The 72,089-nt window shown below is 43.0% G+C and overlaps 1 long non-coding RNA gene and 1 pseudogene across 1 annotated transcript; one reads left to right on the top strand and one right to left on the bottom strand.

Moving 5' to 3' along the window:
* Positions 1-12,799: 12,799 nt before the first annotated feature.
* On the top strand, positions 12,800-31,455 carry LOC144373410 (uncharacterized). The gene is made up of 3 exons (XR_013433090.1): positions 12,800-12,947; positions 15,568-15,591; positions 31,352-31,455. It is a non-coding gene; the product is annotated as an uncharacterized LOC144373410 (long non-coding RNA).
* Positions 31,456-63,101: 31,646 nt separating this feature from the next.
* On the bottom strand, positions 63,102-70,161 carry LOC144373408 (cerebellin-4-like; annotated as a pseudogene).
* Positions 70,162-72,089: the final 1,928 nt, after the last annotated feature.

The following is a 72,089-nucleotide window of genomic DNA, read 5'->3' as shown; positions in this document are numbered from 1 at the left end:
CATAAAAGCTTTTCTTGACCAATCCTGGGGTTGGATTCTGACATGTAGGGGTGACAGGCTTCATTCAGTGGATGCCTTCTTTTTGTTGTAAGGTCTGTGGATAGAGGACCCAGATTTATCATGCATTATGGTCTTTGTGGAGAAAAAGACCCTTTGAACATGACCAATGTATATTTGTATGTATCTTGATGTGTACTTTCCAAAGGACCTCTTTTTTTTTTTTAATTTCAGTGCTGGGGATCAAATACAGGACTTTATGCATTCTAGAAAATGCTCTACCACTGCACTGTACCTGTATCCCTAGATGTGTACTTTTAAGAGAAGTTTCACAATATATATTTATTCTTTGAATAAGAATGTATCTATATTTAACTCAAATAACTTCCATAACCTACCTCCAAATTCACCCATCAATCTTCCAAATACTCCCTCTGAACACTGTATTCATAGCAAAGTGCTTCACATGTAAACTCAAGCTGAATCTGGGCAGAAATGGTGGTTTCCAATATGAAAAAGTAATTTCCAATCTGAGAAGGTAATTTTCTCTCTAAGATTTAAGAGTAAAAATAATTGAGGCTCAGGAACAAGGTCTCCCCTGCAGGAAAAATGACTTCTTCCTAGTAATTTTGTTGTCGGTGTTGTTGTTGTTGTTGTTGTTGAAAGGTAAAACTAAGTGTTGTCTGAGAATGTGTGTTGGAGCTGGCAAGGGTGGTTGGAGGGTGGAGAGATACCCAGTGCCAAACCTATGCAGATCAATTTATAATTTTAATCATTATCCAGGAAATCCTATGGAAAGATGAAGGGTGGACCCTGAAAATAGTTTTCATTTTTTCTGCCTCATCTTAGTGCCTGCAAAGTATGACTGTTATGCTGTGGCTTTTATGTCCATGTGACAGGAAAGGATGTAACTTCTAATGCTTTGTTAACTCAGTATCATATTGTTTTAGACTAAATACAAAAAGTTGAGTGTTAGCTCTCTTGTGAGAATGGCTTAAGAGTCAATGCATTACTGCTAGCAATATTTAAACAATTTGATACTTTTATCAGATGAATACTCAGGCAAATTTTTAAAAACTATTGGTCCAGAAAAAAGGGAAAAACAATGGAATGCACCTGACCAAACTTTCCCCGGTATATATACAAATGCACTACAGTCACCTTTGTGTACATATATAATATACTAATTTTTTAAAAGTTTAAATAAATAGAAGAGAGATCAGTAGAAAAAAAAGGAGCAGAGGGAAGGAGGAGTAGAGGGAAAGGGTATTTCTGGGGACTGAATTGTAGCAAATTTTATTCTATGCTTTTATAATTATGTCAAGATGAACCCTAACATTATGTAGAACAAAAATGGACTAATAAAAATGAAACAAAAAACTAATTCATCCAGAAAAACATCATGAGGTCTAGTTTCCTGTTTGTTTTCTCTGTCCCCTGTGTTCATCAGAGGGAGGGCATTTTTTTAATAGTTTTCATTTTCAGATATTTACTTCAATATTGCCTCATTATCTCTACATTATATTCATTTTCTACAAGTTATTAATTGATCTACTTTGTGTTGCTGACAGCCAACAGCTCTCAAAGATCTCCAGAAAAATCTGTTGATGAAGCAAAGTTATGTTTTAAAATTTACTGCAGTGGGGAGACTACCTTCAGGCTTTTAGTAATGTCTTAGGGGGGGAAAGATCCTTATAGATTTGAAGGTGATTATAAAGCAAGTTTTGCAAGGCACAAACTGACGAAAGCCAGGCTGAGTTAAAAGGCACGATATTTGGATCAGTGTTCAAGAGGTGAAATCTTGAAGCAAATGTTGATACTACTCTGTTTAGATAGTCCCCAGTCTTATCTTCCAGGCGTGGGTCTACTTTGGAGTAAATAGATAAGCTATATTTGGTCTTGATCCCAGTATTGTTCATCACAGAAATAGAAAGCAGATTTGGTATGAGTTCTTAGAACTGTGTTAAAGAAATCTCTTACTATGATTATGAAGATTGAATTAGATTCTTTATATTGCTTTACCCCTTAATCCTTCAAAACCAGTTTGTCTGGTCACTAACTTCTATTCCTTCAAAGAAGAAACATAAACTTTCTAGTTTTTGGTTCGTCAGCCCAATATAAGGTCTTTTTACCATCCCTTTCCTCTACCTTCAAATCTGTAGTATTGGATTTGTTCAGTGGTTCTTAGTTACAAGGGGACTCACATTTATTTCGGGGATTGAACCTGGGGCCTTAGCACATAAGAGGCAAGCACTCTACCACTGAGCCACATTCCCAGCCCCTCATTTCTTTAGTTTGCCAAATTAAACTACCTCTAACTCAGACCTCACCAGTCTCCTTGGAACCAAGTCTCATTAGAGTTATTTGGGGCACCTGTCTCTCCAGGGCTGGAAAATGGTCTCCATAGTGTCCGTTTGTGGTGATTATTCTGTTTCTCCCTAACCTGAGTTCATTGAGGTGGATATAGTTTTGGAGTCTCCTCTTCTTTCTTTTCCATGCCAGACTGGCTCTGGGGACTCCATACCATCTTTTAACAATAGGAAGCTTGGCACTCAGTCCCAAGGGACCCAAATGCTCACTCCATCGAAACTCTTGTCAACCAGCGGGGCTCAGGTGGGAGTGGGGTATGGGAACTTCATTGGACTCATCCACTCCCCGGGGCTTGGGGGAATCCAACTTTCCGTGGGATCAGATACTTTCCTTCCCTTCAGTTTTTAAACACCTCCACAAGGGGCACAACCGATTCTAACATTCTAATACATGCAAAAGTTAAGACTTCCCAAATTGAAATCCTGTTCTTCTCAGAGCTGTCTCTGCCTCAGAGTTGCCTAAGCCTCGATTTCCAAGCAAATGGGAATGACCATGAGTGTCCCATTACATAGACGTGTGGTGAGGTTGAAGTGACTGTCCCATTCTTCACACCATGCCTGGCACTTAGTAAACCTTTAGAAAATGTCAGCTATTAATCTAATGATCATAGTACTGCTTTATAATTTGAGGCTTTTAAAAAGACAGTCTTAACTCTCCCCTGGGTTATTCATAAGGAAGAAGAAGAATAGTATGAAAGTTAGAGATAGACCATTGAGGTTGATTTAGAATTTAAGTTTAAAGAACATTGAAATAAAAATCCCCAATCTATTCTCCTCCTCCTCCTCCTCCTCCTCCTCCTTCTTCTTCTTCTTCTTCTTCTTCTTATTATTATTATTATTATTATTATTATTATTTTAAATAAACATGACAATAGAGTGCATTTTAAAAATAATTTATTTTTTAGTTGTAATTGAACACAATACCTTTATTTTTGTTTTTTTTATTTTTATGTGTTGCTGAGGATCAAACCCAGGGTCTTGCACATGCTAGGTGAGCGCTCTACTGCTGAGCCACAACCCCAGCTCAGCTGGACATCTCTGCAGGTGCCTGCTGTGGTCTGTCCCCTGCTGTCCTTGACATTCTCTCTGGAGGTGGGTGCTGCTCTCCTCACCCACACGCAGCCTGACCCTGGCTGGGGAGGGAGTCCGGAGTGCCCAGTGTGGCCTGAGCCTGTGGGACGTGGTTCAGAGGTGAAAATAGATCAATTTTAATACATTGTGATCAAGGAAAATCCAAAACCGAGGCTCACGCTAGGAGTCATTCTTTATGCTGCGGTTTCCAGAGTCACTTTCTCCTTACCTCAGCAGACAGGCCCAGCCACAGAAGCACAGCTTTGGCTACGTAGATGTGCCATGCAGAGAAGCCAGGCCCTGCTCCCCTGCTGACAGGGCATTCCCGAGCACGGTGCTGCACCCACCACAGGGCAGGCGCTGTCTGTGGCCAGGCAGAGGAGAGACTCACATCCTTCTGCTTTCCATCCTGCTCCCCACCCCCCGGCTCTGCACACTGGAGTGCTGTAGCCCCCCAGTGTCAACGTCCTGGAGCCTTGGCACAGTGGCCCCTACCTGAGTGCAGATGGCCCAGTGTTCCCTGCAGTGGACAGTGGTGGGCTCCAGGACCCCTCTGTGAGCTCAGTGGAGAGCAGGCAGGGGACCGCACGTGCATGGTGCACCAGGGAGCTGCCCTCTCCTGGCCTCTGCCTTGCCTCCTTCAGAGAGGATGTCAAGGACAGCAGGGGACAGACCACAGCCAGCACCTGCAGGGATTTCACTGATCTTGAAAGACGCTGCGAGCTCTGGCCATCTGCAGGATGGCACCAAGTTGTTACAACAGCGTTTCTCCAAGTCACTTTCCAAACACTCCATGTGGCTCTTGGATACGACATGGGAGGGCAAGTGGTGGCTGTGTTCTCCATGTCCTCAGGGCCAGCCCAGGATGGCAATGTGTGGTGAGCCGTTCCTGCGGACTGTGGTCGCCATTACATGATGGCGCTGGCTCCGCTGTGGTCTGTGAAGGACAACTCCATATCAGAGAGAGTTGGCGTATTGTCAACTCCTTATCAGAGAAAGTTGGCATGTCGTTTTCTAGCACCCTGTGAGAAGGGTCCACGTGGCAGCTTCGCATTGGGGTTCGCGGTGCTTTATTAAGGCTGGGAGGGGCATCCAATTATTATTCCGGGGATTAGAAGAATTATTAGAAGAATATCAAGGGCCTGAATAAACTGCTGAAAGAAGATTCCTGAGTCGCGTCTTCCTTGCGGGCAAGGGGGTCGTGACAGCAATGTGCCATCTGCAGAAGAGGAAGCTGCAGGCTCCTGAAGGTGTGGCAAAGTGGGGGGCCCAGACCTTGCCACAGAGTCACCCTGAGAGGGCCCCTGTCATCTACCCTCTGCAGAGGTGGTCGGAAAACACTTCTCTGGTGTTGGCAGCATGAACTGGAGTGGCCTTTTTGGAGGAGCGCCAAACGCAGAGATCTACTGAGGTTTCAGATGTGCACAAGCCCTCCGCGCCAGCAAGGCATCTGGTTGAGCTTACGGACGAATCTGCAATGAGCACAAAAGGCAGCTCAGGGAGGCCCAATGGCTCCCCAGGGACATGTCCCCAGGAGGTTGGCTCCGTCCATTCCTGGGCTCCTTATGATGGAGCTCTATGCAGCCCAGAGATGGGTCCAGGCCTCAGCAGAGCACTAAACAGATGCCACATGCCACCTCTGTGCTGGAGGTCACTCCTGCACACGTGCAGATGGAGCCTGTCCCTGGAACCACCTCTTAATGTATCCCCTGGGCTTGGTTGTGGACCTGCCTTATGAAGCTGCCTGTTCAGGGGAATAACACACTCTGGCAGCCCTCGGTGCTCCTTTGTGATGAGTGGGATCCGAGGACCTCGTCACAACAGGAACTGTGCAGTGGCTTCAGCTTGAGGATCACTCCCCCCGACTGTTCTCAGGGACCAAGAAATCACAGCATCCACTCTATGGTTTGAAATATGAAAACTGGATTTATTTATTATTTATTTATTTCCTTACATGAATTTAGAAGGCTTTCTATGTAGAATATGGGGCCCTGTCCTCTCTCCCCAAGGATCTGATAGTCCCATGTAAGCATGAAGGGAACAGGGACTTTCTTGTGTCCCTAATTTGTCTGCAGACCCAGGTAGATCTGTTCACACCCAGTAAGCCCTTGGTGTTTTAAATCAATGACACAACATTACCCTGAAAGTTAGTTCCCTCCCTTTGCACCCAGGTTGAGGGTCAGTGCCATCCCTGTTCCTGACACCTTGCCCTGGCCAGTCTAGTACTCAGAAACCAGGAGACACAAGCAAATTCCTGGGTGAGAATGAGGGTTCTCTCTGTGGACGGCGAAGCTGCAGTCAAATTAAGCACGGCCTGGGCCTGCCATGTATTTAATAAGGTCTGTGCAGAGCAGAACAGCATTTCTCTTCATTCCTACTCCCTGAGAACCACCTGCTGGCTTAGGGTCTCAGTGCCCATCCCAAGCCGCTCTGAACAGGAAATGATTAGTTGCATAATATAATATTAAGGCAATAAATCTCCCCAGTAGGAGCAGCCATAAACCCTGGTTTTTATTATCAAGTTACTGCATAGACACTGACTGAATCCTTATCTTGGCACAATTATCCCACAATTACTGCTGTATTGTTCAGTAAACAGCATGCCAGGAGCAGCAATTCTGGGGCTCATAAATATATAAACAAACATCAAATCAAGGCCCCGCAGCTATGGGAAGGAGACAGGTTGGGATGGAGGTGGTCACAGCTGCAGCGCTGGGTTCTGTGACACTTGGCTGTCTGATGTGCAGATGGGTCCCTGAAGGCTGCTCCCTCATCCCAGCAGGGTGCAGGAAGCTGTGGGCAGCAGAAGGACAGGGTGTTGGGCACAGGCCGGCCTGGGTCAAGCTGCAGGCCAGAGTGTGGGGGCTCGCTTTGGGCACAGCGGCTGCCGGGCAGGCACAGCACCTGTGCTCATTGTTCCCCTATAGGGATTGCTGGTGGCCCTTTCAGGAGCCAGGGAACGTGAGTGTCACACAGGGAACCCAAACACTCCCTGCTCTCTGTTCTTTTTTAAAACAAAAATATCCATTATGTCTTTATTTCTAACTACCCAAAATGGGAAACCTCCTCAGGGCCCATCAGGAGGAGGGCAGAGGAGGGCACAGTCACACCAGGGAGGACTATCAGTGGCATGAAGGACAGAGCAAAAGGCACAGATGGAGCTCGACATGGTAGGGGGACAGCAGCCAGGGGCCAGAGGGAACTCTGGGTTCCGTGACCTTCTGGAGCCGAGGAACAAAATTCGGTTTTGAGAAATCAGTCTACTGTGTACCGGGATGGGGGGCAGGAGGGATGTCAAGTGCTGGCACATTCTGTATCCCAGTGGGGTTCCTGGGTGCTCCTGCCAACTCACCAACAGACGTCTCCTGGACTCGATTTTCAGACCAAGTCAGAGGCAAAGGGACAGAGGCCGAGTGGCTGAGAGCCTGGAAATATGCAGGCTGGTGTCCCCAGCCACACCAAAGCATGAGCTATGGGTGAAGCCAGTTCTCCTCCAAGGTCATTGTTCCAACAACTCTGTGCTGGTCCTGGGATGTGGAGGGGCAGGTGGCAAGAGCATTCCAGGGACCCGGACGTGCTCCTGAGGGGTGGGGCTTGGACTTAGGTTTGGGATCAACCCACTAAACTGGGGCACAACCACAGCTCATCTCAGGGCATTTGCACTTTGGAAGCATTTCCTTGTCTTTAATCTGTCCCCCACCCCCAGGTGACACTGCGGGGCAGACAGGACAAAGGACTTGGTTCTTGTTGAAGGAGCAGCCACCTGAAGCCCAGAGGCTAAGCAGCGCAGACCAGGCCTGAGCAGTGACCAAACCCCAGGTTGGCAGGTCCCGGCTCCTGTTCATCTTCTCTTCAAAATTAAAGATAAATAGAAAAGCAAGTATCCTAAAGAGCATCATTGTCTGAGGCAGAACATTGGCATCATGGTCAGCAGAACAAATGAGCCCCAAATATCCACATCATAAGCCTCAGAACCCGGGAGGTTGTCCGGCTCCACTATGGGGGGCTTCAGGATGCAAAGGGAATTAAGGTTAGAAACCGGCTGACCTTGAACCGGCTGACCTTGAACCGGCTGACCTTGAAGCAACTAACCTTGAACTGAGGGACTATGGAAGACAAGGTGGGCCCAGTGGTCACAAGGCTCCCTGGAGATAGAAAGGGCAGGCGAGTCAGAACAGGAGAAGTAGCAGGAGGAGAGGCCACCAAGGCCTCCAGGGGAGGCAGCAGCCATAAGCGAGAACCATGGGGGGCCACTGGAAAAGGCAGGTGATGGGCAGCCCTGGAGCTGCAGAAGGAGCCCCTGTCAATGCTCCAGACACTCCAGCCCACGGACCCACTCTGGTCCTCTGATCCCCAAGTCACGAGGCACAGTCTAAGTCTGGGGTTTGCAATCTCGACAGCAGAACATTTATACAGAAATCCTCAGGGAACAGGAGCCCCCTCTCCGCCCTGGGCTGGGCTACCAGCTCCTTCGGCAGGTGACACTCTAGTCCTCACACTGGCATCCAGACCTGAATCCAGGGGTCCCTCTGTCCCACCCAGCAAGCCCTGCTGTCTTGTAACCAGAGGCTGCTGAGCGGCCTCCAGCCTCCTGATGACCATATCTCAGGTGAGCGCCACCTGAAGGGCTCCCTGACCTGTGTTCTCTGGGAGGCTCAGGTGGGGCCCCAGGGCACTCTCTACAGCTAATGGAGTATTACAAACCCAGACTCAGGAAGGCTACAGTGGCTTCTAGCAGGCTGCGCTGCTGCGCATCTGCTGTGCTGCTGTTTAAATTGAACATGAGCTTTTTATAAATCCTATTTGCAGTATCTCATCGAGCAATCATTCCCTGGAACATCAAAAAGCAAACATTAATTAGGGCTCCAGTTGGTGCCGGGTCCTGCAGAGCTCTTAGCCATGCCACAGGCCATCCCGACCCAGACTCTCATTTGAGAGCCAGCCCAGGTCTCCCAAGCAAAGTCCACGATGCCCGGCGCCTTTGGCATATATTTGCATATTTTTATGTAATGGGTAACTACGTAGAAATTAGATGCCTATGGAGAGTTATTTGTGTCTTCAGTTTGTATTAACTACCACAGCTCAGGTGTGTGTGGATGTATTTGTGTTGCATGTACCAGTAATAGTTGTAAGAAGGAGAATATTTAGGTGTCAATTAGTATGTGTGCTTAAGGGACATGGCAGTTGATGTCTGCTTTCTGGGGCCATATATGTATGAATTAGAAAGTTATTTGTAACTGGGAGGTGAGGAATTTATTTGTAACTTCCTCAAGTAGAAAGTTATTTGTAACTGGTATGTGGATTTAGTAAATGACAGACCATGTGACCATTGTGATCATTAAAGCTTTGAATGAATTGGTAGTCTCTTTAGGAAAACAAACCTGGAGGCTTTATATATGATTAAAAAAATTCAGACCACTGTTAAATTAGTGTCTTAGAAATTCTAAAAGCAAGCCAGTTGAATATTGTCTGGATATAAATTGCTTAAAATAGGGCTTGGTTTATGGCTCAGCGGTAGAGCACTTGCCTAGCACAGGTGAGGCCCTGGGTTCGATCCCCAACACCACATAAAAATAAATACATTGTGTCCAACTACAACTAAAAAAATTAAATAAAAATAAGTAAGTAAGTAAGTAAGTAAGTAAATAAATAAATAAATTGCTTAAAATCAATTCATGCTAGTAGCCTGTGTGACAAATGTCAAGCAAAAAAATTGTGTTAAATTTGAGACAGTTTTCCTACTGAACATGAATTGTTCTGACTTTTTATTTTAAGTAGCAGCATTGACCTATTTTAATTGGCACTGGTAAGTCACTACCTCTGGAGTGGAGACATAGAAGAACTTCTGGAAGTAGTAAGGTCCTAGAAGTACAGGTCTGGAGGTACTACAGGTCCCAGTATAGAATGTTGAGAAGGCATAAAGAGGAAGGTTTTTTGTGTTGCCAGATAAAAAATTAATTTACTTGGCAAAAAGCTACTCCACCAAGCTCCAGACTGCCTATAAGTCTATGGGAGTTGGAGGCTGCTGTCCTGCGACCCTGCACTCTGCCCTTCCCTACCACTTTCCTTTGTTTCCTCTCCTTTATTAACTAAAGATAGCAATCATTGTGGCCTTGGAATTGGTATCTTATGTTGCCACTTTTAAAATAGCATCAGTATGAAATTCTTCATTTTTAATTTTGAGTAGGTAATGGAGTCCAGGGAACAATCATATAGGCAGAATGTCTAATTTACTCAGCTGCAGTGTTATTTTTGACTCTGAGCAAACCTCTGTGGGGAGCAGAATTATCCATTTGAGATAAATTAGCCGAGCTGTCTTGTCAAGTGTTTCCTCAGCATATGCATTTGTCCTATCATTAGCAACAAGCTCTAAAGGGTGAATTTGAATGTGATTGTCTCCTGTTTAAAACTTCTCTTGATTATTTAAAAAATAGTTTTGGGTGAGGCATGGATACTATGACTATTTTATTCTCTGAGTTCTCATATTGTAGCAATGCATCCTAAAATATTTGGGAATAAAAGGATATGGTAACTGGTATTTGCTTCAAAATAATATGGAAGGGGGTGATATGGATAGCACTGGAGTTATAACAGAGCTTATCATGAGATGATAATTGTTGAGGGTGAGGGACTCTTATGTGGGTTTCCTACTCTTCTGTCAACTTTTATATATATTTGTAGTTCTCCATTAAAAAAACAACAACAACCTACCATTGTTTTTCACTGCCTCAAGGTAGAGTCCTGCCCTCTTAACATTTTTGGAAGGCCCCTTTGCCAGTTGGTACTTGCTAGTCCATATTCATCTCCTAAGGTGTTCTGGCCAGGAAATTAACATTCACAACCTAACTTGTCTCTGACCTTTTGCACTTGCTGGTCTTCCTACACCATTCTTTCCTTCCCTTTCCATTCCTCCATTCTGCCCTCATTTACCTTCCTAACTATTATAGATCCTCTGGCCACAGACAGCATCACTTCCTCCAGACTTTCTCTGACTGCTCTCCGTGCTTGAGTGGTTAGGCACCCTCCTGGGAGTTCCTCTCTCCCAGTTTCCTTCACTTTAGCCCCCTTCACAGTAGCTCTGTGTGCACTTCCTTCTAGTTCCCTGCATAGTACTGTACTTTTTTTTTTAAGAAAAGGATTATGCCCCATTCACACTTCTATCCTTGATACCCAGCACAATGCCTGGTATATAGTAGGCAATCCATATATAATAAAGAATAAAAGTGTCAATTGGTGACACTTGGCCTCAAGTCTCCCAGTGTCTCTGCAGAACCTGTGGAGCCTGGTGCTGATGTGGTTTCTACCTACCTTCTTTTTTTTAATATTTTTTTTCAGTTGTAGTTGGACACAATACCTTTATTTTATTTATTCATTTCTTTTCTTTTAAAGAGAGAAAGAGAGAGAGAGAATTTTTTTAGTATTTATTTTTTTTTAGTTTTCGGCAGACACAACATCTTTGTTTGTATGTGGTGCTGAGGATTGAACCTGGGCTGCACGCATGCCAGGAAAGCGTGCTACCGCTTGAGCCACATCCCCAGCCCTTATTTATTCATTTCTATGTGGTGCTGAGGATCAAACCCTGGGCCTTGCATGTGCTAGGCGAGCGCTCCACCATTGAGCCACAACCCCAGCCCTCTCCCTACCTTCTTGTTTCCTCACACTCATACACTTGACACCCACAACTCACCTCTATTCCATTTCATCAGAATTTTCATTGACTTGCTGTAAGTCACAGTAATGTGAGCAGAAGTTTGGACATTATATTTCTGTATCTCTAGTGCACATAGTGGGGAACCTCCCATGAAATTTGGAGCTCTTGCATCATCTCAAAAAATTACAAATTTTGAAATGGTGTCTAATACTACTAAGCAAATTTAAATGTTTGTGATTGATACAATAATTTGCTCCTTTTTGAATAAGTTTTCATGACAGGACACAACTTTAGGAGACATTTTATATTGTCAAGTTGATGATGGATATGTGAATGAGGAGCTATGGCACAGAAATGTTTATTGTAGCATCTGGACATAGAAAAATAAAAATGAATAAAATCTCCAGATAGGATGGATAAAAAATTGTGATCTAATTGTGATTCAATGGAAAGCTGTATAGAAGTGAAACTGAAGGAACTGGAGCTAGATGAACAAGTTGGTTGAATCACATCAAAAAGTAGCAAGTCAGGGCTGGGAGTGTAGCTCAGTGGATACAGTACTCACCTACCACACATGAAGCCCTGGGTTCAATCCTCAGCACCCCACACACACAGAAAATACACCTATCCTGAAACACATTAAACCTTTAAAAAGATTGCTTTAAAAAAATAGCAAGTCAAGAGGTTGAGGTTGTGGCTCAGAGGTAAAGCACTCACCTCACATGTGCAAGGCCCTGGGTTTGATCCTCAGCACCACATAAAAATAAATTAAAAAAAAAAAGCATTGTGTCCAACTACAAATAAAAATAAATAAATAAATAGCAAGTGAAAGAAAATACAAAAGGTACTATTTATATAAAATTCAAAGACATATAAAGATGAACAACATATTATTTAGGAGTTCATAAATAGAATATGCCTATACATGTCTTTACATACTGTCTTAGCCTGTTCAGACTGCTATAACTGAATACCATAGCCTGAATGGCCTATAAACAACAGAATTTTACTTCTCATAATTCTGGAGGCTGGGAAGTCTAAGATCAAGGTACCATCAAATCCACTGTCTGATGAGAGCCCACTTGCAGGTTCATAGCCTGGATCTTCTCACTGTGTTCTCACATGGCAGAAGGGACAAGTCAACTCTCTGGGGCCTCTTATAAGAACATTAAACCTATTCATGAGAGTTCTTCCAAAAGGCACCATCTCCAAATATTATCACATTGGGGATTAGATTACCACACACAAATTTAGAGGGGGACACAAACACATGTGCAGGGAAATGATAAATCCAGAAATGAGGATAGAGATCTCCTCTGGGCAAGAGGGAGGAGATGTGATCAGGGAAGTGTATATGTAATGACTTGGGCTTACCTGGGTTTTCATTTCATTATACAATATGCTTCATAAATAGGCAAACTATATTTGATATATATTTCATAAGAATGACATTAAAGATAAATTCATTAGCTGATTTTGAGACTATATTCCTATCACTTTAAAAAAGGAAGAGGGCTTTTGTTGTTTTTTTAAAAATTCTTACTTCTTTTCTTCCACAGTTCATGGGTTAAGTGAAATCAAATCATTCCCCAACTCTACCTAAAAGGTTAATGGTAGAAATACAAATTGCCATGGCTCCCTGTTAGTTATCAGTAACAAGTAGATTAAGTAGACAGATCATCTGTCCTCTCACTCCCATCCCTCTCTTGTTCATTTCAGATGTTGCTTTTGTAGACATGAGTGACTTCTCCAGACAGCCTTCCCTCTTCTACCATCTTGGAGTCCGTGAAAGCTTTGACATGGCCAATAATGTGATCCTGTACCATGATACCGATGCCGACACAGCACTGTCACTGAAGGTAAAGAACATCGTTCACCTTCCTCTGAGTGCATCATTTTGGAAAAGCAGAATTTTATGTCAAGCTGAAATGTAACATAGCACAGGAATTATATGTGAGAAAAGTAATAAAAATTGCTTTTGCAATACCTTTTTTCCTACCACTGGTTCTACCTCACACTTATAAATTTCTGGCTGCTCTGTGAGCATCGTTGCTACATTATGATTTTGCAGGCAACCTGAGCACTTCCAGACTCATTAGAGAAAAAGCAAAAAATATTCACTTCCATTGACACAAACATACTACTCTGAATCCCTTTGTGGACAATTTGATCCAAACTTACATGTTATAAAAATTAGTTCTTGACTTGGATAATGACAGGGATATATTTAACAGTTACCAAAATAAGCAGAAAATTTTACCATAGATATAATCGACATTTAATTTGTTATTATACTCTAATCTGAAAACATAGCAAAACTGAAAACAAGTGTATTCCTATACATTTCAGTAATATTGAGAATTTCTGAAATGTATTTTGGCAAGATTGAAACAAACATTTTTTGATAATATAGAACATTTAAAAAATATCTTTATTTATTATTTACGTGGTGCTGAGGATCGAACCCAGTGCCTCACACATGCAAGGCGGGTGCTTTACCACTGAGCTACAGTCCCAGCCCATATAGAACATTTTTAAATGCTTATATTTTCAAAATATAAATGTCTGATGTGCGTTATTCTAAAATTCTGCTAATATTGTTGAATATCTTAGAAAATCCTGCTTTATGTTAAATCATTTAAAAATTAATAGTTTTACAGCACTTTTTCTCAACCTTGATTGCACTTTAGAATTACCCAGAGAGCTTGTAAATATCCCAGGAGCCAGGCCACACCCCAAACAATCACGTCACAATCTCTGGGGTGTGCTGCACAGGCATGGGACTTTTTTAAACCTCCCAAATGTGCAATCAGGTATGAGAACTAGTGGGTTTAGAGATTGGTCTTTACAGACATCCTTTTTAAGTGTCCAACTCCCTCAGTACTGTAACAAGACAATTTTATGCCATACTTGGGCTGTGTGTGTGAGTGTGTGTGTGTGTGTATGTATGTGTATGTGTTTCTTGTTATTTAATATTAACCAATTTTTTCTGGATTCTATATTGGTTTGAGATTATTTCCTGATAGAAACACCACCTGCTTCTGTTGTATAATCTGTATTATGTGTTAAACCTCACATGCATTTTATGTAGATAGGTGCTCTGTAGTTATAGCACATAGTGTATTTGAAGAAGTCATTTGTATGACAGTGAAAAAAAAGAAACTTATCAGTGTGCTTTATGTTGTAGAATAGTTTCTACAGTTTAGAAACATATTTAAAGTCTATAAGCCAACCTAAATAACTTTAGAGATTTAGATATTAACTGCTGCTTTTACTGATTTTTCACTGTGCTTAGAAGTATTTAGAATACTTAGAATTTAGAAAATATGAAAGTATATAGATTATTAATCTATACTTTGATGGGAAACATGAAATTTTAACATTTTTTCCTAATTCAATACATTTTTCCTCAGCTGTGCTTTAGAAAAGCCCTCTGGAAAGTTCTATGATCTAGATAATTTTAAAATTATTTTACAGGGCTAGAGATTGAAAAATTTTGATTTTTAACAAATCAGACAAATATTTCCTACAATGGAAATGGGTAGTTAGTCATTCCAGAGGAAGCAATCTGAACTTCTTATCAAAAATAGAAATCTTGGGCTAGGGATGTGGCTCAGTGGCACAGTGCTTGCCTAGCATGTGTGAGGCCCTGGGTTTGACCCCCATCGATGAAAAGAAAGATTCTCTGATTATATAAAACTTGTTTTACAGGGCAGATATTTAATTATGTTTTCTCTTGCAGAAATGTTGGTTTCTAGCATATAAATAAATGATATATACTCAAGGTCTGCATAACCATCCTGTTGTTAAGTGGCTAAAATGGACATGAATTTGAACCTGCCTAGACAGTTCTAATAGGGTGTCAGGAATACTTCCAGTAGTACTCTTTGTGTAGGAAGAGTGACCATGATGTTTCTGCAGCCTTTGCATTGATCTATTCAAACCCCAGGATGGCACAGTGTTTCCCAAATGCTTTCTTACTGTCACTGTCATTCTTCTCTGGGAAGGTGGGATGCAGAGCACTCGGTGCCCCAAATATGAGTCTCAAAATATCTTTTGGGGGGTTAGAGCTTTAGCTCAGTGGCAGAGCATTTGCCTAGCACATGTGAGGCACTGGGTTGGATCCTTAGCACTACACAAAAATAAACAAATAAAATAAAGACATGTTGTTCACCTACAACTACAAAAAGTAAAATAAATCTTTTGGACAAAAGTATTGTCACTGATATGGGAAAACCATCATAAGCAGAAATGCCCTCCAGTACTTCCAAAGCTAAACAATTATGGTTAGTTTTCCACAGAATGTGAATTTTTTGATTATCAGAGGTTCATTTCTATTTGAAGCTTTCAGATGGTGGGGGTTCAAATGATTAATTCTTGTTTTAAGGTGGGCACTATATGATGTGGGGAATATTGACTAATGCTAATGAAAATTAACTGTTTAGAAAAACTATGTTCATCTTTTGTTTTTCTTTTCAGGATATGGTAACTCAAAAAAACACAGTAAGTATTACATTTTCAAATTTTTAGCCTCAAAAGTGTAAATTTTTTAAAAAATATAATTTTTTAGTTGTAGATATACACAATACCTTTATTTTATTTGTTCATTTTTATGTGGTGCTGAGGATCAAACCCATTGCCTCACACATGCCAGGTGAGTGCTCTGCCACTGAGCTACAACCTCAGCCCATAAGTATAAATTTATAAAATATTTGCCTGAAAATATCACAGGTAGCAAGGTGATTTCTAATCACATGTTTGTTGTTTCTAAGGAGGACAGTTGGAAACCCTCTATCCCTCAATCCACCAGTTAGCTTAGGCCCCACTTGGCCCTTTGAAAGTGTGGGACAGGAGGCAAGGTCAGACAAGTGTATATTCTTTATTACTTCATAGGGCTTTGAGCTTGGAACCACCTAGGTATATCCTGAGCTGGACCTGCACTCCCATGGACCACCAAGAGTCTTTTTACTGGAGTCAATACCTCCCATACTTCCTTACCAAAGTCGCCCTGATGATGAAGGAACATGAACTTATACCCCAGTTAACAAGGGGATCAAGCCTGAATTTCCCTGCTACAAGCTGAGAAGAAGTGGGATGAAATTCTACTTCATTCTGCTCCTTCCTATTCCTTTATTATGTACTGAAGTTTCCTGATTCAGCTTATAATTTCTTGTGATTACCTAGTCTTATTGCCATGTTGGTTTAGATAGTATAATGAAACTAGAAACTACCATCCTAAAAAAAATATTTGAATAAGATTATGTCCTCAGAAATTGTGCCAGGGTTATCCTATACCATTGTATGTACCCCAAGCTTCCTATTCCCCTAGATCTGTGGTGGTGTAATTTGAGAATCCATGACCTAGACTCTAGACAGGGCCTTGGTCCTTTTCCTTTGGATCTCAACATCCCTCTTACTAGCACTTCTACAAGGGAAGGGTCTCTCAGTACTTTTCCTATTCTAGTTGAAGTTCCTAGAGTGACCCAAGAAAAGGACACAGGAGGCGAAGCTCTCCCCAGGTTGCCCTCTGCAGGGGAGTAGGAGCTTTGCATGACTTTACCCCTCACAAAAGGCCACTAGCAGGGGAGCGGGGGCTCCCCAGTACTCCACCTAACAAAAATACCCACCTAAGGGGGAAACTTGGACCCTCCTTCCCCACCAGAGGATGAAATTCTAGAAACAAAGCAAGTGAGTTAGTTCAATTAGCATTGGAATGTGGATTTATAAGCTGGTTTGTAAAATAAGGCAAGAGGTTCTGGTTTCAAGTTCCTCTTGGAAAAGAACAGGACAATGTGTCATTTTGTTTTGTCCCATTGACGTACTGATGTTTTTCCATTTATGGGAGTCTGTCCTATTCTTTCCAGATCTTGATTTTTCATTTTACCTCCTTCATGGAGAAATGGGGGAACAATCAAAGGAGATTGGGCTTGAGGCCCAGGAGGTGTAGTTGGAGTCGCATCCAACTTAAGTCACATTGGGCAGTTGTTCTACCCTTGTCTGGGTCATATCAGTAAAATGAGAAATGTTGACCTCTGTCCTTTTGTTTGTGGATGCCTTCCAGTATTCAACATCTGTGGTTCCATATTTATTGCACAAGCAAAAAGTTGTAACTTGGATTTAATGCAAGAAATGCCTATGAAACACTATTCCTTAAAACAAAATGAGCTACATGAAGGCAAGAAGCTATCTTTTTTCATTTCTTACTGTTGGGTGTATATATACTTCTATCTATCTGGATTTTCTTTTGTACTGAGTATTGAACCCAGAAGTGCTTAAACACTGAGCCACATCCCCAGCCCTTTTTTTTTATTTTGTTTAGAGAGGGTCTTGCTGAGTTGCTTAGGGCCTTGCTAAATTGCTGATGCTGGCTTTGAACTCATAATCCTCCTGCATCGGCCTCCTGAGTCACTGGGATTATAGGTGTCCGCCACCATGGCTGGCCTGCACTTTGAAATATTTTTGTCTTCTAAAAGACTTAGTGTTATAATAAATGTTAAGTAGTGTTATAATTCTAGTGTTACAATACTATGTAGTGAATTCAGTTATAATTCCACTATGTATTCTCCTTCTGGCAAATACTCCCTTCTGAAATACCAGGAATTCCTTTAATATTGACAGTAATTCTAAGCACACTTTGGCACCATTCTTCCTAGGTGTTTTGATTGTTTGTTAGGAATTAATTTATTCTACAGGATTTGACAACTAACGTCTCTAAATTACATTAGAATTCAGTGCCCAATATTGGTTATCATGCTTGGAAGGTGTGAAAAATTACAGCATTCAAAAGAATTTTATTTTATTTTTATTTTTTAAAAATATTTTTAATTGGGGGGATGGGGTTGTAGCTCAGTGGTGTAGAGTATTTGCCTAGCACACGTGAGGTGCACTGGATTTGATCATCACCACCACATAAAATAAATAGATGTCTACAGCTAAAAAATTTTTAAAAAATATTTTTAATTGGCACATAGTAATTGTATGCTTTTATGGGTACAGTGTGACATTTCAATACATGTATACAATATGTATGAACAGATCAGGGTAATTGGCATGTTCATAACCTCAAGCATAATTTCTTTGTGTTGGGAGCATTCAAAATCCTCTGTACTACCTATTTTGAAATATTCAATTTTGAAATTTTCAATTAATAATTGTCAACTATAGTTACCTACTATGCTATAGAACATTGGAAGTTATTCTTTCTATCCTGCTGCATCTCTATACTTTCTACTCTTCCTCTAAAGCTCAATTCCTCCTTTTTCACACCCTTCCTGAGTGCTGGTAACCACTCTTCAGAAGACTTTTGAAAGGGACCTGAGATAACTTGAAGGCTAGAAAATAGTACCAAAGAGTAAATGCTGAAGGGATGTAAACCTTGGAAGATACCACTAATGGTTATCCTTAAATGTTATCCTCTTTCTGAAAGTAAGGAGACAGTTATTTTTTCCGCTCCAGATGGAGTGGAAATAGGGCAAATAGAAAAATGGTTTGGATCAGCAGAATGAACAGCTTGCAGTTAATGGCGATTAAACATTAAAACAAAATGTCAAAGTAAATTGGGTGACTTTTAAGGAGAGTTTGCTTAGTTGTCTCTTGCATGTGGATTGGGATAACACTGGAATCGGGGAGCCTGGGTTTTATGACTCCAGACGTTTCTGGAGACAATCTGATAAAATCATTGGTGATCATTTTGGAAAGATTTTGGTAAAACACACATAGATATAATGTAGCCAGAGTGAACTTTAAAGTTCTTTCAGTCAGGGGTACAGCTTACATGCTACTGCCTGAACATGTAGCCAGATATTTGTGTGATTGTGAATATATGAAAACCAAGGTGCTTTGAGATCTGTCTTTAGGGAGTTATGTGCCTGATGCCACATTGAATACACCTTTATTTGGCAGAAGGTTGGGCACATTCATTTCCATTTCTAGAAGTAGTTGCTTAGCAGAGATGGAAAGGCTGGGAAGCTGATCTCAGGGCTTCAGGCTGGGCTGCCCATAGCCATTCTGTGTGCCTTTGCTCTTTGGAAACATGACATCATCTTTTGTGCTCACCTCTTTTTCAAATGATGCTCATGTTCTTATGTACCAGATTTTGTTTTTTTAAAAAAATTGCTTGGGGCTGAGGCTGTAGCTCAGTGGTAAAGTGCTTGCCTCCCATGTGTGAGGCACTGGGTTCAATCCTCAGAACCACATAAAAATAAATAAAGATACTTTGTGCTCATCTTCAACTAAATAAATATTTTTTTAAAAAACTGCTTTACAGCCAGGCATGGTGGCGCACGCCTGTAATCCCAGCAGCTCATGTGGCTGAGGCAGTTCAAAGCCAGTCTCAGCAAAAGCAGGCCACTAAGCAACTTAGTGAGACCCTGTCTCTTAATAAAACACAAGGACTGGGATGTGACTCAGTGGTAGAGCACTTGCCTAACATGCATGAGGCACTGGGTTCGTTCCCCAGCACCACATTAAAAAAAAAAAATACAACAACAACTTTACAAAATAAGGCTGGGGATGTGGCTCAGTGGCTGAGTGCCCTTGAGTTCAATCCCTGGTACCAAAAAACTGCTTTACTTAGGTATAACTTGCATACCTACAAATTCACCTGTTTTAAACACACATAATTCAATGACTTTAAAAAAATATTTTTAAAGAAAGAGTGAGAGAGAGAATGAGAGAGAGAGTGAGAATTTTTTAATATATATATTTTAGTTTTCGGCGGACACAACATCTTTGTTTGTATGTGGTGCTGAGGATCGAACCCCGGGCCGCATGCATGCCAGGCGAGTGCGCTACCACTTGAGCCACATCCCCAGCTGAACTTTTTAAATTTTTACATAAATTTTTTTTTTAGTTGTAGATGGACAACATGTCTTTATTTTATGTGTTTATTTTTATAGAGTGCTAAGAATTAAACCCAGGGCCTTACAAGTGCTAGGCAAGTGCTCTGCCACTGAACTAAAGCCCCAGCCTTAATTCAATGACATTTATTTATTGATTGATTAATTTATTAAAGTTTTTCATGCCTCTTTTTTTTTTGAGAGAGAGAATTTTAATATTTATTTTTTAGTTTTCGGCGGACACAACATCTTTGTTTGTATGTGGTGCTGAGGATCGAACCCGGGCCGTACACATGCCAGGCGAGCGCGCTACCGCTTGAGCCACATCCCCAGCCCCAATGACTTTTAATAATCTGGTTTTGGAGCGTTTCTATTACCTCCTCAAATACCTTTTTACAGACCATTCCTGTTCCTACCTCCAAACCCAAACAACTTCTAATCTGTTTTATGTCTTATAGATTTGCCTTTTTGGGCTTTTCAGGTGAATGGAACCATACCATATGAGGTCTTTTGCACCTGGTTTCTTTCAATTAGCATGTTTTTGAGGTTTTTCTATGATGTAGTGTATATCAGTAGTTTTATCCTTTTTATTGCTAAATGACATTCTACTGTATGGATAGTCCACATTTTACTGGTCCTCTCCCCATTGATGGGCTTTTGGGTTGTTTCCACTTTGGGGATACTATGAATAATGCTGCTCTGAACATATGTGTACATAAAGACGTACACATATTCATTCCTCTTGGGTAAATACTTAAGAATGGAATTGTTGGTTCATATGGTCTATACATGTTTACTTCTTAAGAAACTGCCAAAATGATTCCAAAGGAACTGTTCCATTCTAAATTTCCACCAGCACTGAGAGGTCCAGTTTCTTTACATCCTCATCAATACTTGGTTGTGTCCATCAGCCATTCTAGTGAGTATGAAGTGATATCTTAGTGTAGTTTTAATTTGCATTTCCCTAGTGACTAGTGATGTTGAGCATCTTTTAATATTCTTATTAGTCATTCATGATCATCTTTGGTGAAATGTCTACTCATATATTTTCCCCATTTTAATTGGTTGTGTACTCACTGTAGAGTTGAAAAAGAGTTCTGGAAGCAAGATTTTTTATCAGAGGCTTCAGTTACTCAATTCAGTTATCAGTTATTACTTTTATGGATCAGGCCCTTTTTGTATCTAAGAACTTTTAGCCCAACTCAAGGTCAAGAAATATTACTCCTATATTTTTTAAAAAACTGTTAAACCTCCATTTAGGTCTCAGATCCATTTTGAATTCATTTTTATATCTGGTATGAGATAGGTATCCAAGTTCATTCTTTTGCGTGTGGATATTCAGTTGTCCCAGCACCATTTTTTTTTGAGAGTGCTATCTTTTTCCCTATTGAATTGTCTTGGCACCCTTGCTGAAATCAACTAAACCTATATGTAAGGTTTATTTCTGGATTTTTAGTCCTTTTCCATTGATATGTATGTCTAACCTTATACACAAGGCACACGGTTTTGATTACTGTTGTTTGAAGTAATTTTTTAAATTGGGAGGTCTGAGTCCTCCAACTTTTTCTTTTTCATCCTTTCTTGGGACATTTTGGCTCCCTGCAATTCCATATGAATTTAAGAATTGGCTTTTCCATTTCTGCAACAGCAATAATAAAAACCCTCACCATTGACAGGGATCGCATTGTATCTGGAGATTGCTTATTGATAACAATATTAAGTCTTACAGTTTATGAATATGGACTGTCTTTCCATTTATTTAGATCTTCCGTAATTTCTGTCAACAATTTTTATAATTTTCAGCAAACAAGTCTTCACCTCCTTGACTTAAACTTATTCCTGGATATTTTTTCCTTTTGGATGCTCTTGTAAATGGAACTGTTTTTTAAATTTTCTTTTCAGGATTAAAAAGTGTTATAAAAATCTTGTGAATACTCATCACATTTTAATTCATAATTCAATATTTGATTAAGTTGAAATGTAATTCAGTTTTCAGTCAGAGCTTTACAAAAATGACTTTTTGCTTTTCCTGTATTTTTATCCATTTCTATTTTTATGATGTTGCTTCAGACATAACAAAGGTAGTCAATCTTAGCATTTCAACAATTCAGAAAACTTGTTTATATAATGACAGATCAAGGTTGCACCTTCATGAAAGCAAAAGAATGAAAATGCAGCCAACCACGAGGCTACTTTATTGGTTAAACCTTGGAACTTCCTGATGGTTTGCCTCTAGTGTACATAGTCCATAGGTATTCTGTAACTTCCTTTGTTTTTACTTTCCTTTGCAAGAATAACCAGTTTTGAATTTGTAGCATATTTCACAGATTGATTTCCCCTGAAGCAGAGTCTGAGATTGAATTTAAGGTCCAAGAGGTTCATTAAGGAGTGCCTTTGGGATTGACACTGGGCAAGGGGAGGGAATGAAACAGCACTGGGCAGAGGGAGAAATGGAGCTGTGATGCAAGACCAATGACAGCCTTGGCAAAACCCTAAAGGAAGTCAAGCTTGACTGGCCTTTCTGAGCTGTCCTGTGTGAGGATGAGATGGCCAGGGTTTTATACCCCTGCATCCATCCATCATCAAAAAGAGTGTAACCTTGGATAAGGTGCTTTCTGCAACTAAGGCAGTTCCAGAAGGGGCTGACAGTAGGGACTGCAGGTTAAAGAACTTCCAGTAGCTAGGGCAATATATCCTTCCCTGAAAGGGGGTCTTGGTAGCACACCTGAGTATCTATCACACATAATAATTTCATATGGAGAATATATAAATCATATATACCCCAGGACTAAAAAAAATAGATTTTCAAGGCTGATAGGCACAGGAATAATATTTTCCTGTTGAATTGGTTGGTAATTACCTGAAAACTGCCTAATCTTGCCAGAGAGGAAACATGGGGACACGCGCATTCCCTGTCCCCAGGAGACTTACTGAGAGAAAATGAGGTGTTACACCCAATACTTACAGTTGGAATTGTTAGAAGTATACTAGATCACATTTTCATTTGTCATGTCCTGAAGCCAGAGTTCACAGTTTTTTTTTTAAAGCAATGTTTCCAAGCTTGGATCACATTATTAAAAAGTACTTTATTAAAAACCATGTTATTAAAAAACTAATCTGGTTCCTGACCTCTGGACTAGGTGATTTTCTTTTTCTGGAAAATCGGTGAGATTTAAGAGAAACTTGTTCCCATTAAAATGGTTATCTTTATAATCCCAATAAATTGGAAATTCTTTGAGAAACACACATTGGCAATACTGAGGGCATTGTGTTCAAAACTGAAGTCTTCCTCCTGGCTTGTGAACATGGTTAGAGGGTAACAGAATTTCTCCTGTTCTTTCTTTCTTGCTTTCCACAAGTCTAAAGTTTTCTATGAACTGGGCTCCAAAATTATTAAACATATAGAGTGTTTAGGGACAGTTTGGTAAAAAGTCAATTAAATTTCTTCTTTCCATGTCTTTTGGGTTTTCTGAGTTGAAAATTAAGTTTTCTACCACTTTTATTATTAAAGACTCCATTTCAAACGGGAAGGCTTCATCCCACAGAGATGGAAAGGAAGAATTTTATTTTATCCACAGAATATGAATCATGTAAAAATCTCTGCTCTTTGAGTATTTATTTAGCTTGTGTGGCTATTTTCTATCATTTCTACCTCATCTTAAATTCCCTATTACAGTCTTTTTGTTTTTTCCTGCGTGGCTATGTTTTCGCTTCTGTTTGTTCTCTTAAATTGAAGTGCTCTAGAGGTGTGAAATATAAAACTTTGCACTGTACGTCTTGAATATCACAGGGGTAACATCAGATGTCACAGGACCAATGTCAGAACCACATTATTGATATTAAATTCTGCCTACCAACTGAACAAGTCCTTGGAATTCAGGACACCCATTTGTTTTCTTTAAATTAAGATATAATTCACATATCTTAAAATTCACTATTCCCTCATATGTTTGTGTTGCAAATTTTGTGTAGCTTAATTTATTTAAGGGCATTTCAGAATTAAGTTGAAGTGACAAAAGTCCTAGGAAGGGAGAGGAAAGGCCTGAGATTTGTCGAGCTCTGTAAGTCATCTGTGTGCCAGTTGCTTAACATTCTTGGGTCTCAGATTCCTCCTCTATAAAATGAGACAATGGGGCTGGAGTTGTGGCTCAGTGGTAGAGTGTTTGCCTAGCATGTATGAGGCACTGGGTTTGATTCTCAGTACCTCATATAAATAAATTAATTAAATAAACATCCAACAACTAAAAACTAAAAAAAATGAGACAATAGGGTGCTTTCTGAGATTTGTGCCAGCTTTGAAAAAATTGTCATGTTATGAGAATCATTCAGTTGTTTGAACAAAGTGGATCAACTATTGCAATAGGTCAGTTAGCACTCCATGGTTTCCAGCAGGGATATTTTCATTTACTTTTAAGTGGTACAGTAGCCTGATTTTGCTATTGAAATCATTATACAGCTTCTGTATATTTATTCCTCCTATGACCAGATAAATATGGAAAGGTAACAATGTGGAATGTTCTTTGCATTGATCATGAAAAACAAAAACCAACCTACATTTTTCTGGACATGCATATGTGCTGATTTTTTTTGGAGGGGGTACTGGGGGTACTGGGGATCGAACTCAGGGTCACTCAACCAGTAAGCCACAACCCAGCCCTATTTTGTGTTTTATTTAGAGACAGGGTTTCATTGAGTTGCTTAGCACCTCGTTGTTGCTGAGGCTGGCTTTGAACTCTCAATCCTCCTGCCTCAGCCTCCCAAGCTGCTGAGATTACAAGCATGCCCCACTATGCCTGGCCATATGTGCTGATTTTTAAACTTCTCTCCTAACTGGCTAGACAAAGATATGTTTATGAAACTTAATTTTTTTGTGTGTGAAAAGTATTGCCCCATATTTGTTCCTTAGCTTGCTAAATTTTCTTAGACAGAATCTTCTGGGCTTTTTCAGTTTTGGTCTTCATTAAAGATTTGTGACTTATTTGCATTACAAGATCCAAAGAACCACATCCTGCCAGCAGACAAGATGTGCATTCTTCTGCAAGTGCTCAGAACTTAGTTCATCTTGGCTGATATTAAACCACTGTCTATCTGCCATTAATGCTTTCCCCTCTCTTCTGATGAGGCAATGTGTTGACTGATTAAATGTTTGTATCAGTATAAAAAAATGTTCTCTGAAAGGTCAACCTGAAAGTCTCATTATGAAGTTCATCAGGAATAAACTCTAACATATCATATTTTCTCCAAAGAATTAATTTATAAACCCTGTGCTGCTATTAACCACCAGCAACTAGCCATAAATAAAAATAAGTGCTGCTCTAACTAGGTCCCTTGGTTTGTGTTTCCATCTTGGCTTCCTTGGTTAGTGGCCATGATAGAACCTGATGGACAAGAGGAGGTTCCAACATACTCTGGTCTCCTGAGCTGTCCTGGATAATCCAGGCAGCTATTTGTGGATGAGAAATATGCTGAATTACTAGAAAGCTTTATTTGTGTATCCAATGAAGGAACATTGACATTTTTTGGCTACAGCTGGGATGTTCCATATGATGCCTCTGCAAAGAGTCCTGAGAGGCAGTGCTTAGCCTTTTGGGGACGTGGGATCCCTTTTTCATTCTGGAGGAGCCTATGCATTACTTTTGAGAATATGTTTGAATATGCTTAAATACAAAGGATTACAGGAAGACTATGTTGAAATGTAGTTATCAAAACTACATTTAGATAGATAAGTACATCTAGGTTGGACTGGTACTAGGATTTAATCCTTGGCCCCCTGAATCCTTTGAGTTGGGATGAGACTGACTTCTTATTTCAATGCTAATAGGGTCTTTCTTGTTCACCTAATCTAACATGTGAAAAAACAAAACACTGCTCAGTTCTGTTTAGAGGGTGATGAAATTGGCATGTCTTCATACTCTGCTGGTGGGAGTGTAAATAAATTTCTTCATCTTTTATGACACCTAAGCCACACACATCAAGAACTTTATACTTGTTTTAGTAATTTCACTCCTGGGAAGCTATCTTTAGGAAAACACCATGGTACAAAGATGCTATATGCAAAGATGTTCATCTTAGTTGTACTTAGAAGGAAAATTTCAAATCAAACTGAAAGTAAAGCAATAGGAGAATGGTTAAGTGTATATAGTTAATATCATAACGTTTAAGACTATGTAATTAAGCTTTTTTTTTAGTGATGATATAGGATGGTTTGGTTATGGTGGTGATATTTATAGATGGTATTAGTTCTGGAAAATTGCAATTGCTAGATTAGGAACTCAAAACTTTACAGTATCTTCCACTTTCTACCCCCACAGTGTCAGAGATCAGTGGTTTTTACTCTGCTCTCTGACCTCACTTACTATATGAAAATCATCCTTTTAGAAATATTTGGAGAGTGTTTAGAATAAGAGTTTACATATTAATGTGGCTAGAACACTGATTCTAATGCTTCTTTTTTTTTAAGAGAGTGAGAGAGGAGAGAGAGAGAGAGAGAGAGAGAGAGAGAGAGAGAGAGAGAGAGAATTTTTTTTCAATATTTATTTTTCAGTTCTCGGCAGACACAACATCTTTGTTGGTATGTGGTGCTGAGGATCGAACCCGGGCCGCACGCATGCCAGGCGAGCACGCTACCGCTTGAGCCACATCCCCAGCCCCTAATGCTTCTTTATGTAGGAAACTAAGCTACCTTTGTTAAATTTGTTTTAATGAGATGGATTCTTGAGATGTTTTCATTTAAAAATGTAACAATTAAAAATAGCTGATCCTCGTTCACTATTGAACATGTATTATGTTAATCATTGGTTTTCTTTTAAGTTTCTGGTCTCTCCACCAACAAAAGTTTGAATGTGGTCCATCATTTGGAGATGTTTGGGCCCATTCTTCCTCTTTTTAAGAATAAAAGTACTTGCACTCAAAAGCCTGTGCTTTCATTTGGAAGTTTATGAATTGCTTTTTAAAATGTAGTCATTAGTTCCAATTTCTTTCTGTCAGATTTCTTAAACTTTAATACAGTTTCTGAAAGATTTTTTCAAAGGAAGTATTTTTACCTTCCCAAGTCTCTAGATTCCTGCTGTCTCCTCAGTCCTGTTTATTAAACTCTCAGCTGGTTTCAGAGTTCATGCATTTCCTCTCTTTCTTCTCATTTTTCTCTAACTATGGCTAAAAATTTGCTCCAAAGATCACCTCCTATCCTAACTGCAGGGTCTCTGCTGCTGCTGCTCTGCCTCCTTGAACAACAACTTGTCACAGCACATATCTTATAGCTGTCAAAATCCTATTTTTCACACCTCATTATTTAGGGTTTGAGCAGGACTGGGGCAAAGTTTATTCTTGTGCTGTTTGGGAAGACTAGGTTTGCTAAAGAAATAATGTAAACAAAATTTCAGTAGAAACATTTCTTTTGGAAACAGTTGAAGATATAATAATTCTTTACAAATAGATTTGATCGTTCACCTTCAATTTACCTATCTACCATACAGAAGCTTATGATTATTTATTTGTAATGTTTATGAATACTTTGTTATAATTCTTTTGTGTGTGTGTGGTGCTGGGGATTGAACCCAGAGCCTTGTGCTTGTGAGGCAAACACTCTTGTCAACTGAGCTATATCCCCAGCCCACAATTATGTCTTTTAAAAAAATATATCTTTAAAAAAAATATATATATTTTTATTTGTAGTTGGACACAACACCTCCATTCCATTCATTTATTTTTATGTGGTGCTGAGGATCGAACCCAAGGCCCTGCGCATGCTAGGCGAGCTCTACCACTGAGCCACAACCCCAGGCCCCCCACCACCACAAAAAATCTTTATTTTATTTATTTATTTTATGTGGTGCTGAGAATCGAACCTAGGGCCTCACATGTGCTATGCGAGCGCTCTACCATTGAGCTACAACTCCAGCCCCACAATTATGTATTTTAATGAAACTAAGAAAAGGAAAGAGAATTAGGAGAGGGAGAGAGAAGGAGAGTAAGAGTATATGTGTGGTATCTATTTTTTATTTACCATTTTTTGTTTTTTTCATTTGTTCTTGTGGATTTGAATTACCATTTGGTGTCATTTCCTTATTCCAAAGCAATTTTATTCCCACTTGTGTGCTATGCTTTTTATTGTTATTGTCAAATAGCTTACATCTCTCTATATGTTATAAACTCCAAAATATGGATTATATACATCCTTTTCTACATTTAATTTTTAAGTTGGTTAAGAGAAGAAAGGAAAAGAAATTTATGATCATACTGCATTTTATAATTGCCTACGTAACTACTTTTATTAGAATTTTTTGACTACTCTCAATTTCTTCCATTCTAAAGAACTTCCTTTAGTATTTTTGTAAGATAGGTCTACTAGCATAAATTTATCTCAGATTTTGTTTATCTGTAAATGTCTTTTTTTGATCTTCACTTTTTCAGCCTTAATCTTTTGGAGGGGGTACCAGGGATTAAGCTCAATCACTGAGCCACATCCCCAGCCCTATTTTGTATTTTATTTAGAAACAGGGTCTCACTGAGTTGCTTAGGGCCTCCGTTTTTGCTGAGACTGTCTTTGAACTTGCCATCCTCCTGCCTCAGCCTCCCGAGCTGTGTGTCACTGCACCCAGCTGAGACTTTACATTTTTAAATGTCTTTATTAAAAAGAATTTTTACTAGTTATGGGTTTTTTTGGGGGGGATAGAATTTGAGAAGCTTTTCACACCTCCAGCCCAGCTTAATTAGGATTGTTTCTTCAAAGGTATTTTACCTTCTGTACCTCACTGATCCACACAGCCCTTTCTTTCCTCCCTCTCAATCTGAAATAGGAGGGCTTTTACCATGGACTTAACCAATTTCAGATAGAAGAAAAATATTTTCACTTCTGAATTTATAAATGGCATTTAATTTAGCAACATGGTTTTCCTGGCATGGATGAGGGAGAAACTTCTCTAACCTACCAAAACCTACTAGTTTGCTGGCTAGTTTGAGTCTCTTTGAGAATTCAAAAGTGTTGCAGGGAGGGGAAGAGTCTTTGTTCTTTTGGTACAGGCAGTTTCTGCTGATGAAGAAGTAGATCTGAGCCACCTTCCTCAGCAATCACCCCCACACACCTTAATTCTTGAGCCTTCTATTTATAACACTGGCATTTGTATTTTGAGGGGGTTAGTGCCAATAGCTGGTACCCACAGAGATGGTCACCCAGCTGCTGCTTTGCAGCAGGTTCAATATTCGCAGAAAACCCTCTTTTCAGGGATAATGCAATACAAGAAAGTGTAGTCTAAAATGTTGACCCATCACCTGTTTTTGTATGGGTTGGGAGCTAAGAATAGATTTTTACTTTTTCATTTTTATTTTTTTTTACCCTTTTAAATGGTTGGGAAATATGAAAAAAGATGATTATTTCAGGACATGTAGATTATTTCAGGACATGTAAAGACGTGAAGTTTGAATTTGTGTCCATATATAAAGTTTTGTGGACACATGGCCTCGCTTGTGTATTTGTGTATGGTCTGAGTCTGCTTTTGTGCTACAACAGCAGAGTGAAAGAGTTGCAAAAGACACTGAGATATGAAAGGCCAAAATATTATCATCTGGCCCTTACAGGAAGTTAGCTGACCTGGTCTAAAAATGTGTTTTAGTGGAATAATACCAGTAATTTCTTTTAACAAAATATTTTAGGATTCAAAATGTGTCATAACAGGGCTGTAGAAGCCCACTAACATCCAAAAGAGAGAGGTTTCAATACAATTATTTATGTCTTAAATTAGGATAGAAATGTCTTCCTCTAAGCAGATCTTATTCAAAAGTAAAATTTCTTAAATATATATTTCATGTCATTGAAACTAATTCCTCCATATTGTAAGTTTTCTAACGTGGGCTGTTTGATCTGAGATCATGATATTCAGACAGTTTTCTGTGTAGCTAATGAATTGGTTTTTAATTTAGAAGAAAATTTAGTTCTTATTCTATGTCCCATTCTTGGAAAAGGAAAAAATATATCTGTCTACATTATGTCAAAACTACCTAGATACCTCCGTTAATTCATCTGACTTCTTACATTTTTTAAACTGAACTATTTCTGGCATCATATAAATTCTTCATGTAGAAATACAGGGATTTAAAAGTCTGAAATTTTAACTTAGTTGCATTTTATGATAGTGTAGGCAAAAGATTGATGATGATATAAGAGTGTTGTTAGAGAATTATATTTCAACCTTCAAATGTGCTAAAAAATTGAGCATAGATATAATGCTATTTAAAGATGTTTATGCTTTATAAAGAATTATAATTTTTAGTCAAACTATAATTATTCCATAGAAAAAGTCTACTGTTTTACCTACTATTAAAGGTAATTTGAATTTTTTATAAAAAAAATTTTAGTGGATCTTTTCAAAAGATCTCTAAGACTAATCATAGTTATTAATATATGCTTCCCCAGGGCTGGGGTTGTGGTCTCAGTGGTAGAGCACTTGGCTGGCATATGTGAGGCATTGGGTTTGATTCTCAGCACCACATATAAAGCAACAATTTTAAAAAAATATATGCTTCACCTAAATTTTTATTAAACAAAGTTTATATTTCACCTGTATCAAATTATCAAATAATACATTTTCATATATGTTGAAAGAAAAATGATATGCCATATTGTAATCCTTGGTTCTCACTGGGTTCAAGTCCTTCTGGTTTGAGGGCCATAAAATGAATCGATTGATTTTTTTTTATTATTTTTTTTTACACTTTAAAAAAATTGATTTTATTTTTTAAATAGATGACAGTGGAATGCATTACAATTCTTATTACACATATAGAGCACAACTTTTCATACCTCTGTATATAAAGTATGTTCACACCAATTCATGTCTTCATACATGTACTTTGTATAATGATGTCCATCACATTCCACCATCCTTGCTAATCTCCTACCCCCCTCTTCTCCTCCCAAACCTCTGCCCTATCTAGAGTTCATCTATTCCTCCCATGCTCCCCTTTCCTAACCCCACTATGAGTCAGTCACCTTATATCAGAGAAAACATTCAGCATTAGTTTTTTGGGATTGGCTAACTTCGCTTAGCATTATCTTCTCCTACTCCATCCATTTATCTGCAAATGTCATGCTTTTATTCTCTTTTATTTTTTTATTTTTTTTTAGTGTATTTTTTTTTTTTTTAGACTTCCGACTCTAACATTTCTGCCAGTGAAATTCATAGACATTTACAGGTCAGCTCAGCATTTGAAACCAAATTTCTGTCCTATTATTTAAATGATAAGAGCTTTTGAAATTGAGAGGTTTCCTTTTTTATGCCTAATAGACTTGTAGTGATATTGCATAATTTGTTGTTCATATTGAAATATCTTTTTCTTCATATCCCACCAGGTCCTACCTACTCAAAGTCACAGCTGTGCTTCTGCAACAAGTACTTTCTGGAACATTTTTGTTTCTTTTTTTTTTCCAGGCATCTAGTGGAAATTATTATTTCATCCCCTACATTGTGACACCATGTGCTGATTATTTTTGCTGTGAGAGTGACGCCCAGAGGCGAGCCTCGGAGTACATGCGAGTACATGCAGCCCAACTGGGATACCATTCTGGGCCCGCTGTGCATGCCCCTGGTGGACAGGTTCATTAGCCTCCTCAAGGACATCCATGTGACCTCATGGTAATTCTCACTATCCACCAACAGCCCTGGGAGCCTTGTAAAAATTTCCCTTTCCTTTCAGAGAGGTGGTACACCTTGAAATTACCAGTATGCCCAGAGAATAAGGAGCATTGGTCAATCATTTAAAAATCATCCTGGAATCCAGCCTCACTAATCTGAGTCACTGAGGTAAAGCCAAAAGAGAATAGAACTGGAATTAGGAGGTCAGAATTGGGCCTGTGTCTGCTCCTGACTCCCTGTGTGACCTTGACATATACCTTCTCTTCTCTGTGGCTGTTTTCTCCTCTAGGAAACAGGGAAGTTAAATCAGTGATTTTTTTTTAACTATCTATTTCAACTTGGAGATTCTGTTTCATGATCACTTCTGAGCACGATTTTAAATTCCCTTAGTTATGGGGGTTCTTAAAATGCCCCAGCAAGGTCATTCTGACCTTGAGTTCTCATATTCTTGAGAACCTACATATTTTCCTGACTTCAGGAGATGTACCGTGACATGTTCTCTTTGAGATTTATATCAGAGGTAGTATGCACTACTCACTCAGGTAGAAAGGTTTGAATGTAAGTCCTGGTAAGATGATTCCTAGCTGTGTAGCCTGGGAAAGGTCACTTCCCTTCTTTGAGTCTCAGTGCTCAAGAAACTGTACCTTCAGTGTTCTTACTCTAAAAATTAAAGGCAGAAAAATTATTCTTAAACAAGCAATCCAGTTGTTTTGCTTGAAGCCAATTTAAAGGATTTATTCCTGTAAGTTGTGTCACAAGGAGGAGGATTTGTACTTCCAAAACAAATGAAAATCCAAAGGACTGGCAGAACTGGCTTATAATGAAATGTCAAGGACCTCATGTCATGTTTTGGCCCAAATCATGGCACCTTGAACCATGGAGGGTTACTACTGAAATATTGGCATGAAGTTCATACTTTGTTCTCCTTTTCTATGCCATTGCCTCTTTTCTGGATACAGACTTTCTTTTAGAGACCTTAGTGGGGAAGACGACTGGAAACCTAGACATATGTGACCATATGCCAACACAAAAAGCAAATGGCAAACTTTTTGTGACACAGTCCTAGCAAACCTCATTCAGTTTTACTTTGCTAACTTTTGTCTAATTGCAAAACAAACATTTTAGTGATGTTTAGGGAGAAAGTTCTTCCAATATCATATTTTCAGGTCTGACAAGGAGGTCGGCTAACTTGAATCTTCCAGATAAGTCATATCTTTGCAAGAAATGGGTTCAAGTTTGTTTCTCATTCGGTGTATGTATGTATTGGGAGGAAAATAACTTTTTTGATTTGTTTTAATTTCCAAGGGCTTGAAATGTGTATTAGTGGATTCCACCCCACAGTTGGCTGGGGTCTTGACAATAATGAGACAGTAAATGGTACTTGTGATTGCAAACATCTGTAATCAGGATGGCAGGTAAGTTTTAAGCTCATGAGCCAATTCTGATAGATTTATAAAGTATCTTGAGTCCTGTGCTATAAAGGGCTTTGAAGCCATTTCCAAGTTCATATTGATTAGCAACATCTTCCCTGGTTGCCAGAGGCAGAAATGGCTGCATGATTATTACATATCTGGAGTCCCCAAACCATAATCAAGTCAGTGTTTTATTTACCTAAAAAGTTACTGTTCTTATTAGATTTCTTCATTTATTAAAACTATTTTTCAGAATTACCCTTGAAAACAAGACTGAAGTATAACTTTTTACCATCAGGCCAAACTAATAACACTTTAATAGCTTTCATGCCTTTATAGTCTACCAAATGGGCAATGGCTGTCACCCAGTTTAATGACTCATTCAATTAATGACAGAATTTTAAACACTGGCAGAGTTTGCTGATTTGCTCATCATTGGGGTAATGGCAGTTGACAAATAAGGAAATAAAAATGAAAGCATTGCACTAATATTTTTACATCAAAACCCTTTCTGTGGGATATCACTTCATTCTTTAAATGTTAATTGAGGTCTTATTATAAGCATTGGACCAGGCTGTGTAATGTATGCACATTTTTATGGCATAGTTTTATAATTATTCAAAATAAGTATGATTTGTTCTTATTCTCTCTTGTGTTGTTTCTCTAGGAAAGATGATTTATCCTACTGTCTTTTTAAAGAAACAGCTTAATTTTTCTCTCTACAATTAAATCATTTCAGCTTCTTAATGGGTTGGCGGCATTACTGCTTGGCAGTGCTCATTCTCTGTTTAAAAATTAATTGGAAAATAGGCAAAATATTTAAATCAATCTGTGGTCATTGTAAGTTGGCCTCTGTACACCAAATTAGGTTGTTTTTCAAGGTTTTATTCCAAGTATCAGATACTAGCATTGACTTGTAAAAGGCTATGGGCACATTAAGTGTGGATTTAAACAGTTTTAAATGTTCTTACATATCCACATTATTATCTAGACACCCTCATAAAGGAGATTTTTATATTTTACATTAGGTTTTTTTTTTTTGAGAGAGAGAGAGAGAGAGAGAGAGAGAGAGAGAGAGAGAGAATTTTAGTATTTATTTATTCTTTCTTAGTTTTGGCAGACACAACATCTTTGTTGGTATGTGGTGCTGAGGATCGAACTCGGGCCTCACGCACGCCAGGCGAGCGCGCTACCGCTTGAGCCACATCCCCAGCCCCTACATTAGGTTTTTATATTTTACATTATGGCAGTCAAATAAGACAAGGGAAGTGTGTGTGTGGTGGGGGGGGGGGTGAAAGGCAACGTTTTCTGTAAGCTTCCTAGCATGGCTTCTGTGTACCCCCTTTGGATTGCTTGGGGACATGACACCAGTTTCCAGCTCTCCTTCAACTGGTGAAACCTTCATGACTACTAGGGACACTTAATAAATGAGAATATTTTTAAAATGAATTTCTGTGTATTTCATAGCTCTGGGAGTTTTGTTTGGCTTTGTGATTATCTGTTGCTGGTAGGGAAAAATAAATATTCAAGTAAGGTACCATCTTGCCTTCTATGTGGTTCAAAATACCAGAGGAAATAGATTGAGCTGTATAGAAAGTTCTGTATATTGTTTGAATATTTCAGCTTTGAAAATATTTTTAAGGTTGTAATGAGCTGGTTTTTATTTGTTAACATTATTGGCTCATTTTAGCAAAATATGAATAACAAGTTGAAGTGTCTTTAGTTTGCTACATGAGGAGGCTCGGGTCTGGGCCAAGGTCTCCATGTGTTAGCCTCAGTCACATAAATAAGAACCATATTTGTTTGAGTGCCAAGGAGGAGGGTCCTGGATGCACATAGTCATATCTATATGACTGGAGGTTTTCCTGTTCCCCTGTCTAGTGTTTATTACAAAGAAACCTTGTTGAATGACATCCGGAAAGCCAGAGAGAAATACCTGGGTGATGAACTGGCAAAGGAGCTGGCTCGGATCAAACTCCGCATGGATAATATTGAAGTTCTGACATCAGACATCATCATTAATTTACTCCTGTCCTACCGTGATATCCAGGTATGAAATGTGCCTAACTGAGGCTAGCATATAGCAAAATTTCTCTTGGCATGAGGAACTCCTCAGGTGAGTGTATTCTCACTAGGTGTATGGTGTATTCTCACTAGGTGTGTTATTTTACTAGGTGTATGGTGAAGTAGCTATTTTATATAAATGGATCTGTGACCAGGTCAGAGGTCATCCAGCTTATCCATCAGGGTGAGAGTTTTAGAGAAGAGTTTTTCATATTAGGGCTGTTGTGAATGCTCCAACAAGAGACCACATATATGGCACTGCTTAGTATAAGTAATTAATAATTTAACACTTTATGCTATGCATAGTTCCAAGCCTTTTGCTAATCCTAAATTAATTCACTATTCTTAACAAACCTATGGTGTAGGTTTATTTTGTTGATCCCCATTTTTTGGAGGGGGGATACTGGGGATTAAACTCAGGGGCACTCAACCACTGAGCCACATCCCTAGCCCATGGTACCACATCCCACAAGTCCTGTCTCTAGAACTCTTCAGTAGCTTCTAAGGTCTGTTTTAGACTAAATATCTATATTCTCTGAAATATAGATTCTCTGAAAACACAGTAGCCATTTCCTGGTTGCTAGGCTTAATTTTTTCTGCCTTTGGATGAGTGGTGGTAAATAAGAAAAGTAACAAAGGCCTAAAGGACATAGCAGAGCAGAGAAGATAAGAAGGACAATGGAGTCAGTCAGCCTCAGTCTAAATCCTGACTTCACTAACTGCTGTGTGACTTTGGGCAAGTTATTTAATTTCTCTGTGCCTCATTTTCCTCATTTTTAAAATATTTAGTCTAAAACAGGCCTCAGAAGCTATTGGAGAGTCCTCAAGATGGGGCTTGTGGGATGTGGTACCATGGAGGAAAATCAGCATTTCCTCTTCTGAATTTAATGCCTTTGAGACATTCCTAAGGGAGTCTGCCTCCCTTTCCTGTGGCACACGGGGTAATGTACAATACTTATAGACTCCTATAAAGCTACATTGGAAGTTGTTGGCCATGTTTCTTTAAATCTAAATAATGGAGATATCCGTTTATGCCTTGGACCAAGAAGAGTCAACTGCTAAGGAACTCATACCCCTAGTGATGAACAAATGAAACTAACTGATTTTAGTAGCAGGTGCCATTAGGGATTGTGATAATGATTAAAGCATGCACCATGACAAAGGATTAACCTTTCTTGAAGGTTTTCTTCCCTTGAGTTCCTGACTTCTGGTTTCCTTCTGCCCTTGCCTTCATGTATTATCACTTTCTTTCTTTTTTTTTTGTATCCTTTCATTTCTTAACCTTTCATTGATGGGCCTCTTGGGCTCAAATGTGAGCCAAGAGATCTGTGGAATCCACTACTGTCTTCTCTTTCCTAGGCCAGTAGTATCAAATGCAGAGCCATAAGACAGGTTTGGGATTTTAGTAGGAAACCCTCCTCTTCAACCATAGCTGGCAGCAAGTTGGCTAATACCAATGATTGTAAGCCTGGCTAAAATGTTAACTGGTAGCGCTACTAAGAGGGGACCCAACTGAGACACACATGGTAGCAATTTTTCCCTAGATGATTATGTAGCATTTAGACCAGTGGTTCTCAACCAGGAAGCATCTGATAGCATCTAAACACATTTTACCAAGAAGGGCTAAGATATTTTTTCCCTTTACATGGGAAGTTAACTGTAGATTTTCTTATGTGTATGTCTAGCTCATTTTAAAATAGCTTTTCTGGGTGGTTTTAATCCTTTTCCACTGAAAACATAGTAGCCATTTCCTGGTTGCTAGGCTCACTTTTTTTTCTGCCTTTGGATTTAACAGTTTTTCTTCAATCCCTTTGTCCTCTTTGGTAACAGGAATTTCTTTTCTGCCCTCTCTCTCATTTATCTTATTTTCTGTTTTTTTTTGTTGTTGTTGTTGTTCTAGTGAAGGTTACAAGTAACTTCACTAAACACTCTATGCAAGGAAAGGTTTGTCTTAAAATCTGGAGACTGGCTTATGTTTATAACTATTCAGAAAAATCTACAAAGACCTGTATTTCTTCTCTTTTTCACCTTGAGATCTCTCGCCAACAGGACTATGATGCCATGGTCAAGCTGGTAGAAACTCTGGAGATGCTGCCTACATGTGATTTGGCTGATCAGCATAACATTAAATTCCACTATGCATTTGCAATGAATCGGTAAGAATGATAATGTATGTGTAGGGTCTCGTGTCGCCCCCCCCCACATACCAGTGATTGAACCCAGGGCACTTAACTACTGAGCCACATCCCAGCCCTTTTTTGTATTTTATTTACAGACAGGGTCTCACTGAATTGCTTAGGGCCTATGCTAAGTTGCTAAGGCTGACTTTGAACTTGCAATTCTCCTGCCTCAGCCTCTTGAGCCACTGGGATTATAGGAGTATGCTACCATGCCTGGCTGTGTAGGGTTTTGAAACATGCTACCTATTGAATTCTGCTTCCTTCTTTTGTTTAACATTCAAGTATAAGCCAGGTCATGTGCTAAATGCCAAGGTCACAGAGATAGACAAGGCACAATCTTCCTTCAGGGACTTAGTCTTTGGAACATGTATTCTAGCTGTGAGATCAGACATGTAAAAAAATCCTAATAGCTCAAGGTGGTACATTGTTTAATGAAAGTTTGCCCAAAGTGATAAGGAAGTATAGTAGAGGGAGGGAACCATTCCACTTGGGGGTTTTAGAGAAGCTTATTCATGGGGATGGTGAAAACATTATTCCATTTGGCCAGACCAGAATATGAGCATAGAGTTCTTCATACACAAAGTGCTTTCAAGGAACATCCATTGAAACTAGAACACAAGATGCAGTGTGGCAAATGCAGGTGATGAAGCTGAGACCATGGATGGAGGATGGGACCACGTCTTGAGAGGACTTTGCATGCGTGAATAAGGAGTTGATATTATCTTGTAGACTGTGGATGACTAGATTAAGTGACCGGATTGATGTTGTATGTAAGGAGAAAGAACTTGGGAATTCAAACTTCTGGGCTAAGCAGAGTGTGAAACTTGGAAATTCATGCTTGGAGATCATAAGCCTCAGAAACTTCACTGGTAAGGTATTAGCTAAGATTATATAACAAAAAAGCCACAAATGCAGTAATTTAAATTAGATTAAAATTTCCCTTTCACATGGCAGGCTAGAGTGAACCAGCCTAGCACCCAGCCTTGCTTCAGGAGTTGTTGAAGCACTTAGCATCCAACTACTGTAGCTCTTTTCATCCCCTGGAATGTTGGTTTTTTCTGCGTAGTTGAAGCTAAGTTACCGCCACTCAGTGTTCCACCCTGACTCCATTCCATAGGTAGGAGAGGAAACCCAGGGCAAGTCATTTCCTTTAAAGCAAGTAGAATTTACACATGCCACTTCTATCACATTCCATTGGTGAGCACTCAGTCATATGACTCCATTTAATTACAGGGGAAGCTGGTAAGTGTAGTTTGTAGCAAGGTAGTCATATACCCAGCCAAACTTGGCTACTATGGATTTGCAGGATAACTAGAAGTTTGCCACATTCAACCTCACAAGGCTCTAGATGCACTTAAATGTCTTAGTTCTGCTTTCTCCCTTTCTCTGTTGATAGTCTATAGGAAGAGAAGCAGCATTAGGTGAATATCATGAGAACCATTCCCTGATACACTCCTTACTGGGCCTGAGCTGGGAATTAATTATGTCAAATCATACAGCAGAGTACTCTGGGAGGTTTTCAAACTTATCTTGAGAGCCAGAGAGTTCTGGCACCTCCTTATCAACCTTCCATAACTGATATCTTCAATAGGGAGTGAACGAGATGAGGGTTGAGGATGAACTAAGTTAGAGGACTGCTGTATTGGATTTCCCAGTTTCAGAGGCTCTGCTTTGCCTCAGCAGTTAGATTGGGCTATAGGTTGTTGACCTGCCATTGGCTGTTTCTGCAGGACATTAGCAAAATAAGAGCTTATGGCTTTTTGAACCCTGTAATAACATGTGAGGTCACACTTCTCTCTCTTAAATCAAGGCAAAATTTACAATCAGTGAAATGCATAGATCTGAAGTGTATAATTTGATGAGTCTGACAAATGAATACACACATGTAAACAACACCCCAATCAAAATAGAAAATATTTCCATCACTCCAGAAAGAAGTTCCTAGTGTTCTTCGCCAGCAGCCCTCACACTTTTATAGGTCAACCACTGTTGTACCTTCTATCTTCATAGGTGAGTTTTGCTTGTCCTTGAACTGTTATCACTTATGAGGTCCTTGGAAGAAAGCTTAGCACACCGTAAGTGCTATAAAAATTGTCTTATTAAATAAAAACTGAGAGCCGTGTAAGTTATTCATTGCCATGTATTTTCCCCAGACAGAGTAGAGGTTAACTGTTGTCAGAGAATGAAACAATTGATTACCATCCTCTCAAGGGAATAAAAGAGTAAAACAGATATGTTAGTCAGCTTTCTGTCACTGTGACAAAACACCTGAGAAAAACAACTTAAAAGAGGGAGAATTTATTTTGGCTGTTTCAGTCCACTTGTCTTCATCACAGGTGGGCTTGTGGTGAGTCAGAATATCACGGTGAGGAGCACATGGTGGAGCAAAACTGCTCACTTCATGGTATCCAGGAAGCAGAGAGCTAAGAGACAAAATATCTCCTTCAAGGACATCCTCCCAGTAACCTGATTCCTCCAACTAGGCTCTGCTTTCTATAGGTCATATCACCTCCTAATAGCACCACAGGTTGACAACCAAGTTTTTAGCACATGGCCTTTGGGGAAAATTTCACATGCAAACCATAACAACAGGGCTTGAAATGGAAAAATGGGTATCTAAGAGAAGTGGGTGTAACAGGATGAGGTGATCCTGAGATGAATGTGCATCCAATTTAGAAGCTGAATGGCCAGGACTGCATGCCAAAAAGCTATCTTTCTCTTGACCTTCTAGCCTTCTTTGCCTTCTGTTAGACAGAAGCTCTGTATTGTAAGCCAGGCAGGATACTTGATGCTGAGAACCCCCTGCACCAGACTAAGAATTTTCTATAGAATTGCAACATTTGCTTTATTGATATAGGCAATCCAGTTCTGATTTTTTCACTTTTTTCTTTAGATTCAACTTGGATATCTGTCAGGATAGTTTCAGTAGGGTTTAGCATTGTGTACAGTTTGGGGGAATTTTATGGCGTTTCCCATAGGGGGAAAATAGTCATGGGTTAAAAAAAATTAGTCTTCCTGCATTACTGTTGACCTTTAACTCTTAGGAAGTGGAGCAAATCATTGTCATGAATTAGTTACTAGAGGTTGGGAGGAATGAATGACGTTTGACACTCAGATGACAAGGTAAGGTCTCCCTGTCAGTGGGAAAGCTGGTTTGAGCCAGCCAGCTTTTCCTGGTATCTTCCACTTCACTGCATTCAGAAGCTCATTCAAAGCTACTTCAGGTTTCCACTGAACAGTTAAACTACTGCCTCTCAATGGCATGGAATCCTTTGTGAGCAATTGTTGTTTGCTGTTGCTTTTACAGGTAGGACTTTATTACTTACACTAATGCATGCAGAATATTCTGACCAGAGATCCCGTCAGTAGGCACAATGGTCCAAAAGAGAATATCAGAATCAGGCTTAGATTTAAAACAAAATAAAGTTTGCCTGTTGCAAAATAGAAGGCATGTACTCATATTTTCCGTCCTGCATCTTTTGATCAAGACCACCAATTCCAGCAAAAGTTACCTCTGAATTGCTTAGCACCTGGAGGGGAAACTGAATGTATATTGCATTTATTGGAATAAGTAAGTTAAACTGAGTGGTAGAGGAAAATGCTCTTTGGGCCCTAGAAATAAATGTGGGGGAGAATAGATGAAAGTGACTGAATCCACCCCACATCAGAGGGTCTCTGTGCTTGCTCCAGAACCTATGGCTGGCATCTGTTTCTCCTCCTCTGAGCTTGCCAAAACATTGCTTGGGTGAAGGGACAGTTTCCCTAAGAGGCAGTGTAGGTTCATCACCTCTTCAATAGCCATCAGTCTCCTTTTGTCTCATTGTTTATTTTCACTGTTCAATATCACCATCTTCACTTCTAGATTTGTATAAAATTCTTTATTCTATGTTTATCCAAAGTAGAAAAATGAGATCTACCCCCTGTTACATAGTGCATTGTTTCCAGGCACTTAAAAACATTACAAAAGGAGATAAATTTGTTGTTGCTTTCTCAGTAGCAAAGATAACCAAAAAATCTGTTGACTTAGAATTATGTAGTCCTAACTCTGTTTAAAAGTAGGCTTCTGGGTCACGTGGTAATCCTGTGCTAGATTTCCTGGGGAGCCCACCACACAGTGGCTGTCCCATTTTATATCCCCACCAGGAAAGGCAAGCACCCATGTCACCATCCTCATCACACTGGTCACGTTTTGTCCCTTTGCCTGCTTCTCTTGGGACAATTATTTCAGATCTGTCCCCTCCACTGGATCATGGACTCAGGGAGGTCAGGATATTCCCAGGCTTCAGTGCCCCCAGCACCAACATGAAGCCTGTGCCCAGAGGGCATGCACACACGTTTTCAAAGAAGGAAAGAATCAGTCAAGCAGGCACATCAGCACAGAAGAGCAAAAGTAAATCGACCTTCTCCTTCTAAATTCTTCAGTCTTGACCATTTCTCTGCCCAAAATCCTCCAGTAGCTTCCACTTTCATCAGAGGAGGAGCCAAAGTCCCTACCATGGCCTGAAAAGTTGCACAGTGCACCCCCTCTGCACCCGTGCGGCAGCTTGAAGACCATCCCCTGCTTTTCTCCCCTGCTTTCTCAACTCTGGCTACACTGCTCAATCCTTCCAAGGACCAGACCCTTCACACCCCTTCCCGGTCCCAGGAGCCCTTCCACCAACTGTCCACATGGCTTTCTCTGCCCTTAGAGAGGCTGTCCTTGACCGTACTCATCAAAATCTCTCCCACACACACAGGCACTGGAGCAGCACAACCTGCCCCTCCCCCTTCCCTGCTGCTTTGTCCCCTCAGACCAATGTTTCCTGTTTTCATTGTTCACATCACCCCACCTGAGCAGCAGCTCCTGAGGCCAGGGATTTTCATCTGCTTGATCACGTCTGTATCCCTAGGCATGTACATAGTAGGACCTCAGTCCACACCTGTGTGAAGGAAGCAGCAGGTGCATGGACTCCCTCCCCTCAGGACTCCAGGTCCTGACTCTGCCTCTGAGGGTAGGTGTCCCTGTTTCCACCGCCCTGGGCATTAGACCGATGGGCAGTCTGTCACCTAACAGGAAGCCCAGTTTCCAAGGTGCCCAAGTTACCCCTGGAGCTCAAGGGGCACTCTGGCTAGTCCTGCTCTGGCCCATGCAGCCTTAGTCACAGTCAGGGAGTAAGTTCCAAAATGCCCCTGGGCAGTATTACAGGCAGGCCAGGGAGGGCCTGCAGGAAGCCAGGAAGCAGTCCTGGCTGGGGTACGCTGTGCACACAGTGTGCCCACGCACATGCGCACATATGCTCCAGGCATATAGGCAACATCATCATCATAGATGTGTGGATAAAGTCTTTCTGCCTCTGAGCTCTCAGGGTTTTGATGGTTACTGTAGCCATGAGACTGTAGCTCACTGTCCTTCGAACTCTGGAATCAGAAGCACACAGTCTGCCACTTTGCAGCTGGGTAGCCATGAATGCATCCCTAGCCTCAATCAGTCTCACTTTCTGCATCTACACAATGGGGACAGTGCGGTACCCACTGCAACTCGATGAAACATAATTGAAATGAGGAGACGTGTGTGAGACACATCCGCACCACTCACAAGGTGTTCCCACCCTGCACATGTGCTTATGTGGCATCAGGCCTGTACCAGGCCCTGTGCCATCATCTTCCCTTACTGTTATGTTTGATAAAGACCCAACCCCACCAGGACTTGCCCTTGGAGCGGGGGCGGAGGAGGGGGGACAACTGTGAATTTTAAATGCATTTATGTGCCCATGAAATTAAAATGTCAAATGGTTGTTCTGAAGGAAAGCAATAGTTTTCTTGCAAAGCACACAGTCTAATCCGGTGCTAGCAGAAAGGAAATCTTGATGGTGGAAGTGACATTTGAGCAGAAGGTAAGGCAGAGCACTAGTTAGTGGAAAGAAGAGGGCTGGGAAAGCTCTTCCTTCAGCTGCCAGGGGCCTCAGGTCCTTCTGTGTCCAAGATATTCCTGGTTTTAGCACTGAAATCCCCACAGCCTCAGGGGACCCCCCCCCACAACTCCAGGCAAACTGGATGGCTGGCCACTCTAAGTCAGGAGAATTCTATGTGCAAAGATCCTGAGTTGGGGGAAATACGTCCCATCACAGGAACTAAGAGAGGCACATGTGGCTACAGCTTAAAGATGTGTATAAAGAGGCAGGAGAGGTGTCTTTAGAAGGCTTCAGGTACCATTTTAAGGAACTGGTTCTTGCTCTGAGGAGCCATGGGGAGCCACGACAGAGCTGCAGGGGGAGAGACGATGTGAGCAAGGTGGGTTATTATGATGTTTCCTGCCGCTGCTGCATGGCGAATGGGCCAGAAGGCACCGAAGCAAAAGAGAAGTCCCAGGCTCCGTGCAGGCGGATGTCTGCACGTCATTTCAAAGTGGGGAGAGCCACTGTTTAGGCCTGGGGTATTTGGGCTGGCGAGCACAGCCGTGGGACCTCTGCCAAAGAGAATCGGGTTCTCACTTTCCATCACTGGGACTTCCAGAGAGCAAGGGGCCAAAGAGTGCATGACGCTTTGACAGGGTCAGCAATACCCAGCTCCCCACTGTGAAGGCCTGGATCCAGTCAAAACTTTAATTTTTTAAATAAATAGAACAGAAAGGTCAAAATTTCTGCTGGCAGAAGCAGGGATTGGAAATGGGAAAAGGCTCCGAAATGTCTTTTACCTCCTCTCTGTTCCATTAATGACTTTTCAAACCCACTCCCAAAGGAACTTCTCTTAGATATGCTAATGTTACTCCATTGCTCTAAAATCCTGTGTCAAACACTGCTACGGAAAACACCCTAATAGAAGACACACTTGGAAATCGCCTGTGATTAGTGGCTTTATTTAAAAGAAAGATCCCTACAGATTCAAGTGGCAAAATCCAACAAGGACTGTTCCCTAGATCCCCATCACTGGAGGGCAACAGGGACACTCCCCCAGTCTCCTGCCTCTGCTGGGACCTTCTTATTTCTGCCCAGCCCCCCAGTCTCCACCCCTAGAGATGGGGCTCCAAGGTCCAGTTTTCTCCAGTCCACCGTACCCTGTTAATGACCTTCCATCACTAACTCAAGCCAACAGGGCACTTCCACTCATCATCCTGCTGTTTTGTTACAGTGAGGAATATTTCTCTGTAGCCACGCCTCTAGGGGGAGTGGGACCATGAAGGAGGCTTAGAGAGCCCTGTTTGTCCTTGATCTCACCTTTTCCTGCCGGGTGTGTTGTGTCCTCACCAATGCTTGTCTTCTCTGCTCTGGTGGGACTGGGGTCTGTGGGACACACTTTAGAAAGGGCACATTGCTCAGCGCTATACCACGGGGGGCACACATGTGACACCCACATCTACACATGCCCCTAGGATCAAGGGGTCTCTGCCCTCACGCCTTCTGTTGCAGACTAAATTGTGTCCCCACAGAATTCCAATGTCGAAGTCCTTCATCGGACTCATGTGGGACTAGGGCCTTCAAAAAGGTGATGAAGTCAGAATGTGGTCGAAGGGTGGAGCCCGGATCCAATAGGACCAGTGTCCCCAGAAGAAGAGAAAGAGACACCGGCAGGTGTGTGCGGGCTCAGGGAGAAGGCCCTGTGAGATAGGGCAGGAAGGTAGTCATCTGCAGGCCAGGGAGAGCCTCAGGAGAAACCAACCGTGCTGGCATCTGGATCTTGGACCCCTGTCTCCAGACCTATGAGAAGCAAGCATCTGGCATTCTGTTGTGGTGGCCTCGGGGAAACAAAATGCCACCCTTCCTCCAGGGCACACTGACACTATGTCGTGAGGAAATGCACGATCTTCTCGGGGCTCTGGGGTAACCTTTGCCTCTTCATGCTTCCAGGATACAACCCATGGCCCCCCTCATTGCCAGAAGTTGTTCTGGGGTTCTCTGGTCCACTGCGGCCCTGCAGGCCCAGGGGGAGCCCAGTCAGAGACGCTGCCGAGCGCTGCTCCGAGGCAGTGCTGGGGAGGGCAGCTCCCTGAAGATGGAGAGAGTCCCCATGACCTCTGAGGAAGGGCCTCTCGTGGTGTGGACTTACCCTGCAGGACTGTCCTTCTCTTCCTGGGGCTGCTGTCTTGCTCCAGGGAAGGGCTGACCTTCTGTCTCCTCTTCTCCTTGCTCTTGCTCCCCCCTGCCCCATCACCAGGACCCTTCAGGGACCAGGTCAGTACTCACCAGAACCAGTGAGAGTGGTGAAGGCCGAGCCTGTCTTCCTCACTGTTTCCCTGCCCACAACACATGCTGACACACAGCGCAGCGCTGTTGCGTGTGTGTTGAATTAATAACGTTTGCTCACTCAACCAAAATCACTGATGCAGAAAGAGAATGAGAATTACCTGTAAAATAGTGTAGGGTGGTGGTCAGATCTAACTGGAACTCAGCCCCACTGCCTACTAGCTGGGTCAGGTTGGCCGAGTTCCTTGGGTTCTGTGACCTTCCACCCCTTCATCCACGAATGAGCTTCATAACAGAGCGCACCTGGGGCCCTGTGATAATGACAGTGATACACACAGTGTTCTGCACAGGCCAGAGACACACACAGCAAGCCCTGAAGGCTGCTCACAGGGGGTCAGAGGGGCGTGGCTTCTTTAGGGTGTGGGGAGCAAGAGCTGGGCCATTCCCCCCACCCCCACCCCCATACCTGGTGCTGGGTTGTCCCAGAGGTGTGACCATAGACTGTGGTTATAGTGAGAGTGTATCAGCTTATCAAATAACTGAGGGAGGGGAAATGTCCGGCTCTGAATGGAAGATCAGATGGAGGAGCATAGATAGAGTGGGAAGAAGACGGATGAAATGACTTCCCCAGGGCTTCTTTCAGCCCCTGGAGTGATCTCCATGTTACCGTCACCCTTTTCAGGTCCTCATACCCCGTTTTCCTTGGGGAGCCACCCCTCCCTCCCCCTCAACCAAGGAAGTTGGGGTGGGGCACACTATCTGGAGCTGGAGGAGGGATCTGGAGCTGTCAGCATAATCCCACCGGCCATGATGACATGCAGGCTGTCCACTCTAAGTCCACCCAACCACAGTGAGTCCACAGACCTCACAGGCCCGCCTTAAGATTGTTCTCTCTTGTTGGAGATGAACCAGAGAAAGCACAAACCCAGAGGATAGAACCTGGGATTGTTTGGGGCCATGACAAGAGGAAGCCTGACTGAGCAGAACAAGGCTATGACCATGCTATTAGAGCTAGGAGGTGGAACGAGAATCCTGTTGCCACCACTGGAGCACTGACTGGATCCAGCCACACCTGAGCCCCGGAGCCCTGTGAACTTGGCAGTGTCTTTGTAACTAAAACAGTGTGACACAGATTTCTATCACTTGCAACTGAAATGACCCTGAATAATGAGGACAATTTTAAATTATCTTCATTTCAAGGTAGATTCATTTCCAAGTGAGGAAAGTCAGAATAGTGGATTACAGATCCTTTATCACTCAACAGCTACCTTTTTCAAATACCTACTATGAGACAGGAACCAGGCTAGGACCCTCGCTCCTTCAAACAGCTCTGCCATAAAAACTTGGGGCTACCCAATCATCTCTTGAGTCCTCTATTTTTTAAGTAACATAAATAAAACACCCAAATTTCCAATACCCAGCTCTCTCTCTCTCTCTCTCTCTCTCTCTCTCTCTCTCTCTCTCTCTCTCTCTCTTAAAATGAATTCTGTGTCTTGGTTACCATTCTCTATGTCAGAAGGAAGAAAAACACATACAAGAGAGAACCTCCCCACAAATCAATCTTTATTCCATTTCAAAGCCTGCAAGATTTTCCAGATCTTCCAAAGGCCTCCTTTCTTGGGTGAAATACTACATTTATTTAATAAAGCAGGTAGGATTTACTATCTGGGCATGGGTAAGCACTTTTTATTTTTCACAAGATGGATGACAGCATTGAAGGCTTTTTCTCTCTCCTCTCTCTTTTTTTTTCTTTTCCACGCTCTTTTGCTACAACTGCACAACTTTACCCGTCACAATTGAATTACCAAACAGAGCCAAGGAAAGATTGTCCCTGTGGGGGTGCCATGTAGGTTGCAGCCTTAATCTTCTTTTAAAGAAAACTTTCAAGAATTAGAAATGAATGTCATCAACTGTGGTTTTAAATGGTGCTGACACATTGCTTTGGGGAGCCCTAATGCCCCCCCCACAGTGTGTGTGACTGTGTGACTGTGTGACTGCGTGTGTGTGTGTGTGTGTGTGTGTGAGTGAGTGTGTGTGTGTGTGTGTGTGTGTGTACTCGTGTGTGCATGCACACTCCAGGCTCTCTCAGCTGAACTTGCCAGAAGCAGAAGCCAGGTGAGGGTTCTGGGGGAACAGCGTTCTGCAACATCTGGATGAGGTTCACCAGAGGAAGACAAAGACAGCCGCAGATGAAGGTCACTTGGCTTCAAATGAGTTAAGGAGCCAACAATGCTTTTAAATTTCTCTCCTCCAGCGGAGGAGAGAAAGCAGCTGGAAGAGGAAGAAAAGCGGTTTGTTTTCATTTGCTGCCAGCAGGACAGAAGGTGAGGCTTTCTCTCTCGACATCTTCACCCACGAGTTGGGCAGCACGCAAGTTTGCTATTTGGCTGAAAAACTCCAATTAAAAATGTATGACTTCGGCCTTCCAGAGAGGAGGGGTGGGAAGTCAACACCAGGCTGTGCAGACCCTGGGGGCAGCAGCAGAAGTCCACTCCCCCAGCCCAATCCCCTGCTCAAGCGAACTGGCACCTGCCGATGGGACAGAGTGGGCAAGATCCGGGCACACTCAGCCTCACCAGTGCACAAGTGGGCGGTGAGCACACACACACACACACACACACACACACACACACACACCTTGCTAAGTCAGTCTTGCTGTGGTACTCTTCTCCCAGTCTCCCTCCCCAACGATCTGAGGTGCTGGGGCCATCTCCTCTGGTCTCTTCACACCTTGGTTAACTCTGGGTGCCACTGCACTGGTCTTGCATCTCTCCTTACCCTCAGCACTCAGTGGCAGGTAACTGCTAATCCACCTGTTGAATGGACAAAAAGGTGAATAAGTGGACGATGGGCCGTTTCCCACTGTCCCTCCTATGGGTGCCTGACATCACCCCTCTTCTCCCTCTGTCCTTCTGGCCTCTCCTGCAAGATTCCCTTTCCACAGGTGCTAGGGATCCGTGTGGAAGTCCCCTGGTGATTTTTCCAGGGGGACATATATGTGAAGAGGATCCTCTCCCTTTATCAAAGCACAACCCCTCTTCAGGTATCTGTCTGATATGGCTCTGCCTCTCCACTCCCTGAGCAGTACAGATCTGCACCTGAATCCCACTGTACAGCTTTTCTCAGAGAAGAATCTGCATTTCTGTCTCGGGCAGTTTGTGGACCACTTACTAAGAGAAGTCTCTCTCTATTTCTGATGCTGTCAGCATCTGTCTTCAAAATTTCCAAGTTCTGTCCCTGACTGAGGTTCTGGTACATCAAATTTTATTGGTTGGTAACCTTTCAGTTTCAATCTTAGCAATTAGCACCCCTATAGCCCAAGGGTGTCCTTGAATACCCTTGTTGACTGGAGCCTTAGAACTGGTTAACCCTGAGGGCCAATTGTTTTATGCCAGATACCATTGTCCTCAGATCCTTTAGAGTGTTCTTTTGATGGTTTGCTTTAACTGCAGAAGGCTTCAAAAATGTTTGCCATTAGCCGGGGCAGTGGTGCATGCCTGTCATCCCAGCAGCTGGGGAGGCTGAGACAGGAGGCTCACAAATTCAAAGCCAGCCTCAGCAATTTGGTGAAGCCCTTTAGCAAGACTCTGTCTCAAAATAAAAAATAAAAAGGGCTGGGGACTTGGCTCAGTGGTTAAATGCCTCTGGGTTCAGTCCCTGGTACTCCCCCCCCCAAAAAAGCTTGCACTTATTATTTTATCACTCTATGAGGATCACCCTTCCTAGCATTCTCTTCTGTAATTTCATCTTTCCAGTGATGGCTGATGTGACTAACGAATAGAACAGACAGAAGCCATTGGACAACACTTCTCAGATCAGGTGGCAAGGGCATGGCTCCACCTGGCTGGACCTCTGTCAACATTCTGGTCAGCACATCTTGATGAAGCAGCTTCTAAGTGCCCAAAACCTTAGGCCAACTTTCACTCAACCACCAGCGAAGAGCTAAGGATTCTAGTTTGTATTTGTTGAGAAAATGAATCCCATGAATCCCTTTGCAGTGCTCAGAAGATAGCACCTCCCCTGTGAGGCCTCAAAAGAGACCACGGCCTTCGCCAGCAGTTTGACTGCGGCCTCTGAGAGCCCTTGAGCTGGAGCACATGCTACCTTACACTCCATTACTGACTCAGAGAACCAGCAGATCAAAGAGTGGGCGTGGATTTAAGCCACTAATGGTGGCGATTTGTCCCATGGGGATGGGAAACTAGTTGCCTGGAGAAGGAGATCTTCCTCCAGGGACCATCACTCACCAGCAGTGTGACTCAAGGTGCTGGACTCCACTCCCCTGATGGTTCCATCACATTTAAAGTCCAAGGGAGACTTTCCCTTCTCATCTCACTGACTGAGCTGAACAACAGACCCGCAGAAGTCGCATTCCACAAAATGAGGGAGTGCTAACAGCTCCTCACGCCTACACTATCTTACCAAAATCCTAAGAAACCCCGGACCACTAAGATTGATGGTCTCTGAATTATTTTTCTATGAAGGCTTCAGGTGCACAGATATCATTTAAGGTTGTATTTAAGCTGCTTCCTGCCTGTGGTATTGTGCACATTGTGGGAGACCACTTTCCTTCTGCCAGAGTGACCCCCCCCCAGGGACTGTGCCCTACTCCAAGTAAGGGATCATTTCACTTCCTAGTAGTCAATAAATTCTTCATGCGCAAGCAGTCCACATAATCAGGGCTTTGAGCAGCCATGTTTTGTGGAAAGATCAACTTCGCCAATTTATCAGTCACTCTATTGATCTGTCCCCAGGCATCTTTATAACACACCACTAGATATTTCACTTTGCAACTTGGCTGGGGAGTTTCCCATGAATGCAGTCCTGAATACAGAAGTGTAGCACCTAGACCCCCCACGCCACTGTCCTGGGGAAGGGCAGGCCTCCCGGCTGCAGACTCCTTTACCCTGCCTGGGATACTGCAATAGGCAGATGAGCAAGACGGGGGAGTTCTAGAAGCCTGGCCATGGGGCCCCGTGCAGATGCTCTGACAGGCGTGCTTGTTCTCCAGCTCCCCCTGGGTACAAGCACCAGAGCTGCCTCATCTCGGGTTGGCTTTTCCGTCTGCCCAGTCCTGCCTCCTCTGCCTTCCTTTCCATACTTGATCTCTCATAAATATTCCACATCCCAAACTCTGCCTCAGCACTTCCTGAGAACCCAAGCTGTGGCCTCGCTGCTATGGAGGCCCTGTTTAAAATGCGATTCCTGAGGACCGTGTGTGGAATGCACAGAACATTGGTTTCCATCTCCGTTCCCCCCAATGTGGTTCTGTCTCTACTTTAGGTGGTGACTAATCTCCATCACATCAGGAAACATCACTTTTAAGTTTTACTCCTTAAAGTGGGGTTCGAGAATCAGCAACATCAGTATCAGCTGGTGGGTTTCTTTGGGAGTGTGTTGAGTCTCAGTCCCACTCTAGGACCGGTATGACAGAATCCAAAGGTTAACAGGAATTCATTGAAGTTGGTAAGCATCGTCCTATTGAAAGGCAGCTGTCTGTAAGTGCAGCCTAGGCTGGAGCTCAGGGGAAGGGTGTAGATCCAGTCCTCCTGGCTGACTAAGTTGACTTTATATGTGGGATGAGATAAGAAGGCTTCACACAGAGAAGGAAATTTGTGGATTTACCCTCCTGGCTTGAGTACAGAAATATCTCATTTGGAGAAGCAGCATGAAATGTGAAGAAAGATAACCAGCACCTCCCAGCTGGCCATCAGAGCTGCCCCAGAGCTGTCTCTCATTCAGCCCCACTCCCCTGTCCTCCAGGAGAGGAGATCCAGCATCGGATGGGCTTTGCCACGTCCATCTCTTCCCCTGCTGATTCACCAAATGTCTGGCTCAGGAATGAGTGAATAAATGAAAGAAGCCAGAGAAGATGAGACTGAAATCCTGAGAGGTTCGTCAAATAAGGCAGCAGCAAGAGATGTGACTATTTGGCCTCTGAGCCAAATCATGTGAATGTTGATTTAGGCATTTGTCACTTGGACACAGCAAGGATACAAGAGACGTGTGAAGAGCTGCAGGTCAAGCTTCAAAGAGGGATTTTAATGAACTGGCCATACTTCATCATTCTGATAATCACAGAAATTAGAAAAAGAAATGAGAGGCTTGGCAGGTCATCCAGCCCATCTCCTACCTGGATGGGAGAGAGCTCTCCTGTCGATCTGGTGGGGTTGATAGCAATGCCTGGTTGAAACGATTTCTGTTCCTAAAGAAAATGAGGAATGGGTTCGAAAGTGCTCCTTGGCTTCCTTCTCCTACAAACACTATAGTTTAAATTCTTCCCTTCTCATCTGCAAACTATTCCTCACAGGTGGAAGTCAAGTGTTACTCTGAAGTAAAATGTCATATTTGCTCTGTTTGAGTCATGCATCACCAGGGTGGGCTAGAGTGTGCACCAGCTGCAGCTGCTGAGTACAAGGCTCAGGGCTGAACACATCAGGGGTTTAATTCCTGCACGTGCTACACCCTGAACAGAAGTCAGCAGGGGGATACGCTTAGGATCACTCAGGTCCCCCCACTGCTGAGGATAGTTCAGTTTCTCTTCCACAGTCACTAGAGGGAAAAGATAGGAACAGGTGAATGCACCTGCCTTTCCTAGAAGTGGCACCCGTCACTTCCGCTGTCACTGTTTTGGCTTGTGTGCCTGAGAGGGACAGCAGAAATAGCAGTGGGCAGCATAAATGATCTCCATGAGGAAGAGGTCTCCAACAACGGGAAGGGTCAGCCTCTTTCTCAAGACCCCCAACAGTAAGAAGAGACATGGTCAGTGTAGGCAGTGGCTTTAGCACACCTCGTCTTACTCAGTGGATTCTTGGCCCCTGTGAGGGTTGACATCATGTGTGAACTTGAGTGGGCCACAGATGCCCGGATAGCTGGCTAAGCCTCAGTTCTGCATGTGCCTACCAGGGTGTTTGTGGAAGAGATGAGCATTTGGATGGGTGGGCTGAGTGAGCAGATGGCTTCGCCAGTACAGGTGGCAGCAGCCAAGCCCTAGAGGCCTCAGAGGTGGAGGAAGGTGGAATTTGTTCTCTATCTGACTGCTGAGCTACAGCATGGATTTTCTGCCCTGGTGTGGGGGCTCTCAGGCCTTCCGGATACACCACCAGCTGCCCAGGTCTCTAATGGGCACGAGCAGATCAGCCCCTTGATATGCACATCTCCTCCAGGTTCTGTTTCTCTAGAGGATCCTGACAACCACCCTCCTGTGGGAAGACTTGCAGTGACAAGAGAGAAAACCACTCGATGATAGAGGTTATGTTTTTTTTAAAAAAGAAGTATAGATGAAAGAAAAATGAGTCTAATAGAAACCCAATATTCAAAAGTAGGTCACTGCATCGTGGGTGCCCATGTAGGCTGAGGAAGGCAGCCACGTGGACAGGAAACCCACCTTGACAGGCTGCAGCCCAGTGGTGAGGAGAGAGTCATATGGAGAAGGCAGCCCGATGTCAGGTGGGGTGAAAACTATTGCACTGGACAGAATGTAAGGGTGGCCCAGCATGAGAAGCTGGACACTCATTGAAGCAAAGGAGCCATCCTCTCAAGGGACAGGTGGCAGTTGAAGCAAGAGATTGGTTAGATATAGGATTTATCATTAGCTGAATGAAAAAACATGGGAGTGTAGTTTTTCTATTTTTAAGAAGCAATGTACAAATATGGAAAGAGAAAATGAAAATGAGACCTGTATTGTTGAACTGGAATTGGAGATTATTGGGACAGATTCCTAGTTGGATGGTGGATGGTGAATGGATGGGTGGATGGATGGGTGAATGGGTGGATGGATGGATGGGTAGGTGAATAAGTGAATGGATGGATGGATGGATGGATGGATGGATGGATGGATGGATGGATGAGTGGATGTTTGGATGGATGGATGGGTGGGTGTATGGATGGGTGGTAGATGAATGAATAGATGGGTGGATGGGTGGGTAGGTAGGTAGATTGGTGGGGGGATGGATGGGGGATGGATGGACAGGTGGGGATGGGTGGATGGATGGTGGATGAATGGTGGATTGATGGGTGGATGGTGGATGAGTGGATGGATGGATGGAAGGGTGGGTGGGTAGATGGATGGATGGATGGGCAGATGGATGGGTGGATAGATGTAGGGGTGGAGGGGTGGATGGATAGGTGGATGGATGAATGAATGGATGAATGGGTGGATGAGTGGATGTGTGGGTGGATGGATGGATGAATAGATGGGTGGGTGGATGGGTGCATGGATAGATGGGTAGGTAGGTAGATGGGTAGGTGGGTAGATGGGTGAATGGGTGAATGGTGCATGGATGGGTGGATGGATGGTGGATGGATATGTGTGTGTTATACACACTTATATTCCCTAGGTACCCTCTGAGGTGCTTAGGAGTACCAGTACCAGCAGCAGCAAACATACCTAGCTCCTGGGTCTTGGCTTCTAAGTACCAATATCCACTAAAATGAACCAGAACCTGGGAGAAATTGTTTATCCTCTGTTGGGAAGAAAAAGTATGATCTGATTTTAGAACATCCTTTAGTGAAAAAAGGTGCTCCGAGAATGATGAAAGCATGTTTTCACAAGTGAAACCAAACCAAAGGGGTTTCTCTGATCAAAGGGGAAACAATTTGAGAATTTACATAAATAATGACAGTAATCAATTCTAATCCAAAAATAAACTCAGAAATGAGAAGCACATACAGGTATAAATGGACAGGCAGACAAGAGTTTGGTGGAAAATGGGACAGTTATGTAATCACAAAGATCCTCCCCCCAAATGCCTCCTAATTCCATTTGGGACAAGAGTAAAACTAATGGACAGGCCTGAGAGGCACCACTTCAGACTAGTGATCAGAGGGAGCATTACCAGTAACAGGACTAAATGAAGTCATGTGTCTACTGCTAGCACATAAGACTGTAGCAGTCTGCTATGTCCCTGGCAGGGACACAGGATCTGAATCCATGATGAGAAGATATTCGACAAGATGAGAGACGTGGTTCTTGGCCTGCAGTTCTTGAAACAGTCAAGGTCACAAGGGTCAGACAAAGATGGAGGAAGTGTCCTGGGCTAAAGGAGTCGGAAGAGACAAGAGACATGATGAGAGATTCAACAGGTGCCTTCCATGGAGAAACTTTTGATGTCAAAAACATTATTGGGACAACAGGTGGAACTGGAATGGAGCTGAGCACAAGGACTAAATGGTAACAATGCAGCAATGTTAATTTCCTGGTTTTATGGTTACAGAACAGCTTGTAAGACAATTACCATGTATGTAAGAAATTCATGTTGAGCTATTTGGGGAGGAGGGGACATCCCTCTAAGGGTTTAGGTAAAACAGAACACAGTACAGTTCTGTACTGTAAAGACAATTTTGATGAGCTTTTATTGCTTCAAAAAGATTAAAAGTTATACTAAACAATGAGAATATAGTAATGATATATTAACAGAATAATAAAGTTATAAAGCTGAATAGTATGACTCCAATTTTGTTGTTTAACAAGGAACGCACACACACATGTGTGTGTGCTCAAACACACGTGTACACATGTGTGCACACACACATATATGCAAGCCCAAAAGTGAATGGCATCATCTCCAGGTGGGACGATTAAGTCTGGAGTCATTGCTGTTGCTTCTCTGAGTTGTCCAAAAGCCACTGTCAGAAACGTGTTTTCCTACTGCGATGAGAAAAGATGGCAAAAAAGGTTGATTGTTTTTGAGGCTTTTGTGAATTCTCCTGGCACCATGAGACTGCAGCCCTACACAGCAAGCTCCCAGCCTCACCTGCATGGTGAGGCTGGGACAGGGAAACTTCAGGAGAGAGCATGACGCTGCATGTCTGGGTACTGAGTTTCCTCTCACTTTGCCTGTTGCCCAGAAGTTTCTTGAAGATCCCCCAAGGGGAAGCACTGGCGACGCTTAACCTCAAAATTAGCTGGCTGCTGAGTATATTGCCAGCATTAATCACTGGCAGCCAGACTGACTTTCTTGGCTTTGCTCAGAGCAATTTAAGGCTGGTACATATTCAGCAAGAAGTTCAGTATGTAGGAGGCCGGGAGGTGGGTACTCTCTCAGGGCCTCCAGTCAGCCTATCTCCAAGGCCAAGGACTGCAAGCTGTTAACAAGCCTCCTCCCTGCGCCCATCACTCATAATCAGAGAGGCGGGCTGGGGAGAATGGCCTTTGGCTGGGCTCCCAGGTGTGCAGAGTGGAGCAGATGCTTCCTGGCGTGGCCACCTCCATCATCCCTTGAAGCCTTTGCTGAGGACACCATGGCAAACCTCAGTGCTTCTTCTCTGGAACTTGTAACAGATTTGTAAATGCATCTTAAATGAAAAGATGAACAGTTGAAGTCCAATTCTCTTTTCTCCGATGATAGGGATGGAATCCACTGGGGCCTCTGCACGCTAGGGAAGTGCTCTAACACTGAGCTACACCCCAGTCCCAAGTCAAATTCTTCTTTAGGACTGAATGATGGCAATATCTGAAAAGTGTCTCTACCTGGCTCATCATTAGTGTCACCTGGAGAAATTGTGAAAAACAGGCCAGATGTATGGGCTCCCATCCGCATACCATGTACCCCACAAGCCAGAGACCCTCATGAGTTCAGCAAGAAGAGTAAGAATGATCCTATTGGACTTTGTCCCCTACAGGGCAATTTTTAAGCACGTATAAATTAAATTAGTAATTCAGAAAACAAGGAGGAAAATATAAGCCACCATGAAAACCCTTCAAGCAGATATGGCTTTTCAAGTTGAGAATATAAAGAGCAACCTCCAACCTGGAGACTCATCCATTTGGCTCAAATTTAGAAGCTGCATTAGGAAGACAACAGGCAATGAAAAGACAATCATTCCTAATTATAATATTAAGAACAATCTTCTTCGCATTAGGGTGGCACTTTATGGTTTGCAAAGCCCCAACAGGTATTTTTATTTAAATAATAATTCTCAAATGGCAGTATAAAAACAACTTACATGAGAACCCCCTGTGGGGCTGGGGAGGACGCTGGTTTCCTGAGTCCCACCCTAGTCTTATGGAGTCAGATCTTGGGAACAGCAAATAATATAACATCTGAACCAAGTATCCCAGGGCTTCTTATGCAGGGAGATGTTTAAAGACAGCGGAAGAGCTTCCAAGCCCCCTTGGGAGACAAGGCAAGTAGTGGACTTGGTCAAGATCATGCAGGAGTGCCCTGGTGACCTTCACTCCTGGCAGCTCAAGAGAGCCCTCAGAGCCACAGGGCTGCACAGCTCCTGGTGAGGACCCTGGATGGTCCTGGAGAATCTCCCTGCCTGACCCTGCAGCTTCCTCCCAGCAGCAGAAGACCAGACCCTATTGAGGGAGATGAAAAAGGAAGCTATTCTCTCTGACCCGACACAAGTCCTCTTCTTCCTGAGCCACACTCCCGGGATCCAAGGGAAGCCCTTTTAGCTGCCTCATATGCAGGGTCTTCTGAGAGCAGGGCTCTGCACGGTGACCAAGCCCCTTGTTGCTTCTGTTCAATGCACAGGATGCAAGTGGCAAGAAGAGCAAGTGCACTTGGTGAGAAAGACAGCAGTAGGGCCCCAAGGCGCAGAGGTGGGCGGGGATGCAGGGCATGCATGCACAAGCCTGTGACTTATAGCCAGGACAGAGGGCACCCATCACACCACTTGGGGAGTGGGCAGCATGCCAGTGGGGTGGAAGACACATGACAGGGCTCCTTCTCCCTCGTCCCTGCCCTCCCACCTTACCTGGCCAACAGGTGCTTCACAATTCACTCCTCTCCTCCGAGGAAATGTGGGGCCCAAAGCAAACAGGCTGCAAGACTTCTTCCATGATGCACTTCCATGAGTCACTGCACTACCCCCAGGCACAGTTCCCAAGACCCCAGGACCCTTGTCCAAATCTGAGGGGGAAGGAACTGGGAGCAAGAACAGCTGAGGAGAAACTTTCTACCAGCCAATTCAAACTGGAGGGTGGGAATAGGGGTCGCAGACAAAGAAATAGAGTTATACATATTTTTAAGGAGTTGTTTTCCTGGGAAACCTACATTCATAGATCCATATTTAACCTGCCAAGCTTTTAGGAAAGTTGGGTGCTGAAAGAGTTGATGTCCAGGAAGAAACTCTTCTCCTTGCTTTCCTGCTCCACATGTCACAGGGACTTCCTGTGATCTGGATCTCTCCAGAGTCAGGGCTCCTCATGTGCTTTGGTGCTTGGGTACCAAATCAACAACACAGACCCCATTAGAGGCCTGATGCCCCATTTCCCACAACCAAAGACGTTCTTCAAACATCAGTCTCGATGGACAGGATTCAGGAGGCAGATCTTTCCCTTCCTGCCATGGTACCACAAACCTCAAAGCACTTCTGTTCAAGTTAGGCAAGGCACCTCTTTGCTAAAAATTCTTCCATCTGATAAAGGGCAGTCATAAGAAATCTATGGTATTTGATGCTTTCTGCGAAAAAGTGTGATAACAAATATACAAAATTTTCTGAAGTCTATAATAGAAATAGCACACCCATAGAAGAGTGCAGTGTACAACTCCTCCAACTGTACATACAAGTCCTGTATCATTCATCATTTTCACAAAATTTGACTCTGAAAGAACATTGTGATATAAGCAGTGAGGAGGTCATTGCAGCTGGTGGTTGTTTTGAAACACTTGATCACTGAGCGCCATAAAGGCTAACACTCAGCTCCACTTTCAGATTGCAGGAGCTTCCACCCACAAAGCGGAGAGGCATACGCCAAGAGCTTTGAAACAGACTGGGATGATGCAAAAGCAAGCTTGAGGCTTGCAGAGGGTGGGGCAAAGCGTAGGTGAGGATGCGTGTATGAGTGCTTCTTCAGTAAAACATGGATGCACCCAAACCCTAACGGAGGGCCTATCATTTTTTTTCTCCCCAAGAGTATTGACCTCTAACTCTCAAAGTTCGCAGATGATCTTCTGACTTGTTCAATAACAACTCGGGGTATTGCACCCACACCTAGTAGTGAAGGAGACCTTGATAGTTTATCTTTTACTTTTAACAACCAATTCAATCAGAGAAAGGGAAATCTTGCTAAACAGGACTTTTTGATGGCTCTTATGGACTGCACATTTCCCTTTATGGGTACTTATATAATATTGTCTTATCATCTCACAAGAAGCAAAAAAGGGCACAGTCCTGTCTCCCCCAAGACCGGCTCCAGGCTCCTCTGATGTGGCCCCTAAATCTGGAAATCCCGCCCCACTCCCACGGGGCCTACTCTGAGGCTCCCTCCAAGGCAGAGCTAGCAGGAGGGGCTTCCCTGAATTACTGATACCTGGGGCTTTCCTCTCCCTGGAGAGAAGTTATCAGACTATTTGGAGAGCATGTTCCCTTCCCATGAGCCCAGCCAAGAAATGCAGAGGCAGGATGCAGGGCACTCCCCAAGGCAGAGGGGTTCAGAAAGCCCCCTTCATGAAGAGGAGCCAGGTCTCTGCAGGTGAAGAAGTACCCGTTCGCCTGCCAGGAATTGACCTTGACACTTGGAAGAAAAGAAGAAAAACACTTCAACCCAACCCAAATCAATCTCACTCTTTTCCACGGAATCGTCATGTCAGGTATCAGCGAAGTTTACCATTCATTTTCTTGCTCGTCTTGTTGTTGAATTTGTTCTTTTATCCTTGCACACTATTTTTCTGATCGGGTTCTTCTCATGTTAGCATTTGCTTCCTTTTTCTTTGTACATTTCAGTGGGGAAAAATCATGGTGGTTTTTCACGGTGGAGTAAAAAATGCTAGCACTCAAAGTAAGAGCTGGGTTATTTTAAAAGGAACACTCGTGACTGTTTATATATTTTTAAATAGCTGAGGAAAAGAAACTGGGGAGAAAATAGACTCTCACAATTCACAGAGGAAAACAGAAAATTATCCAACCCCCACAACTCCATCCCGAGAGTGGAATCATCCAGATTGGCCATCATTCTTGGAGAAATGGAGTAATTAATGGTTCGGTGGAGACAATGCTCTGCAGACACAGGAGAGAGATGGAGAGGTTTCACTGCACAACTCAGGGCTGGGAGGTGTTTTCTAACCTGAGCATGCAGAGCAAATGTGTCCTTACCACTGCTGGGTCGGTGGAGCCAGCCGCTCTCCTGTGCTCCATCCCAGCCAGGAGAGCACAGCCCTGCAGCTGAGCAGCCCTCCACACCCTCCATACCTGTTTCCAGGTTTTCACCTGCCTTCATCACTGTCAACTGCTTCCTCACCCCTCCATCCCAAAGTGGACCCTTGGCTGCTTCTTGCTTTTCCTTCTCCTTTTTGATTGGAAATTTATGGAAAAAGAAGCATGAAAATATTCTACTGGGTGGACAGGCCATTTTAAGTCATTTTTTCCTCTTGTCATGAAGATTAAAAAGTAGTAATATGGAAATCACTAGCCACTCTGCATTCATTTTCCTACATTTTCTCCTCTTATTGATTACACTTTGACAACAAACCTTAAACAGGACAAAAACAGAAAAACAATGAGAGGAGGAGAGGGAACAGGAGCAGAGGGGGAACCCGCTTCCCTCACCCCAAACCCTGAGCAGAGGGCAGCTGTTTGTGGGTGTCTCTGACTCCCCAGGAATGGCCATACCAATGGCCTCTAGGAGTCCCCCACCACTCCCTGTTCCAGGAAGCCCCAGTTCTTGGAAAGTCAAAATGTATGTTCTTGAGGCACCTTCATGGGAAGTAAAAGCCTCCCAGGCTCGGTACGTATAATAATAAATTTTTCTCTTTATAAATATCAATAATTGGGCCTGAAAACTATGCAGAAAGTCTTCTTCCTTTGCAGGAACTTTAAACACACACTCTGGCTACCCAGCAACAGCTGGTGTCATGGATCCTTCTAAATATGATCTCTCTTGCACACACACACACACACACACACACACACACACACACACATACAGACACACACACACAATCTTTACCCTAATGAGTCACATCCTCTGAGGTCAAGGGCAGTAGCATGGCCATCACCAGGAGCTCATTGGAAACACAGAATCCAGCCCCACCTAGACCTCCACCCTGGGGTCTGCATCTGTCAAGATTCCCAGGTAACTCTTGCATGGTAGTCTGCAAAGCTGACGGAGAACTTCAGGGTCAAATCCACAAAGGAGCCAGTTTCTATCAGAAAGGTCGGGGATAGCAAAAAAGCCATATTTGATTGCAAGATGTTTGAAATGCACATTGAAATCAGGTCCATGTTATAGCTTCTTAAATCCCACGCCCCTCTTCCAAAAAAGATCATTCGGAGAGCAAGTTCAATGCCATAGCTCCCAAGTTCTGAATGCTAGCAGGTGTCACAAGCCCTCAACACCTCTCACGGTCGTTAGGTCTAACAGTCTGGGGACCTCACCGTGCCCAGTGGCCACCGCCATTCACAGGATAAGTGGTCTACCTGGGGAAGGTGGATCCCTCATGTCCAGCACCTCATCAGAGGCAAGGTGGGAGTGCCATTACCCTTCAACCACTCCACATGAAACATCCAGGAAAAGGGAGTGTCACCACCTCTGTACACCAGGTACCTCACAGTCAGTACCCATGGTAAGGGTAATTTGTCACTCTTAGACGAAAATGTTGATGTCAAAATTTAAAGCAGTAACTAGCTAAAAGTGGAGCCTAAAAGAAAACAGAACGTTATCCAGGTGGCCAGAAACCCGAAGAAAAGTAGGAAACAAGCTTAATTGCGGGGGGAGGGGGGAATGTAATAGAAGATAACTAGATAATGAAAGTCCAGCCAAACCTGGGACCCAATCGGGATCAGTGAGATCCTACGTACAAGCTCTTGGTTTCCTTCAGCTTTGTTTGGTGGGTTTTGGTCTGGAGGAAACTGCTGGCTACAGACAGTCTCTAGCATTTGTTGATCAATACATCAAGGAAGAGTCAAAAGAGATAGGAGCCGTCTAGGAAGGGAAGGCACCGGCATTGATGAATGCAGACAGGGCCAATGCAAATACTCTGCTCAATTAGCATTTTTGTGAACCTAGCGATTTCTGAAAACAGTTTTCAGGTCATAGAATACGCAGTGAGCGTCTGCCTTCCTGCAAGAAATAACTAGACGTCTCCACTCCTGCTCCTCAGCCTATCCTGCTCCATCTCAGCCTCCTCCCTTCCTCATGCCACTCAGAAGATCTTCCTGAGGGCTGACTTGCTGCAGTCCTAAGTTAGGGCTTCCAATTTTAGTCATGGTGGTAGGCCCTTGATGGCACTCCTACTGTGTTCCGGGCACTTCACGGGTCTCATTTAATCCTCACAACCATTTCTTATTTACACATAAAATGACTTAAAGCTCAGACACATGGAAACACCTGTCACAGGCAAATGAAGTCTGCAGGAATTCAGCTAGTGTTGGTCCAAAATCCACACCCTTCCTTTGACATCCTCCAGCCAGCATCTCCCATCAGCCTTACTTTTCTGGCCGGTGGGTTTGGGGATCTCCCCTTCCTAGAAGCTGGCTTCAGACAGCACCTTGCTCAGACCTCATCTCTCCACTCGGAACCCACGATTGCAGGCACCTCCCGCGTGGCGCAGATGGGGCCCCAGTGCCTTTACAAATGGACTTTCTCTTGAAGGTTCAAATGGATGTTGTCTTCCAAAATATGTACAATAGAAGTAGGAGTTAAAGCTGAGCCCTTTGCCAAAGTTCTTCTATGTTCATAAGTACTAAGAGAAATAAGAACAAGACCAAAAGATGCCTGGGGGCTCGTCTATGGAAGGCATTGCCACGTTGCTCTCCTTGGTCATCGTCTCTCTGGGTCCCTTCATAGGTACCCCTAGGTGCTTCCTATACTCCTGAGTCATTTAGTCAATACAATGGCCACTACCAAACACCCTCCAGCACGGCCAGCCCTGTTGTGAAGTACAGGCACAAACTGAGTAGAGAGACCCACGTCAGAGCAGGTGCATGGCCAGAGGACGCCACTCCCACTTAGGGGAAAGCCCCGTCTCCTGCCTCTCTGCGTGTCACTGGGCGTTTTCATATTAAAAATCAAAATTGTTGACTGTCAGCTCTCTGAGGATACCCGGGATGGAGGCCACATCGCCACTCTCCAGACAATTTCCTGAGGAGGGGGGAACAGCTTCCTGGAGACAAACGGCTACTTTGACTTGGAGATAAGTCACAATCACACCAGGTGTGCCTCCTCGTGTCTCTTTGGACCAGTCCTCACTGTCACCGGCTACAGAACTCTCCCTCCCCCTTTGCTTTCATTGACTACAAACCTGGAAACTGAGCCAAGTCTCCACAGGAGACCTGTGTGGCCACAGTTCCACCTCAAAGGAGTCTCTGGTTGAGAGCAGGGCAGAATTGTTCCCCAAAGTCTTCACCTTGAAGACACTGGTCCTCATCCTCGCCACTGTTCTTCACACGGTGAGTGACCCTGCAATATTCTAGGGCATCTTTCCCACCTAACTTCCTAACAGTAAGTCCTTCTGAAAGAAGAGTTTACTGAGTTCATTGATTCTCTTGGCAAGCTTGCAACACTTGGCTTTGAACAGATTAAACCCAGTAAAGATTTCCAATACCAAATTGGAGGACATTACCTGAAAATTCTGTTTTCTTAAACTCCAGGAAAAAAAAAATCAAGAGGAAAGAAGGAAGGAAAGAAGGAAAAAAGGGAGGGAGTGAAAGAAGGAGGGAAGGAAATGAATCATATAGAAGTGCATATTTTCAAATCTAAAAGGACAAAACAATTCAACTAACATATATTAACCTTTATTCTATAACAGATATAAATAATTTTATGAATTCATATGGCCTATCCAAAAGACAAAATAAAATATTGCACTAAATTTAGATATGGGATATTTGGATTTACAATCAGCTAAACAGATAAATATATACAATTTAAGGAGTTAAGGCAAAACCAGATGATACTTCAAACATGACAGAAGGTTTGAAAAATAGGTGTTATTAAAAACAAGGGCATCCCATCTCCAGTTAATAAAGCCATCATGTCTAAGGAAAAAAAAATCCCTTAGGTTTTTAATAAAGTAGTTATTATCAATCATGTTAATTAAAGTTGAGCAATAAAGAATAAGATTTCCCACAGAGGAGAGCTGTTTTACCAAGGTTTGGGGACCGAGCACTTAGAATTTGGGTAAGCAACTTTTTCCTTGTCAGATTTATGATCTATTTTTCCTATTAGAAAATATAATTTGGAAAATATGACTCTTTCACATATATAATTAAAATACAATTATGAATACAATTCTCTTTCTTTTCTTTGTTCTTTTCTCTCTTTTCTCATTGAAGGAAACCATACAGGTGATCTCATAGCCACGGTAAGTTTCCAGGCAAGCCATCTATTACCTTCTTTGTGGAAAAAACACAAAACCAGTCACTAAAACCCATTCCCAGTTTCTTTAAGAAAACAGAACAGACGAATTCCAAAGAAATTTAAAAAAGCATAATCAATATATCCACACAGAGTACAGTTCTTTGGCAGCATCACATGAACCATTGACTGAAGCCAGAACTTTTAGAGTGTTCTAATTCCTAGACCCGGTTGCCAGTCTTTAAAAATAAATAAATAAAAATTCGCATCTGCAATGAATTCAGTAATTCCAGGAAATATTTAAATTCAGAACAAACCTTGAGACAGCTTTTGACTGTTACAGGTGAGCATAGATAAGCATGATCTGCTTTGAGTCCCGATCCAAATATATTCAAACATACACACACATGAAAATAATCTGAAATTTTGTGTTGGTTTGGACAGGTCTAGAATCCTTAAAGAGAATCTATATTCACCCATGAGAAACCAATAAAAGACATGAATCCAGGGATGAAAAATGATCTTCCAATAACTCAGGAGTGGGCTTCCCCTCACCTGGATAAACGGAGAAGTCAGATTCTATAGGGTGAACACCAGGAAGCCGGAGAACGTGGAATACTGCCAGCCTCCAACCAAGTTACCTTTCTCCAGTTTTAGGTAAACCTTGTCCTCTTTGTCCAGATAGAGTAGGATTCCATTTGTGGCAGCTTCGCGAGTCACATCTTTGTCCCCAGCAAATGCAGATATTACTGGTTTTCCATTTAACATCAAATTCACCTACAAGGAAAAACAAAATCAATACGGAGCACTCTTTAAAGTTAAGAGGGGATGAGATGACCCACTGTGAAATATCCAGGAAACATATCCCCCCTCTTTCAAATTAGCTGACTGTGTGGTCAGATTATGTATCTACTGAGTTGATTTTTTTTTTATTTCTCCCACAGAAATTTCCTTACATTCCTACACACACACACACACACACACACACACACACACACACACACACACACACACAATACCACCCAGAGAGCAACCTTGTGGAAGTCCTGTGAACATGGGCTTCTCAGCATGCCCACTAAGGTTACTCCTGTCCTTATCCTCCACAGACCCTCTGGGATGAAGAGGGCGGGGCTTGGAGCCCTCCAGTGCTCTTGGACCTGATAGACCAGATGCAGCCAGAGTCTACTAATTCCTTTGCAGGTTTCCACCAACTACAACCTACACAGCTCTGAAAATCATTTGAAATAACAGAGTGCGTGCACATGAGTGTGCCTGTGAGTGTTTTCTTCTTCTATTTTCCCTCATAAGAAAAGTGGGCTAAAAATAATCACCACTGCCACTAAAAGAAAGCTTAATAATGGATAATTAGCAAAAGAATGGATTCAGACTTGTATTAACTTTTTCCCCCCATACTGTGATTTTGATTGTGTGTCAAACATTACATAGATTTCTAAATATTGGAGCTTGGAAAAAGTTTTCCCATGAAAGTAAATTTGCTTACTAGAGAGTCACTCCTTTTTAGTTTAGAAGTAATATGAAGTGAATTAAATCCAAGACTGACCAAGTTAGCCATTCTCTAGGCAGGATAAGTAGATGGAGTGTAATCTACCATTCCCATGGTCATAATATATTAAATAACTATCAAGCATAAGATAAAATGTTACCCTAGAATTCCATTAAAATGTGTTCTTGTTATTTGTCATTAGCATATTTCAATATCACAGGAAAATAGCTCCATTGCTGTTTTTGAGTGGGAGGGCAAGCCCATTATCTAGAACAACACAGGCCTACTTTCAGTCATGTACCCGCAACTGATAAGAATTCACTACCACCAAAGTAAAAGGGTAAACTAAAGCGTAAATGCAACATTTCATTTAAAAAGAATACCTAATTGCTGTCTTCCACAAGTTTATGTGGATAGTTAACTATATCTCATAATTTTTTAAACGAGAACAAATTTGTTTTATTTACTTAAAATGAACTTGCAAAGCTCTGCTGGTTTTATAAGTTTTTTCATTACAAGTTCAAATAATTTTTACATGCACCAAATGAAATCAAGATCTTAAAGAGATTTGTGTCACTAAATTTTTACCAAACCATATTTTTTAAATGTTTGGATATCAGTTAGGTAATAGCTTTGCTTTTCTACGTGCTTTTTGTTACATGCCTCAATAGGCATTGTATATAAAGAAGAAAATTGGAAATGAAGTGTTTTAAAAAACAAACTATAAATATGGCTGTTTATTTTAATGATAAAAACACATCTTTGAATAAATACTTAAAAACATAACCCACTAGAGATAAACACAGTTGTTTAGGGAGACAGAGAGAATGGGTCAGAACACATACCTGGATTGTTTGGCTCTGGGTAGACTTTAATTACTTGAAAACTGAAACTGTAAATTCCTTTCCTTGGTGCTACGAAGACAGACTCCAATGTGAAAAAATTACCCACATTAACTAGAATCTATAAACAAAAATAATAAATAACAGTAAATTATTATAATACTTTTTTCTATAAGGAAAATATATTTCCTTCCTCCCTTCCTGCCTTTTATCTTTCCTTCCTTCCCTCCCTCCTCTTTACTCAAAAACTAACTTCAGTAACCACAGAGCATAAAACATCTTTCCTCTTAAGAGACTTGGACCACACACTTGTGTATTGGAAGGATCCTCTTTCTTTTAAACAGTACAGAAAAAAAATAAAGTAAATGTTTTGTATTCGTGCCTCAATTTCTAGCAGGGTTCAATGGTTCTGAAAACATCTGAGAAACATATGAGGGCTTAAAGTATTAACTTTGCTCTGAGAATCAGATAAAGGGCATCTGCTATGGAGATACATTCCCACCATCCACAAGTCTTTGCAATATCCAGAAATGACGTTGCCAAGCCAGCCAATCGACATCTGTGGTCTCTCCACAGTCATCCCTGGACATCTCACACAGAGCCATGGGTACCCCTCCTCTGTGTGACATAATCCTTGACACTGAACGGTTGGTGCACAAAGTGATATGAATGCCTGGCCCTTCCCTGAGCCTCTACCGGAGCTTTCCTAAGATCCATGGCCATTTTATTTTTTCATGTGCCATCTAAACCTGAATTGTAATATTTTGGCAATGAGTCAGCCCTTCTCGGGTGCCAAAGAATAGAGAGTGAATGAGGCACAGTGGGATAGGTGGCCTTTCTGTGTTCCTCTCAGTGTCACACCTTATCCTCCTATCAATCATCTGCTCTTTATTTAATGTCCCCCCAAAAAATGAAAAATGAAAAGTGAAACAAGGCTCTGTTTTGAAGAGGGCAGCAGTGGGCTTTGTAGCCCAGGATGTTCAGCATGGTTCTTCTGGTTAGAGCATTAACTCTGAATTTCCATAAGTGACCTCATAAGCTAGGTTTGCAATGCCACATAGGCCAGTCGCTTCCTACGAGAAGGGGGGCAGTAAAATAACAAGGGTTTCTTCACGTCTCTCCAAGACATAAATCTGTAAGTGGCATTCAAAAAAAATCAGAAATCCCTATAAAGATACATTCTCTAAGTATCAGTGGCAATATGCTACAATCTCTTTTAAAGGCTGCTTTCTTGTCAAAATTAATACATTTTCATGCCTCTTGCATGATTTCCTAAAAATGCACTACTGGCTCTGAGCAACAGTGCCATGACAGTCAGGCAGGTGTACCAGGCTCAACTCCTGCCTTAATATACATGTAGGTGTGTGATTTTATTGAGATTCCACCCTCTTCCCAGTAAGCATCAAATTTCTTTTCTCTGACCTGATGATGGATGATCTTTCAACAAGTCACCTGCTGTGCAATAATCCCCAACAGAGGCTGCACAAAGAATTTTTTTTCAAGCACATTTAAAATAATTTCAGGTGCTTAGGAAGGACTTCCTGGCTCAGATATAAGTAGTATAATTCATTAGCAATAATGGAAATAGCAGATTAGTGTTGACTACACGTAAAGCAGGGTGTTGACTCTACATGGTAATTGGACTATCCAGGCACATCAAATTTATAACTAAATGAGTCTTGTTGTCTCTAAGATGTGTGGCTCCCTGCACAGAAGAGCAAACCCTTCTCCTCTTCTAATTGACAGAAAGGTAATTGAAAAGCACACTCCATTCAGAGGGCAGCAGGATGCTCACAGTATTCCAACATTTAATTAATGCATCAAAATTCAAACCAGCAATGGTGCTCCACTTTATTTCCATCACACTGGAAAATACAGCACCAAAACGCCCAAAGGGCTACTTAATTAGTTACAAATTATGGCTATTCCATAGTAATTCCCCAGAGAGACATACTCTGTCTTTGACCAGCTGGAGAAGGCATCACTTAGGAAAATTGAGTAGGGACCACAAATGTCACCTCATCCTTTCCTGGCACATCCTACAGCACTGTTTAACATGTGCTCCAGCACACAGTGCTTTGCATATGACTGTGAAGTGTGACTTTGGAATTTTAAGAGAGTCTGGGTACCCTTCGGGTTAAAATGAAAACTCTGGAGTCAGTTTTCTTCCTTAGGACGCTTTGCTCCAGCTAAGCTGATATCCTGGGGTTTCTCATCACTGCCAAACCGCAGAGCACCAAGCGGCAAAACAAAACAGAAGACCCAGCGTTCAGGAGTCTCGCCTCCATCCCCTGCCTTGCACCTCACTGTCTGTCTTTGCCCAGTGATTTGCAGTTCGCTGAAAGGACTGAAGCCCAGGAAGCGGGAACCATCTCCCCAGCGCTTCCCTGGGGGATCCTTGTGGATTCCCCATTCCTTTTCCTCCTTCCTGAGCAACTTTTCTCTGGTCCACAGGAAGGGCGTGTAGCCTACTCTAAGCAGCCACAGCTGCGCCCAGATGGTGAAAGAGGACCTCAGCCTCTCAACTGAGAAGTGAGATCTGAACCCCCATCCCCACCCCAGCCGTCCTCTGCGGCCACCTGCCAGATCTCTACTCAGGGTGTGGAGACCCGGATCTCTCTTGGGGGAGAAGCTTCTCCACCTGGAGAAACAAGTCAAACGTTTATCCGAAGTCCGCGAGGGCATCACAGAACAGCTTGTGCCACACACGCAGCGGAGTCAGCCAGAGCCAAGGGGCGAAGCTCTGCCCAGGAGATCCCCGTTTCCAGGGACCAGATTCCCCAGGATCCCGCTGACCTGTTGCTGTTAAACTTGTCCTGTGCTCTAGGGGCCGGCCTCTGCGCTCCCAAGCCTCTCCCCCACCGCGCTGCAGCCTCTGTTAGAGACCAAGAAGGAATGAGGGCCAGGGGTGGGCCAGGGGTGTCACATCAGAAGTTTCAGGCTCCGACATATTTGGGAAGGCGGGTGTCTAAATGAATCCGCACATCCCAATCAGAGGAGCTTAGCCCCACCAGGCAGCCCCTATCTGAGATTCCTTGAGATTACCCACTCAACCGCCCACCCGACTCCGGGTGCCCCGAATCCCTTGGGGTCTAACCTGATCGAAGTATATGATGTGCGTTTTGTTGCTCATCTCTGATGGCTCGTGGTTGGTGCTCCGCATGGCTGAAAAGGCCACCTTGGAGTTGGCCGCCCGGACAGATATCCCCAGAGGGGAAGAAGAGGAGCCCTTGGAGTCCGTGGTTGGGTTCGAGTCGCACACTACCAGACACTTGCCCTCCAGGACGATGGGCTCGGTGTCGTTCTGCGCCCAGACGGGCAGCCCTGGCAGCGTGAGGGCCAGCAGAACGGCCGGCACCACGGACAGCCCCCGGCGCGCAGAGCCCATGGTGAGCGGCGTGGGCAGCGACAGCCAGCTGGCGCTTCTGCTCGCCGGCGTCGCCTCCTACCCTGGGATCCCAGAGCTCCGAAAGATGCCAGTGGCTAGATGGACAGCGCTGCAGGAACGACGGCGGCGGCGCGCACACTTCCACCAATTCTGTGGGCTGAAGTCAAAGTCTCCCCTCGAGCTCTCTCGCTGGCTCTGTTGTTACCTTTGTCCTTTAAGGAGCTCATGCAGAATCCCTATCTACCCTCCTCAGCCCGAGAATCAGCCCTGCCTGGGGTCCCTGCACCCACCCTTATTCTTCTTCCACATCTAAAAGTCGCCAAGCTCTCACAATCACACCTCAATAGAAAAATAAATAAATAAATTTTAGCTCCAACCCAAGCACCCCCAGATGAAACACGGAGCAGGAAAGACGGCGGGGACTCAGAGAAGCCGCAAGAGCGGCGGGTGCCAAGCGGTGCAGTGTAGGTCCTGTGTGAGTCTAGCTTGCGCAGGGGCGAATTAAGAGGCTGGAGGTGTTTCCTGGGCTGAGAAGAACGTGAGCCTGTGTTCACAGCCAGGATGCTGGCGATTCTCGCTTTCCTTTGGTCAAAAATTCCCCGAAGCCTGGAGTCACTCCGACATAGGTAGGCAGCGGCGAGACCGCACTGAAAGCACAATTTCCTGGGATCAGTTCCAAGGTGCAGGGCAGCTGGGCTGGCGGCGTCTCTCTTCCCCAGTCCCTGTGCACAACTTTCTCTCCTAGAGCAGCTGGGAGAGCGCGAAGTGGGCACCCGCGAGCTATTAATAGGAGCACAGCGTCCAGCTGGGGTTGGCTTAAAGCTCGACCCGCTGGCTCCGGGGTAAAGGAGCAGAAGGCGTCCGGTGACCCCAGCGACCCCAGCTAAGCAGCTCCTGCCTGACGTTTAATGTACCCGGTAGCAAGCGGGACTCACAACACTGCTGGTTGACAAGGTCTGAGGCCACCTACCCCCCAAGATCGCGCGGCGCTGAAGGTGTGTGCCCAGAGAGAGGCGCTCACAGCCCCGCGCTTCCCCAGCTCGGCGCCAGGTCCCCCCCTCCTCAGTCTGGGCCTGCGAGGGGGGGCTGTGACTCCTCTCGCCCTCCCCAGCGTGGCATTGCGTCTCTAAGCGCCCTCCGAACCGAGCGCGGCGCCGCCAGCAGGGTTGCGGAGATGGATGGGCCGCGCCGTGGATTCACGGCCCGATGCCTGGAACACGGGGACCCACCCGTGCCCTCACCGTGCCTAGCCAGAATTCTGTCCTGCAGAGCCCTCGGGCCTGGCGAACTCAGGGAAGCCTGGGGACAGACCGCGGCCCGTCGGGGCGGCTAGGAGGAGGTGCCAGATTCCTTCCTTCTGCTCAGGGAAGATGTGCCTCCTAAGCCGCAGGGGTGCGCGCCTTTCCACTTGCACCGCTAATTCAGCCAGAAAAAGTGAAAGGGAGGCAACTCAGCCAGAATAAGTCTTCAGAAACTGTACCTCCTTTAAAAAATCGAAGAAAATAAACACAGCAACTTTCTCCTGTCTTGATGTGCCTCCCTTCTCCCTATGCCACCCCACTGCGATCTTGGCCTCTGATTGGTAAGCGTTATCTTCTTCTTCCGCAGCCACCAAGAAGAAGTAGAAGCTTGTCTCTGTGATGGACAATGTGAACTTGACCAAGTCACTGTCTTTGAGAGGGTGTAACTGCACTAAGAGTCTCTTCCACTTTCCAGGTCTATGAGCTTTGGGGACATGGCTCTCGGTACCAAATTCCCTGACTTCCATATGCCAGAGGGAAGGCACCAAGTCAAAACAGCATCCTCATCCACAACATCAGCCAGGTGGAGCTCCTTGAAATGTATTGACCACTTATCAGTTGAAGAGATGTGTGTTGAGTCATTGTCCCTGGGGTGGATCACTCTCCACTCAGTTCCTAGTAAACATTCTCCTTATCATGGCATTCAGGCCCATCCAAACAGAAGCCAGACCTGGATCTCCAGTCTTCTACCCTAATAAGGTCCTTTCTGAGGCCAGGTTTGGGTCATAAGCACTATGCCACCATTCCACTTGTTAAAATTGAAGATACTCCTGCAAGCTGGTCATCCCCTGGTTCCCATCTCCCTAGAATCTTGCAACTATTGATTTGATGCCTGGCACCACAGGGCCTCCAGATTCTGTTCCAGTGGGACAGTGTCAGTTTTGAGTGGCAGTTACCATGCTATTTGTTACAACGCTAAATGTCACCAATCTAAGTTGGAACCAAACACGTAAACTGGTTGGTGCCTTTTGAAGATGGCCATCATCTGCCCATCACTGATGCCCACCCTAGACTTGCACAGCTTCCCACCTGACCCCTCTCTGCACTTTGTAACTCCCTTTCAGCTTTCACCACAGGCTTCCTGGATGACATCTGAAATTGTCTTTTCATTTGATGCTGTCTTGAGAGCAGGTGCTGAATCGAATTTGGTTCCTCTTTTTCCTCCTGTAGGGGCAAGCACTCTGCCTTCCCTATTCAAGACAGATATTTAGTTACTAAGCCAAGCCTTGGGCTGTTTGATGTCCAGCTGGGAGGAGTTTAAGAAAACGCTCTGTTGACTATAGGATTGTTAAATATGCAATAAGCTGTCTTTTCCATCAACCCCAATATATTCTCTCAGCATCCTTTTCTCCTCTAGGCATTTCCTTTCTCCAAGAACTCAGATTTTTTTATAAATTTCTTCTTTTATCCTCTTTCCCTTACTGAAAGTTTTCACTT

This window comes from Ictidomys tridecemlineatus, unplaced genomic scaffold (genome assembly GCF_052094955.1).
Source record: "Ictidomys tridecemlineatus isolate mIctTri1 unplaced genomic scaffold, mIctTri1.hap1 Scaffold_39, whole genome shotgun sequence".
NCBI classification, from domain to species: Eukaryota; Metazoa; Chordata; class Mammalia; order Rodentia; family Sciuridae; genus Ictidomys; species Ictidomys tridecemlineatus.
This window is presented reverse-complemented; position numbering and strand designations above follow the sequence as displayed.